Raw genomic sequence first — 67,012 nt, forward strand, 5'->3', positions numbered from 1 at the left:
GTCAGACTTTGTGTTGCCCTGCACTGATTGCTGCTTTTCCATGTTGGATGCCATTTTGGTCTCTGGGAGTTGCTCTATCTGAGGTTAACGAGCACTATAGCTTTTAATATATTTGTAGAAGTGCTGCTAATGTTCTTAGATGATTTAAACTCCACACTGTGGTCTGATATCTGTTTTATATTATTTTATCCATGCTTTTTTTTTTAATGTATACTGTTCCTTATTGTTGTTCAGAAAGAAAAAAAAAATTAAAGCTCTATTCTCTATGGTTGATGTATTTTCCAAGCGCTGAGCCTGGGCTGTCCTTTGTGCTTGTGAGCTCGGGGGTGAGGACGGCCCATTCCCATTCCCCATCTGAAGGTGGGGAGGGGGCTGCCTGGGTGGGCAGCACAGCGGTCGTGGTGCCTTCCTGCTGCAGGTAAGGGTGTACTGCAGGTAAGGGTGTACTGCAGGCACTCGGTGCCTCCCAGCACCTCCATGGCATTGTGCTCAGACACAGAGTGGCAAAATAAGCGTGTGTCAACCTGAATTTAGTGTCTTAAGCAGAGCCCAGTATAAACGCGCTTCTAAAAATGGAATAGAGGAGAAGGCAAGATCAGGTGCTCGCTCCAGATTCCTGCTTTTACATACTTATGAGAAGAGGCTTTATTAAATAAAACCTGGTATTTAATTAATCCTTAATACGTTTGCTTCTTGGGGCATGTTTGCTCTAATGGCACAGCACCAGTTTTTAGTGCAGGCTTAATTGATTGCTAAACTCACAGCAAAGAACTTCAAAGGCTGACAAAGACGCTCCCCAGACAGACACAGTTTGGAAATGTCAGGGTGGGATTCCACCAGCCCTTATGAATGTGTTAATTACCTGATATTAATTAGCATCTAATCAGGGGAGACCAGGTCCTCAGTGTGCAAACATGCTCTGCGTGCATCGAGAGGAGGGAGAGGCAAAACCCACGCTGCCCAGATGGAAGAGAGCAAGTGATCCTGTAAGTGAATGCCATTAGTTTTTAATTTTGGATGCTTCCTCCCAAAAGCTGCAGGGGCTCAGCGCCGGTTTCGGAGCTGGAGCCTGGGTCGGCCCTGGGGTAGAGAGGTTTGTTTGAGCCTTTATTAGTTCAGCAAACAGCACCGAGATACTTGCCTTTATCACTTCGATGAACAGCGTGTTGTTGTTGGCCGCCGTACAGCAGCGCGGGCTGAGCTCTGAGTCACTCTCCTGCCTCGGAAAACAAAGGCCGACTCCCAGGAACTCTGCTTCCCGTCCTTCAGCACAGCCCCTGCTCCGCGTGCTGTGTGCTGATAGCAGGCTAGGATGGGGCTGGGATGGGAGAGATGGCAGAGCTGCCTGGTTGTACTGCTGCAAAACCTCCGCACCTGCTGCAGTACGGCTCTGATGCAATAAAGCCTCCGCCATGGTGTGACCTCCAACAGCTCTTCCCTACCGAAGAGCATTATGCACACAAATGAGATGCTCAATTATCCTTGTTTTTCTGTCAAGGATTTCTGGCCTCGGCTGCTTGCAGCTGCAGGATCGGGCAGGCCTGGCAGCCTCCGCCTTGCCCCAGTTCTGCTTTCCTGAGGAGGCATTTGGGGGTGCTGAGGGCAGTGACTCTGGGGGTCGGTGTGCAGGGCTGAACTCCACAAACCTGTGCTGCCCTGGGCAGGGCCTCTCACAATGCGTCCCTAGACCCAGCAGAAGTGTTGTCCACGCCTGCAGAATGGAAGTTATTGCTCAGCAGGTAACTGGGGCAGGGAGGGATCGTGCCCTTGCTCCCTGCAGCCACATCAGTGGGACCGGTGGGGACCTGCTGCACGTGGAGGTGACAGGAGCAGGCTGCTGTCATGCAGTGTCACCTCGAGCTACTGCTGTCACCTGACCCCAGCATGCAGGAGCGCAGCGGTCTGGCACTCGCCGCACGTGGCATGTGCAATTAACCCATTTCTCCACTGCAGGGCTCTGACAGTCCGTGTGAGAGGAAGCAGAGTGCTGGAGCAGCCCTCCTGCTGCATGCCATGCTCGCTGCCATTCGCTGTTTTCCACTTCCCTCACTTCCCTCTGAGAGGCTCCTGCCCTTGGAGGGAACTGTGCTGTAGAGAGGAGCAGCAGAGGCATTGCCCACCTGGGAATGAGCTGAGCAGCTGTGAGCCAGCACATCCGCCTGGCAGAGCCTTCTGTCGCTGTGATGGCAGAGTGTTTGTGTTCCAGAAATGACAGCTTCTCCAGGTCTGTCATTTTTCCCAAGCACGAGCACTCCTTCACTGTATGCTGCTCGCTTATCATTGCGCTGATGGTACTGGTGAAAACATAAACCAAAGGTCCAAAGCTCAAACATCTGCGTGCATTGGGTCTGGCAGTGTCTGCTATCGCCATCCACACCGCAGTGTGGAATTACAGCTCTAATTTATGTACACGGGGCGAGAGAGCAGGGCCCTGCGTTTAACTCTGCCCCTAGATTGCGGTTAACTCCAAAAACTGCTGATAAATGCGTAGGGAGAAGGGCTCGGAGTGGTTGGAGGCAGGGAGGGAGCATCAGCTCATAGAATGGCTTAGGTTGAAGGGAACCTTAACGATCATCTAGTTGCAAGGCCGTGCGAGGGGACACAGCGTTCTGCAGCAGCCCTGTGGGTCCCACGGGCTCCTCTCTGTGCCAGACCCATGTTACTCCCATAGGGCTGTCCTCAGGGCAGCAGAGGCCGTGTGAGGGTTGGACACGGCCCGTCCAGCCACGCACCAGAGGCTGCTGGGGAGAGATGTTTGCTCCCACTGCAGCTCTGCATCCCGCAGGTGCAGCCCGGCCTGCTGGGACATGAAGCGTGGAGAGCGCTGTGGCTGCTTTGTAGTTCAGCTCCCAGGGCACGCTGAGGTTCCTCCTCACGGTGGGAAAGGAGGCAGCGGCTCCCTGGGAAGGTGTCTGCTCCCCTTGAAGTTCCCCATTTCTATGCAGCCCCAGGGCCTGGCGTGGCCAGCTCGTCTCCAGCAGCGCTGCGGTGTGTGGGTGTTTGTGGAGGGTGATGCCATCCCAGTGGCTCCTCGATAACCCATCGGGCAATCCCGCTGTTTTTCATTGCTTTCTGGAGCAGAACCCCCTCTGCGAGCACTTCCAGGGGGAGGAGATGGGGTGCAGAGCTCTATATTCACGCAGCTCCTGCAGGGCCAGAGCTTTGGCTGCTGGGACCTTGGCCCGGCCCGGCCCCGCTCAGGTGGCTGCGGTGCCCCAGGGAAGTGTCACCGCCCTCGGGCAGCTCGGGGATGGGTCACAGAAGGATAAAGCGGCCTTTGCACTCGTGTGTCCCACGGAGCCGCACCTCCTGGCACCAGGGAAAGCAGCACGGCTCTGGGGCCCATGGGCTTCAGTGGCTCTGGGGCCGTGGTGTGTGGGACAAAGCTCCGCGGCGGAAGGAGAAATGCTTCCCCAGAAATGCACCTCAGTGTGAGGGGAAACGCTGCCCGGTGTGAGGGACGCAGTTCCTCCTCAGTCTGAGGGGAAATGTGCCCCGTGCTAAGGAGATGGCCCCTCTGTCAGATCGCAGGGCTGAGCTCCCACGACTAGGCCCTTCCACACCGTCCCAGCTCCCGCCGCTGCCCTCCGCAGCCCCGAGCCCCTCCCCGCGAGGTGGGAGGCGCTGGGGCCGCGCTCCCCTCGGGGCGGGGCGGGGCCGCGAACCCGCGCCCTCCCCAGTGCCGGCGCCGCGCCGGGACCACCGGGGGCAGGTGGAAGGGGGGCGGGGCCTCCCGCGAGCAATAGCCCAATGAGGAGGGAGAAGCGAGGCCCCGCCCACCCCGGCGGCTCCGCGCGGTCGCCGTGGCAACAGCGGCGCTTCCCGCGGGGCCGGGCCGGGCCGGGCTGCGCGCGCCGCGGTGCTGGCGCCGGGCGGGGGAACGGGACGGGACGGGACGGGACGGGACAGCACAGCCCGAGGCGCCGCAGCCCCGGGACGCGACGGGGCCGGACGGGCGCGGCCCTCCCCCCGCCTCCCGACCCGCCCCGCGCGGCCCTCCCGCCGCCCCGAGCAGCCCCCTCGGGCCGAGCGGCGCGGGGGGCGGCCCCGCTCCGCCCCGTCCCCGCCCCCGGCTGGGTGGGGGCGTCCGGCCGTGCCCGGGTGTCCGCCGGGCAGGCCGCGCCGCGCCCCGACTTCGTTGGCAACTTCGCCGCGGCGCCCGGAGCCGGGTGAGTGCGGGCCGGGGGTCGCGGGCTGCGTCGGAGGGGCAGCTGCTCGGACGGGGCCCGGCTCGGGGCCGAGCGCTGCCCGAGGGGGGAGGGAACGCGGCCGGGAGGGGGTGGGCTGCGGCCGCGGGGCTCCGCCGCGCCCCGGGATCACGCAGCGCTGCTTCGGGCGGGCACGGCGGGAACGCGGCCTGTGTGCGGCGCCCGGCGCGGGGGAGCGGCTCCGGCCCCGGGCGCGATGCGCACACGTCCCTTCCCCGTCCGGCGTGTGTGCCCTGCGCTGCGGGCTGAGCCCGTGCTCCGGGTATCGCCCTCTGTTTCTGCCTCAATCTGATTTCCGTGCGCGGCGCGGGATGGGAGGATTCATACCCAGAGACGGCAGGAGCTGCTGTGCCACGGTTGAGACCCTGTCACCTTCCGTCGTAGCCACGGACCTGCCCTCCGCGGCTCGGGAATGCAGTTCGGGGCGAGACGAGTTGCCCACGGGGAGGTAAACGCTGCGCCGTGCTGCAGGAAACGCAGCGTGCGGCGACGGTGTTTTGTCAAAACTGATGCTTTATTCCATTACGGTAAATTATGGGCAATTTTCCTGGTAGGCGGAAGAAGTAAACTACGTTTCCAGGGTAACCGTGGGGTTGCTGGGCTGCTTCGGAGGTGCGTTTGGCCTCGGAGGGGTGTTGGTGGTGTTTCCTCGTCGTTGGAAGGCATTGCGGCTCTTGGTTCTAGCAGTCACACAGAAATCTTGTTATGGTTCGGTGACATTTTAGGGCGTGGTAGGGAAACAGGCAGCGTATGGCAGAAATGCTGATGAAGTTGGCAGGCAGCTTCAGGCGGGGATCGTCCAAAAAAGCTTTCAAGAATGTATAAACTTTTTCCTCGCCATCTCTTGTAGGATTCTCCTCACTGTGTGCTGTGCTTCTTCTTGCAAAAACAGCCAAGTATGTGCATTAGCAAGTAAATCTACTGAGCCTTTCTGCTTCAGAGCCATTAAGGAGGCCAGCAGCTGCTTAAATTGTAGATGCAGCCCGTGGTTCACCTGTGATGGGTGCATTGTTTGTTGTGGATTCACCTGTAAGCCTCGGTCTGTTTCCTTTCAGGCCATGCTCTGTGCTGGTTCCCGGTGTGATGTTGGAATTCCTGCTTGGCCCAAGGACTCGGGTGGTCCCCTCCTGGTATCAGCATGCCAGGGGAGCTCTGAGGGCTGATAATTAAGCAGTTGGTTCCCTCCGTTCGTTGCCATACTGCAAGCTGTGGGCAGCAGCAATGTTCCCTTTCCTTTTTTCTTTTCCATGCCGTTTCCAGCCACGTGCAGCACTGTGCCCCTGGATGGGAACCCGCTGTGTCTGCAGACTGCCAGCAGCAAGGAGCACGGTGTTCCTCAGCCCTCCCAAAGGGGTGCAGCAGCTATGCACCGTGGGTCCTGGGTGCGGGGATGCTGGCACGCAAAGAGTTGTGCCAGGCTCTGCTCGGTCCCTGCTCGTGACCCTGGCTCTCTTTGCAGCCGACCTTGGCACTTCCTTTCCCTTTCACACAGGCTTGGTGACTGCAGGGTAAAAAATGAGCTTTCTCCGCGGTGCGAATGCGTTGCTGCGCGCTGCCTCGTCCTCTCCTCGGGATCAGTCTGTGCTGGAGCTGTGCTCACAGAGCTCTCTCTCCTGGCAGCTTTTCCCAGTGCTGTCACAATGAAGCTGGTGCAGCTCTGGGTGGTTTCCCTGCTGCCCGTGAGTTGCTCTGGAGCAGTAAGTGAGCATCCCATTGGTGCTCTGAAGCCGGTAGCTGTGTTTCTCACCAGCCCGGGGACGTTTCCTTTGGCAATGGCTTTGTCACGCTGCGTGGTTTTATGAAGCCGTGAGCAGCAGAAGGGGTGTGTGCGCGCATGAATGACTAAATGCAAGATTTAATGCTCCTGTCCTTTCCGTATTTCCAAGCTATTGCTTTCTATAGGACGTTTTCCTGCAGGAGGATGTGAATAATGCTGGTTGGAAGTCTCTTTCACTTCTGTAGCTTGGTGTACTTCCAAGATGCCGTTGGTAGGGAGATGCTCAGGGTCTTCCCGCAGTATTTCTTAACACAGACGCTATATTCCGGGGCTCTTTGATTCCTAGCAGCTTTGGGGAGGAAAGTGCTGCGTCTATTCAGTGCTTGGAAGCAATGTTCCTGGAGCAGCTCGCCTTGTGTGCAGTGGGCTGTTAGCAAAAGCTGGGCTGCAGTGAGCTGCTCCGTGCTGCAAGCCCGGGCATGAAGCTTGCAGCGATGCTGTGAGCACAGCCTGTATCACTTCTCTGCTTGATGCATGAGGGGTGACGAGAACCTGGGGGTGTCGCAATCTTTTAGGTGTGTTTCTTGTTGTTTTTTTTTAATGTAGGAATCACCCATAGACATCCTATGGCAAAAACCACAAACCGGTCGCTTTTGCATCAGGTGCCTCTTGAAGTGAGGACTCCCCGTGCTGGAGGAGCACATGGGGGACAGCCCGGGCGTTCCCGCGGGAGCAAACTTCAGCCTTTGGAACGCTCTCGGGTTTAATGGCTCTGACAGCATCGCTGGGAGCAGCCCTTGCTGAACCCTGGGTGCACCTGTGCCCTGTGCAGCGCCGTGCGTGGGCTGCTCCCCGGTGGCAGGGAGCTGCTGCTGTGCACGTGCTTGCCGTGCTTCCTGCTGCTCTGCTCGGGCTTGAGGGACGCTGTAAGTAGCAGCTGAATTTCCTTTTCATGCTCTTCATCCCTGTGAAACGCAGGAGGGAAACGTGGTGTTTTTCAGGCTGTAGGGCTGTGGCTTGCTGCTGCTGGTTTGTGCCGTGAGCCCTGCGCTAGGAGCGCGTGCTGCATCTAGGGGAAATCTGTGCTCCTGAAAGCCAATTACAGAGCTGCTCATTAGAACCTCTTATCAGCATTAACTGCCCCAACTTTCCATTCTGAGCTAGCATAAAGCTGTGGCGTGCCTAGAAGGAGATAAAGGTTGGACTTGCAACAGTGTGAGCACCGAATGCTTCTTGCTGTTGTAATGATTATGAGTCAGGATGGTCGTTAGCCTGCTGCAACAAGTAGAAAAGATAACCAAACCTGCAGCAATGGGATTATCTGCCCGGTTTTCACTTGGGGGGGGGGCGGAAACAAAAACACACACACACGGCTGCGCTCCAGAAGTTTCCCTAAGCAGAGAGCCTACGGAGCGTGCTTTCCTTAAGCAGAGCGTGCAGCAGATGGGCAGCTCGAGCTTTGTGCAGTTCCTAATTGTCTCAGCGTGGAGAGTTGGCGTTAGGCTCAGCGTGGGGCGGTGGGAGACGAGCGCATTCCCAGGCAGAGCGGCCCTGGGCTCGGGGCAGCGCCGCGGCCCTGACCCACTTAGCAGCTCCTGGAAGCGGCCATGAGCTGCAGCAGGCAGCTCGGGTGCAGCACAAGAGGAGGGAAAGCAAGCAGCTCCGTTGGGTTAAGGCTCACATGCTTCGGTTTGGCGCGTTGTTGAGTTGCGTGAAAACATAGGGGCGTGTGCGTGCGCTTTTGCTGCAGCAAACGAAGTTGTTGCTATGCACATCGGCCCCGTGTTTATGTTTTTGCAGCGGCTTGTTTTCTGCTCTTGGTACTAAGCGCGCGCTTTGCTTTTCCTCCTGCTGTAGGAATAGGAAGGTCTTTATTCTGCGATGTTGGTTGGAATTTGAAAGAGGCACACAGGGACTGAAGTCTGTCTGCCTGCCTCTTCCAGCGAGCTCAGACCGCAGCTTGGACTCACGCCTGGCCGCCGTGCAGGATCAGTCCCTCTTGGTAGGAGCGAGCTGTGCCAGCACCCGGGAGGGTGTTTATGTGCTGCTCGGCCATACAAGGCTTTCGATGGACGAAGCCGTCTCACCCAGAACGAAAGCGTTTCAGCCCGGTAAAGCCACGACACATTTTAAACAGAGTTGGAATTTTTGGCCGCCATAAGCGCGTTTGATTTTCAGGAGAACGCTCGGGGTTCTTCACTGAACAGAGCGAGCACGGATGCCTTTCTAACGTGGGCATTTGTGCTGAAGTTGTGTGGTTCGGCTGGTTTCTTCCTCTATGTAGCGACCTGGCAAGAAATGTCATTTTTGTTGTTTGTTGTCAGACCGCGCTCTGACTGTATCAGCGCTTGCAAATGTCGGGTATTAGTATGATTTGCCTTTAGAATATTTAAAGCAGCCTAATGGTTACCTGCGTATCATCCTGTTCGTGCAGTGCTCGTATTCAAATCACAGAATCATGAAGGCTGGAAAAAACCTGTAAGATCACCCAGTCCAACCATCCACCTGCCTCCAATATTGCCCACTAACCATGTCCCGAAGCACTACCCCCAGCCTTTCCTTAAACACCCCTAGGGACGGTGACCCCACCACCCCCTGGGCGCACAGATTTCCTTTTGCATGTCGTATTCCGGCCCGCAATAACAGCAGAGTTCAAGCAAATAGATGCCTTGGCTTAAGCAATGAATCGAAACCACTACTAAGACATGTTTGAGCGGATCTATCCCGTGATTCCTACTAGGCAACTTTCAGCTTACATTCCTCACAAAAGGCAGTTTTCTTGTTGTAAGAGATGACTCTGGTTGCTGCGTGCAGAGAGGGGGGGATCCGGTGGATCAGTGCAGTTGCAGGAGGAGCTCTGGTACAAGCTCTGGTCTTGTGGCTCCCTTCATCATGATTTTATGTGGTTGGAAAGAGGTGCTCGGTATTGCTCCACGGCCATGTGGTTGCAGGAGAGGTTTCTGCATCTGTCTGAGCTGTTCTCACTCAGCTGGTCGGGGCGATGGATGTTTTCTTGTCTTCTCCTGTAGCTGCGTTTGACTCACCCATCGGAAAGCTCGTCGATAGCTACAGGTCAGCATTTCGCGAAGGTCAGGGAGGCCAGTTTCTGCATGGTGAGCATTATGCTAATTCGGCTGTTAAACATATTGGAATTGCGCTTCCTTTTGCTTCTGCAGTGCTTGCAGATTCCATCGGAGCCTCTGCTCGGCGCTCGGAGTGCTGAGGGTTGGTCTGGGCAGGGAGAAGCGTCCTTGGAACCACGCGGCTGCTGCTCCTGGTTTCTACTGAACTGGGCTGGTGCTGGGTCGTGCTTATGTGTGAAGAGGAGCTGAAGGAGGCTGAAGCCCAGCATAATGTGGAATATACATTTTTCTTCCTGGAAAGGCACTTTTAATTGAGGTAAAAGGCTAAGGTAGCTGTAATTATTGAATTCACTGATTGAGTGCAGGCATCAGGCTGTGGATGGAAGCAGATGCGTAACTTAGGTCCAACTGCTGACCACCTCTTGCAAACAGTATGGAGCCTTTTCTCTTGTATTTGGTCTTGAATCATAGGAATGGGAATGAACACTGTTTCCTAATCAGCACGTGTAGTGCCTTTAGAGATTATCTGTGGTATATTAAAACATATTCAACACGTCTCTAATGTGGTGAACGCATGCAAGTGTTGAGTTGCACACAAGGTAAAAGGCAGATGATTTTGAATCCAGTTTTTTTGTACGGTAGATGCATGGTTGATGGGCATGGTTTGTACACAAGCCTGGCTCTGTAAGGAGTAGGCTGCTATGTTTTCAACTTGTCTCCAAAGTTTTCTGCTCAGCTCCCCTGGATTTCTTCTCATTGGAAATGTAACAGCTTTAATTCCAGGCTGGTGGACTTTAAGAATGCTGCCTTTATGGATGCTGAAAATGGTTACTCTGAGGTTTAAAAAAAAAAAAAAGAAAAAAAAAAAAGAAAAAAAGCCATCTCTTCTATTCAGCTTGGCTCTAGAAATGGTTGTGCTCTAATCTCTGTTATATCCCTCCTAATAACCCATTGCTCCTGGTGGATTAGGAGCATCGTTATGCCAGCTGATGGTTGAAGCCTTCCTGCGAGTTCTCAGAGTGGGACTTCCTTCACTTTTCTGTCTGCCTCTTGCTCAGGGCCCATTCGTTCTGGATTTTGCTTACTGCTGTAAAACCTTCATAAAGCTTGACCGTTGTTTGCCGCTGGTGTTGGCTCCATGAAGTGCTGAGACAACTCTCTCCTGGAACCCTACATCTCAGCGTCCTGGTAATTTACTAGTTCCACCAGGACTCACTGCTGATAGGAGCGTGGAAAAGTCTTGAGTACGGGATGGGCAGTGTTTTGAGAACACCTTCACTGCAGAGTAAGTTGGACACTGGGCAGTTTTGGCCAGGTAGACCAGCCCTCCCATCCTGTCTAACTGCTTTCTGCTGGCTCTGATTGTCCGTGGGTTTGGCTGGGAAGTCCCTGGCATTTTCTCCTGCTTCATCACCTCCGTGTTCTTGGTGCTGCCACATCAGCATGGTGTTGTTGGCTCTGCTGTTCCTTTTCTCCCTCTCCACCCCAAATTGTTAAGAGTTTATGTGTTTCAGCTGTTGACTTTCAGTTCGTGGGTTGTTTTTCTCTCTGTGCTTTCTTGAGCATATAAGGAGATGTTGGGGGATCACTGTAGTCATAAAGCTTCTAGATAGCGTGTTGGCTGGTAATTTATTGCAGGCCTCAATTTTCCATGTAACATCGTGTTTCTGAGGAACAATGCTCTCTAACGATGAGGTATTGTTATTGTTCACTTAGAACGGGTACAGCTGTGTTACAATTTCATCATCTTTAAGACAGAAATCCCTACTAGGGTCAGGAGGAGAGCTGGAAGCTGTTCCATAGTTGTGGGTGCCCCATCCTTGGAGGTGCTCAAGGCCATGGATGGGGCCCTGAGCAGCCTGAGCTGGGAGGGGCAGCCAGCACACGGCAATGGGGTTGGAGCTGGGTGATGTTTAAGCACCCCTCCAATGGAAGCCATTCTGGGATTGGTGGCAGAGGAGGACAGCCCAATGGTGAGGCCCACGCTGGGTGCCGGTGCGAAGCAGCTCCTTCTGTGATGATGTTTGGGATGAGTGTTTGGGGCTGAGTACAGAGCCCTGTTGACCAGGCTAGGTGACGTGCTCGTGTCATGAGTAACACAAATATCTGAAGGGTGCAATGATGGACTGAACGGAGAAATTGCTACTGGGCAAGTGAAGGAGGATGCGTTGTTGGAAGCGAAACGCGGAGCTGCTGAGCACAGCGTGTGATTGTAGGAAAACAGGTGGAGAACCAGCCAGTGAAGACCTGGGGTGGGAGAGCTGTAAGAGCCGAAGCAGGCCATAAACCTGAACAAAAACATGCAACGACAAACTGCTCTTGCTAGGTGGAAGCTGGGAAGCAGCACAACCTGTTACAGCACCTTGGTGCGTTCCGTGCTGGCGGTGGCTCAGCTTCAGAGCTCGTCCCTCCAGGCAAGGACAGATGTAAAACTCCATGTAGATCTTTTGGCAGAAGCAATCTCGCTGCTCAGACCTCAAATGCAGATGTCAGTCGCCCACTTTTTCCTTTGTCCTCTGTTTTTATGGTTTAGGTTTTCTTCAGATGGCTAAATGTCAAAGTGACCTCTGAGGCAGCTCGAGGCCACAAGCTTTCGACTTCCTTAACGTTAAACACTGCATGAAATGACTTTGTGCTTTCTCCCTGTGTTAATACCTTAATCCCTTTTTCAGCCATCAGACGAATGTACAAAATGGACAGCATTTATAAATGAGCGCCGGGAGCTCCAAGTTGGTCGTCCTTTCTGAAGGTGGTTTCCTGGGCAGGATCACAAATGCATTTTCCAGCGCTGGAAATCCTGTTAGAATTTGAAGAGGAAGATCAGAGGATTATGGGCTTTGTCCTCCAGTACGGTCTCTTTGACACAAAGGCACCTGCCCCGCGGAGGCCGGCAGGAAATGGCTCTTTGCACCGCGCTATTTCTGTGAGATGCTGACCTTTGGAGGCTCCATCTATAAAATGATCCCTTCCCTCCGATTCCTCCCTGGGCGTGGGGCGGTGTGTCAGGGTTATTTCGGAGGGCTCCGGAGCCTTTGCTCGCTGTGCGAAGGCACTTGCCTATTTCTGTAGCGAGTGGGTGGATTTTTTTTTTTATTTTTATTTTTTAATAAGCCCAAGCCCACAGGTGTACTGCACTCCGTGCTTGGAGTGTGCTGCCGTGGGTCACTCGGTTCCATGGCACGAGCAAGGTGAGAGTGGCACGTCCTGAAGATGCCGTGGGTTTGCTCCCCTCCTGCCAAGGGGATGAGGAGGAGCACAACTGGAGCGAGTGCTTCCCGGTGGGGGTGGTCTCCGAGCTCCTGTTACTGTCAGAATTCACCCTTGAGGGCAGCATCCTGCGGGTGGGCAGTGGGAGAACTGACCGTCCTTGAGCCCAAGGGGTGTACATCAATTAGTGTGGGGTTAATTTCATTGCGATACAGAGCAGCGTGGTAGGAGAACAAAAGAGAGACATATCCGGGGGATTAACCCTCTTCCGTTCGAGTCTGTGCCACATATATTTTAAACGTGGCAAAGTGTGAAGTTAAGCTTCAAGCACAAAGAGATTGTTGTTCCTGCAAATTAATATATAACTTCCTCCTGAATAATACTGGTTCCGAACAGGTTGGAGGAGAAGTGCCAGCTCACCGATTTAACTCCTCACGCTCTGCATGGCAGGGGTGTAACCCCTCCTGCCTTTGGGAGCTGCGGGTAGAATAGAGCTTGACCTGAACCAACCAACCACACTCCTGTAAGAGCCTTGCTTTGTCTTTTGTTCTTTTTCCTTGAGTTCCACAGTCAAGTTTTCCTGCTATGAGCAAGACCTGATCATTAGTGTTTCTTCTGGTACGCAGCCCAAGTGCTTATGGAACATCTGTTTTCACGCTGAACTGCATATCGTGTTGGGGAAGCCATTTGCAGGCATTGGTTGCGGGCAAAATGCATTTCCGAGGATGAAGCCTACAGGAACATTAGCAGGAGTTGAAGCTGACCACAAAAACAAATGTTTGATGACATGAGCAAGCAGAGCAGAGCTTTCTGAGTCCGGCTGGGAACGCTGACCTTCTGCACGAGCACGTTCCTAGCCTGACTTCAGCCCTACCAGTAATGCACGTTGTTCCTGCTGGATGTCATCCAGCGTTGGCAGAAACCGAGATTCTGTTTTTGTTCTGTGTTTCAACTGCTGAAAGAATCGGGGTTTCTGAAAATACCCACCCACTAACGAGGCAGGTGGAGTCCCTCCCGCGGAGCGCTCGCTGGGAGTGGAGATGACTCACTCGGAAGGGCACCAAAAACTCCTGATTCACTGCAGTTTCAGAGCGTTTTCCCTTTGGCTAAGGTTCATTCCGGCTGGTTCTCGTGAGGTTCTCATCACAAGGGAGGACCTCTGTGAACCTTGGAAGCGAAGAGTGTGCGGTGAGATGGGAGAGGAGGATGAAATGATGGAAGAATGGGGCGTAGCGAGGCAGCGGTGCAGGTCAGAGGAAATGCTGAGTGTGCTCCTGGTGGGGCTGCCTTGGCGAGAGCCAACTGGCAAGGGTGTAGCGAGGGGGAAGGACCTGGTCAGGACCCTGCTGTGCACAGAGTTGGTGGTAGCAGCGGAGTTGTTGTGGAGCAGGGTGCCAGGAGCATCGCTGCTCGCTGCCGGCGGCAGTGGTTGTTGTGGACAGATCCTGTCTGGTCACTTTTTAGGTGTGACACAAACAATGTTACAGAAGTCGCATAGGACTGACAGCTACGGAAGAGGGCAATTTGAATTAATTTTTTTTGCACACGTCATCCCCTCGTTACGTACAGGGGCATTTTCCCATTGAATCCTACTCTAACGTTGTGTTTTCCTGATTGTCCCACCAAGTGATTGTCCTGCCGCGTCGAGGAAGTCCTCTTAGATTTATGTTGTCCATTACGCAGACGTGCCATTGTATTTAGCACCAAATTTATGGTTTGATTAGCTGTGTAATTACGGAAGTTATGTGCTTGTAGCGCTGGCAGATCGTACCTGTTTAACTACCTTGCCTAACATGGGTTAGAACATTGAAACTGTTGATGGGATATATATTAAAATACAAGGTGTTGGGTTGGCCCTCCAGCACCGAGATGCCTGCACATAATCAAAAAGATGGAAAATATTTATTTTCTGTAGTGCATGTGTGGATCTCAGTGAAGCTTTAACTGACGATAGTTATGCAATTGCACTGGCAATAACAATTAGAGATTTACAAGCTCTTGTAAATGCTGCTATTTATAGGCCGGCTCTTCGTTTAACAAAACACTAACCTTTCCTTGCAGGGGGAGAAAATGTCAGGGTGGAGCAGTTCACCCTTGGGATGGGACTGGACTTCGATTTCCCAGAGAACAACACCTTGACCTTTTATGAGCTAAAAGCTTTAATCACGTTTGCACTTGGGGAACCGAGATTTGGCAGTTCTTGGAAATGTTAGCATTAAAGACATGCGGGACTTTACAGGTCATATCTGTCTGGTGAGATGTGGAGTACTTATTTTTAGATTTCTACCAGTAAACTTTGATTACCAGCAGCAGAACAAGCTTGGCGTTCTCTTGAACCTCTTGCCATGCCTTGTATTTCCTGACTGTGCTGTAGTAAGCCTTATGCTCTTGGTGGGACGCACGCACGCGGTTAAGCCAATCTTTTTTCATACGTGCATGATAAGTGATGGGATTAAATAATTAGCAGGGCAGATCCTATCAGCGGCTCCGAGCGTTGCAGGAGGCAGCAGAAGGATGGCTGCTTAAGAAGGGTTGCTGTAGGCTTTGATTCCAAGGCATAGCCGGTGGGTGGGGGGAAGAACAAGTAACTTTTTGAAGACCAAAACGCTCAGTTAAGGGGAAAACCTTTCATAGATGCAATGAAATAAATCCAGCCCTTCTCAGTGTCTCTTCAGTGCGTGGGGATGGTTGTTGGTGGCTCGTGTGCTTTGCTGTACCAATGAAGAGCTGCCCAGCAGATGAGCGCACCGACGGCACCGCGGGGTGCTCAGGGGCTGCTGCCTCTCCGCTGTACAAATCTCTGCACCATTTAAAGCATGCTCGTCTGCGAGCAAGGAAGTTGGCTGTAATCACGTGATTCGGGGTGGAAAAATTATCTGCAGGCTGCTGCTCCTGTTGTCCTAATAGGCTTATGGGACTTAGCGCTGATGTAAGTAACAGCGGTGCGCTGGTGGGCACGGCGGGGCAGGCAGCTGCACGGAGCCCTTCCCTCCCCAACATGGCCAAAATAACGCCCTGCCGTGAGTAATCCGCTTTGGTTTCTGCTATGCTACATCAACATGCTGTGTGAGGATAGGTCGCTTAATTAAAGCAAAATGAAATGAAGGCAACACCTCGGGACGGGAAGGATTAAAGGCGGTTTGTGCATAGACACGGCTCGTATGTCGGCAGCACCCCGTGGTGGGTCGGCAGGGCGAGGAAGGTCCCACGCACCCACAGGTGGGCTGAAGTGAGGAAGAGGAGCGAGGGAAGAGGCCGCTGCCAGGCTCTGAAGGCAGGAGAAGCATTATGGGACACCAGTGCCATCGGTACGTGCGGGGCATGCGGCGGCACTGGGACACAGGGAGCAGGTTGTGCAGGATGCGGTGCCTGCAGGGCAATGTGCTGCTTCTGTCCCCCAAATGCCCTTGCACTAGATGAGCTTTAAGGGTCCCTTCTGACTCAAACAATTCTGTGTTTCTCATATTTTGTCTTTTCAGTTTGGGGTCGTTTCTCTTGTAGGATAGCTGAGTTATCCGAATTTAAAACCTGGAAATAGACTTCATGAGGTCACGCAGAAAAATGAGGTTTCAGCTCGGAAGCTGAGCGTAGTGCAGTAAAACGAAGCAGCGAGCGTAAGGGGAATGGGTAAATGGGGCTTTGGGAATGTTGGCTGGGGAAAATGCACTGAATGCTGGGAGCAAGGATTATGTCCAGCATTATATAGCCACCACCTTGCGTTCCACTGCGGATCAACTTTGATTCCGTTTAAGAAGCTCTGTGCTCCCTTCTTCTTTTCCGGAGAAAAAGAACTCTGATACTCGAGTACTGAAAGACATCGGTAAATGCTCCGTCCCTGCAGACACCCAAGGTCAGGGCACGGGGCTGTGAGCACTGATGGAGCTGTGGGTATCCCTGTGCGCTGCAGGCAATGGGACCTGGTGGCCTTTGGGGGTCCCTTCCTCCTCAAACAGCTCTGTGGTTCTATGAACTCGGTGTCTTGATTTCCTGCCTCGCAGTATTCTCTGCTAGCATCGCCCTTGTTTCAGCAGTGTTCTTTCTGCTTTTAGGGCATAGCTGCTCTTCGCAAAGCCTTTCATCCTTGGAATGTGAGAGCATTTTAATCGGATTTTGATAGCGTTTCTTAGAATAAGGAGAGGGAGGAAGGTTTCATGAGGATCTGCGAGATGGTGGAAGGAACAGATTGATTCTGATAAGCTGATTGGGTCGGGGACTGTTTTGGAAAGAAGAGGTCGCGAACTGGAGGGGCCTGGGGTGAGCAGCTGGGGCAGAATTTCGAGTGCATTGGCAGGTGAAGGGGCCTGGCAAGGTGAGCCCGAGGAGGCGGCTGCTGCTGGTTTTCCCTCATCTCTGCAGTAAGAATGTGATTAAAGGCAGAGCTAATCTCCTGCCTTTATCGGCGAGATATTGGAAAAACTGCTTTGTCACGGTAGAAGCCGTGTTTAGGTTGAAAACGGGCCGTTTGAAGGTCAGCCTGCAGGTAGGCCTTCCCGTAACGCTGCTGCAGAAAGGAGATTTACAATAGAAAGTAAATTACAGTAATTGAGATGATGGTAACACAGAGCTCAGTGTTTAACCAATGTCTGACAGCGCTTGAATTTGCAAATGGTACTCGTTGAAGTGTGTGGGTTTAACTGTGTTCACATCTAGTGGCTATTGTGCTGACCAAGTTATTTACCCTTGGCAGCAGCAGCAGGCTTCAGGTGGTAATTTTTGGTTGATTCTTCAGTAACTGAGAACTACACATTCTCTTACTCCATACGGTTAAATCCGGTGCCTTTGTTTCTGAGCAGGAGCCAGCTTTTTTCCTTGAAATGTTCAGGATTTTTGTCTCCGGTGGTATTGCCCACGTAGATCTGGGTGCGTGCCATGCCAGACTCTGAATGTTCTCTGATTTGCAGGAGGGCTCCGATTGGTGCTGCTGAAGTGATCCCTTTCCCTCGTTCTTGGTGCGATCTTGGCAAACTCCGCTCTTCACTATGAGATGTGAGTGGGCTCAGATCCATCAGCTGCAGCAGAACATGCACATCACGGTGAGTAGCAGCAAAGCTTTTGGGAAGGCCTGGAATATGTGTTCATTTCTGTTTAGTTGCAGGTCGTTGCTGATAAATAACGGTTTCAGTCACGCTGACCTCCATATTTTTGGTAGTGTGAAAGAAGATACTTGCCAGCTATGTGTATTGTGAAAAGGAGTGGAGCTTTGTACGTGAACATGGGGAAGCCTGCTTCAGAAAGAAATTCTCTTTTTAAAGCAATTTAACTGATGCAGTTTGCTTGAGTACTGATAACTCAGTGCTGTACAGATGCTTTTGTAGATTTTGCTGCATTTTTTGTTTGTTGGGCCTAACTGATGAATAATGGTGTGTTTTGCTGCTTTTTTTTTAAGAGAAGTAAGCTTTTTGTTCTGTGATGCACGTGCACATCTGAAACACGCCTTAATTTGAGCTTAGCTACCTCCTGAATTAAAGTTAGAATGAATTTGTTTGATGTTTGTGCTTACTCTATAGCAATGCTTGCGTTTTCTTTCCTTGTAGATTCTTCTTCTTTGTTGGATTTCTTCAGTTCTGTTGAATGTGTAATTACAACTATGGCAACAAGAGTTGAAATAAATTCTACTTTGGCGTCTTTGACGACAGTACCTGACTTAAACGAGATCAGAACCGAAGATAAATCACAGCGGGTGTATGTGAGCGTGCTCTCAGATGTAAGCAGCAAAACAAAGGAGCCTTCAGCATCACTAATGCTTGAAGAGAAGAACAAGTTTGGGAGCGCTTTGAGATCTGCAACAATGCCGTCGCTAGGATCAAGGCCAAGACTCTTCCCAAAACCTTTTTCTAAAGATACGCCTTCGGATACTTTTGCAAATGTAAAACCCCCTATTCCAGCTTTCAGATCAAGCAGTCTTATTAGAAAACCTTCTGAAGAAACAGCATCTGCTAAGGTATCGGGTGGGAATGTTCCTCCGTTAGTAGATCAAAAAGTAATTGGAAATGAAAGCAAGGCTGGCAGCGAAGTCGTCACAAACATGACTTTCTATAGTGGTCACAATACAAATACTGTCATTCTTTTTGAGACGGCGGGCACAGAGCAGTCAAAGGTAAGCCTGGCCCAAGGAAAGAGAGCTGCTGATGACTGCAGGGTGTTGAGTACTATGCAGGCAAAAGAGCCTCAGTGCCATGTGAAGCAGGAGAAACCATCTCAGCCACTACATGAAACGTCCAGGAATCCTGAAGGGTCTCTTCACAGGCAGATATCGCTCTGCTCCAGCCTTAGACCAGTCTCCTGGAACTCCGTCAAAACTGGAGAAAAGAAAGATGCTACTGAAGATCGTCCAGGGGAGAAAAACAACACTGATGCAAATAACGTGAACAATAAAGTTGATTTCTCTACTGACGTGCAGCAAAGGCCAAAACCTAGACCGGTATCTGCTATCTTTCTGGAATCTTTGAGAGATCAAAAGCATCGTACTGTGGAAGCTTCTGAGGAAAAGTCTCCTACAGAGAAGTCATGGGTTAGGAAACCAAGGCCTTTGTCCATGGACCTGACAGCTAAATTTGAACTTAAAGACCTTTCTTCGAGCAAGAAGTCTTGTTCATCTCATGAGAGCAAGGAGAGCATATCAGTAACTTCTTTTAGTGACGTGGGCAGCCATGATCAGTCTGAAATGGGGCCAAAAACTGAAGAAATGGAATTTAATAAAGGCAGCTCTTCAAAAGCAAATTTGAAATGCAGTAGTCAGGACATTGGCATCCTAAGTAAAGGAAAACACACATGGGAAACAAAGCATAAATCTGAAAGTGAGCAAACTGAGACAAAGCCAGGGATAGTGACTAACGTGCACAGTTCTGAGAGAGCCTTTGAGACCATTGGTGAAAGCAGGACAAACAGGGAAGGGAAGAGGTTGGATCAGAAGGAAACGTGTGTGCTTCTCAGTGGTGAAAGCCCCGCAGCTTCCTCAGAAAAGGAAAACAGTATTGTAAGAGGTAGTGTTAAAAAACACATCAGTTTGTTCACGTCAGAAAACCCCAACACCTCTGTAGACACAGAGACTCTCCCATCAGCTGCTGAGCGGGAAAACAAGTGCATGAACATCCAGCAGAGAATCAAAGAGCTGACAACAGAAAGCGCCGATGCTAAGCCAGGAAATCTACGCAGATCGCTTCAATCGCGACCGCTTTCTGCAGACTTGACAAAGATGTAGGTTTCAGAAAAGCTCTGCTTAAGTCTCTTGACTTTACTGAATTCCAAAATTCAAGGGCAGGCTGGACCAGGCTCTGAGCAGCCTGATCTGGGTGTCCCTGTGCATTGCAGGCAGTGGGAGCAGATGGCCTTTGAGGGTCCCTTCCAGCCTTGGGATGGAAATACGGGAAATAAATATAAATGAGGCATGAGAATATTAATAACTTTTTTTTTTTTTTTTACTATTTTGCTTTATCATGCATCTCAAAAATCTTTCAGTATAGAACAAGCTACATTGCTTTCTGAAAAATTGTTAGTCCTTTTGTCTAGGTGCAGTAAAACCACCAAATGCAATTAGTTGTGACACGAAATAGCAATGTTTCCTCTCTAAGGAGTACTTACTGGGTGATTTCTTTTTGAGATAAGATGATGCATCATCGGTCTGTTTGGTAGAAAGCGTGAATGTTAACTCACTGAAAGAACTAAATGGAGCTTTTTATCTTAGGTTTTCAAGTCCAACGTCATCAACCAGCGAAGTGAGGCCTGAGAGAGCTGCTGAAATTAGGAACGGCTCTGGGAGTGAACCGCAAGAACATCAGAAAGTAAGAAAATGGCATCAGCCAGTGCGGCCTCCAGTTAGGCTTGCCTTTGGAGTGCAAAGAACCCTGTGCTCTGTGTCCCATGCATCTTTACCAATCAGTGACTTTAAAATGGGCATCAGGAGTATTAGGAATGGCATAATCCTAATAGGCTTACTTGTGTAAGTCTATCTTTAGACACTGGATGGGGACGCGCTGCTGAAGTATGGGAGGATGGTGTCGGTGTTGAGCTTTTAAAAAGTTGAATGTGCAATGGTATAAAAAGAAACATATTCTGTGTACTACTTTAATGAGACTTTTAATGTATGTAGACGACAGCTGTTGTGGTTGCATGTAGCAATTAGGCTTTATTTTCTGTAAGGATAGCACGAGCGTACCAAATTTCCACATCCGAGTCACAATTCCTTATGACATCCCGTATGTTTCTTCTCAGTCTGCTAAATGTTTATGTTAGAGGTTTTGACCATTGAGTACTGTACAGATAGCACAGCACTGTAAAAGTGGTTCGACGGTCCTTGTTTCTAAGGAACGCTTTGGCATTTCAAAACAACTCTGCTGACACTTCATAGCACTGGAGATTTAATGTTGCTTTGAGGATATTTCTTGTGACTTCTTATGGCTGTGTGTTTTTTTCCTATGTAGGTTTAAGACAGGAGCGTGCGGTAAAGAAACTCACAGCTTGATTAAAAAATCTCCATAGATTAATTTCCTTTTAAAGCAGATAAGTTCGCTTTAAAAGGAAAATCTTCCATTAATGGAAACACTGTTTTCAGAATTAGACAATAAAGTAGGATTAAAAACATTCCCTTGCTCTGCCTGGAGGAGTATAGATCAGATTTAAAATCATTCTCAATTTCTTCAATTTTTTTTTTTTTAAAAGGACTATTAAGTCAATTCCAAATGTTTAACTTGAAAAATGGTTGAACCTGTGTAGGATGATGCAGTGAAAATGATTGTTATAATCAAGATTCGGGCTGGTGCCACACATTGCTGCTTAGATTACCGGTGTCTCAGTGGATTTTGTGTTTAGAGAACAGGGACGTGGTTAACTTGCGCAGGCTGAGTAGTAAAAGTGAGTAAATGTTGTTTTGTCTGAAGGTGTGTAACAGTTGTAACTGTTGTTTTTTTCTTGCTCCAGAGCAAGGAGATAACGATGCTTGCTCACAGCGCAGATTCCACCGATGCGCACGCTGCTGGGAACCCTTGGAAATCCCGGCAGGTTTTAAAAATAACCAACAGAACGGATCAGACAGAGGCAAAGGGAAGCTTCCCTGGAGACGGCCAACATTTTTCTCAGCAAAGTGAAAATTCCGTCTTGTTCACCAGCAGCTTTGAAAAAAAATTAAAACCAACCACGGTGACAGAAAAAACCTGCGTGAAAACTGTCCGAGCCACCATGTTTGACCATAACGTCCAGAGGCACAATGTTGCTGATGATCTTCCTGGAACTGCTTCGCTGCTGAAAATGAGCGGTGAGCTCGAAGCAAAGCCCGGTGTGGTGACTTTGGGGCATACCAGGCGCTCGTGGATGGGAGAAGCTTTGCCAAGCAAACCTGCTTCTAGGGATCCTACTGATTTCTTCTCCAGTGAATGCACTTTATCTGAACAAAAAAAAGACTTGGATAAAACTGAAACTGATCCAGTATTAGTAGCTGAGAAAACACCTTACTCTGCAAACAGAAGTAAATGCTCTGGAATAAATGAGAAAACAAGCAAGCTACATGCTGAAATTAAAGCAGAGAAGAGTGAAGACTCTTCCACTGATGAAACAGGGAGGTCTAATCTGCTGAAATGCTCTTCTGAGAAAAGGAGTTTTAGACAAGGAGGAACAGACCATGAATTTGGAACCAGCTTTGGTCATGAAGTTATCTCATCCAGCGTAAAGAAACAGCAAGTCCATTCATCTTCAGTGCTTCTAAGTGGGCAATTATGTAAATCTTCCAGTAGCCTCCATCCTGATGTGAAAGAGGAATCTAGAGCTTTTGCTGTGAGGAGAAGTCTAGACTCAAACTGCAAAGACCAAGACTTTGGCTTGCGTAGCACGGCTCCTGAAAACAGAGAAAAAATCAGAGCGATAGATCTAGAAGAAAAGGTCAGGAGATCTAAAAGTAGCATTTCTGACTTGAAGACTTCTGAAAGGTGGAGAAGGAAAACCTTGCCTCATGATTCTGTCAAGGTAGAAGAAATCAGCTGGCTCACGCCTGAAAATACAAAAAGGCTGAGTCGGACAGATTCACTGCAGTTGGAAGAAGGTTCACTTAAAAAGAGGAATATCAAAGAACGGCTGGAGGGAAATGAGGCAAACCAAACTGCTCCTGGCAGTTCTGACGAGTACTTGAAAAATCAGAGTTCTACCTTCGAACCAAAGGCAACGTATTTTGCAGTGACTTATCAAATTCCTGGTATCAAAAAAGAGAAAAGCTTTGTTGGTACTGCTAGTACAAGCGTAAGTAGTAAAATTTCTAGCTCGAGTGAGGGAGGAGCAATTAATCTGGATCCTGTTTTTACTGGTAGGTCCAAACCAGATAAAAGCGTAATGAGTACGGATTGTAGAGAAGAGTCACGAGAAACGTACATCAAAAAGGATTGGGTAAAAGGGGAGGACAAAGATAACGCGTCTTCTAAAAACGTTGCATCTGGTAATTTTCATGTATCTGGGAAAGATAACCAGAAGTGTTATGAAAAAGGTCTGGATCAATCTAAAGAGAAAATTATAGACGTTGATGCTTTCCTGTTAAAACAGGAACGGGAAAATACGGCTCAAACCGATCTCAAAAGCAGCAGAGGAAAGGTCTCCTCTTATCATGAACCCAGATCCTCCCTGCGTTTTGCACAGCCGCACACAGATGGTGAAGCAGTCACGCAGAAGAGCAGTGAAAGCAGCTATGGTATATCTGGAAGGAAGGCTGAGGATGGTTACAGACCCCAGGTTCTTGATATTGATGCCCTTATGGCAGAATATAAAGAAGAATCACTGAAGGCCAGTAGTATGCAAGACAAGGTCTCTGAAGAGCATAGTTTATTTGGCAGGAACAAATCCAAGAACAAAAGGAACGTGTCAGACAGGGTGACTTCTTCCTATACCTGGAAAGAGTGGAAGGGATCAGATCACCATGCTGTTGGTAGCAAACACAGCGAGTGTGCTGAAGAGTACCGCAGGTCAGAGAAACTGATTCCAAATGAAAAGAGCAAAGAGAAATTGGATTCCCATGGCCCCGACTCTGATAAACAGAAGTCCAAAGACAGAAAGTTAAGCTCTCCTCCCTGGGAAAATCCGAGCTGCTTGGTTCCAGATAAGTTTGCCAATTCTCCTGTGGAGTTCACTGCAAAGAAAACATTCATCATTGATGATGATCAAGATATGAACTTAACTTCCAGGAAGCAGAGTTCACAAGTTGTGATTGACAAGGTACAGCCTGTACATGCAGTTGGTGTGGACCAAAAATTGGAAGTTAATTTTGCTTCCAGGTTGTCCATAAAGACCAATGATGGGCCATTACAGAAGAAGGTGATCACGAAAGAACAGTTCTCAGAGATGACTCTGGAAAGTGACTGGAGCAAAAACGTAGCACGGAGCTCTGTAACAAAGGACAGAGATGATGGGAATAAGGTGACCGGTGCCAACGACTCTTCCAACGTGAAAAGTAAGGCAAAAGATTGGAAGAGCCATACATCTGGCTTAGGAAGCACACCCGCAGATTTGAGACGCTCCTATTCGGAAAAGAGCCGCCAAGGAAAAGATGGTCTCCCACTCATGCAAGAAGTAAGAGGAAGAAAGGACCTGTACTGCTCCAGGCAGAGCTTCCCGCCGGAGAGCGTGGATAACGTGTGGAAAACCAAGGTCTCATCTCAGTCGGAATCTTTCTTCCATGAGGATAAAAAGGTATTGCTAAATGGTATCAAACTGCGTCCTGTAACTAAAAATGAAAGCCAGGAAAAGGTTTTGTTATGTCTCTGTAGAGCTTTTGAGTGTTAAGGGTGACAGGTACACACTTCTCAAAAGAGTTAATTTCCTTTTGGTGTATTTTCTCGTGGGATCTGTGTTGTACTAGACTTCCTGTTTCAAGTGTATAAATATTAATTGATATCTCTACAGAAAGCTCAGAAAGTCTTTAAAAACATGTGCATGTGTTGTTAGTGCTTTGAACGCTAGGGTGTTAAATTGCTGACCCTGCAACTTTGTTTTTGTGCATATCAGGTTATTGAATTCCCCTCGTTTGTACTTGAAACTTCAGTGCTGGTATCGATGTTAGTGAAATGCAGCTGGTTTCCCTGACAGTGACAGGTTGATGCATGGATGCTCAGCCGGTTGGGTGTTGATGGGTACAACATTTTTCCCTTTTGTAGTTTCAAAGAGCATTTTGTATACGCCTGTGTAAGTATTTTTAGTGACGCCTGTACCTTTGTTTTAACAGGCTTCTAGGAAGGAGTGGACCAAGCAGAGTTCAGAAAAAACAGATGGAAGAGAATTCTCACTGGTTTCTACTCAGAGAAGAAGCCACAGCTTTTTTTATAAAGACAGAAGGGCGGAGAGCATAACGGTATGTTGTTTTGGAGGAGGTTCTTGGGTTAGGGGAGAGATGAGGGAGATGCAGCCTGGCTTGCTCCGTTCAGAGCTGTTTCCCCTGTTTTGCAAATAGCTGTGAAGGAGAGTGTGTGCCTTCGTAGCAGGAGGAGCTGATGTTCTTCCTGTGACGTTTAACTAGGAGGGAATGCTTCCACCATGCCGGTGTATGCCAGGTCTGAGTGTAATGCATTAACTGTGCAGCTTGTTTATGTTTCTGTCTAAACAAAGATTTTTCAACCTGAGCCCTTAAGGCGTGGGACTAGATCATTATGCTGCTTGTTTTTTCTCAGCTTAGATAATGAGAGTGGGTTATTGTGATCTTTTCTGGAAAACTGTGTGGACAAATAGAACTGTATTGTAGTCTGAAAAACTATGGGTTTAATTTTCCTTCTGTGGGCAGTAGACAGACAGCTAATTACATGAAGAATCACGGCTTGCTTTTCTCAGGAGTCTGATTTTTCTCTTAATGGGGTCAATTCCCTCTTCGTTGTTGGGTGATATTCTCCTAAATTGCAGGAGGACTTCCTGATGTTAGCCCACACATGCACTTTATTTTAGGAAACAGTTAATGGCCTATCTCCTGATGTTCTGAAATGCAGAGCAAAGATCTGAGTCTTTCAAAAGCTGCAAAATAAATGAAACATCCGTATGTTCTGTGGAAAACAAAGCGTTTAAATAGTGTATCAGCAACACAGAACTCTGATTTTTTGGGGGGGGAGACAGTGGTGCTCCCAATGAAATCCTTCCTTGCTGGAGGGACTTGCTCTGGTTCATTGTAAGTGCTGTGCCTTTTTTTTTTTTTTTTTTTTAAGCTTGTGCATAAAAACCAGATTTGGCACAGTAGAGCAATCCTGCGGTTACTTCAGAATGTGCTCTTTTGTAATTCTGAAAGGACATATTTGTGGTTTTAGAAAATCTGGCCTTCCCGCATCTTCTCAAAATTGTTCTATTTTTGTAGAGAAGATGACTGAAAGATGTCACTGCTCTTCCCCATCCCAAGGTCAAGTCTCATCCGTCCTCTTGGGCTGCTAGCACACTCGTGTGGCGACGGGATGCATTGCTCTCTTCAGAGCCTCTTTGTAATTGCTCACACTGCTGTTGTTGCTGCAGCTGAGGAGAGCAAATGTTGGCAGGCTTATTTTGTGTGCTACTGAAGAAAAGGAAAATTCAACACAGTGACTCTTGACAGTCTGTATTGGTTTCGTAAACAAGTTTTCCAAGAAAAGCTTTGGAAACAAACTTGTGCTGTTATGATTCCAGCCTTAAAACTTCACGGGAAGTACAGAGAGCTGATATCCCCTTGTCTTTCCCATTCTTGGCATGGGATTCAGATTGACTAACCGTGAGTGGGAAGCCTGGATTACTTACAGACGTGGTGGTTATCATCCAGTCCCTCAGAGTTACTGCATGCCACCTGTTTGCAGTGCAAATATGCAAAGATAGCTGTTGACAATGTAGAATATGTGGGAGAAAACTGCTGTCGGAAATAGCTTTGGGGTAGTAGAACTCACCTTGCATCCGTGCAGCCCAGAGCCCCCTGTGGATGTCACAGGAGGCTGTGGAACAGAGCCATTGCTAGCACTGAAGTCAGCAACGCCCTGTGCTCATCTGGAGGAAGACAACTTTTGCTGTTTGTACGTTGTAATGCTTCCCTCTGGTGGAGGAATGGAATCCTAGTGTCATTCTGCTGGAAAATCTAGATTCAAAATCAAGTGCAGCCATTGAGCTGGCCTCCTGAGTGCTGTCATTAGGTCATGTCCCTTAGTGCCACATCCATGCTCCCTTGAGTGAATCTTGTTTTTTCCCCGTTTCTTGAGGATTAGAACAGAATCATTAAGGTTGGAAAAGGCCTCTAAGATCACCAAGTCCAACTCATGCCCACTCATAGAATCACAGAATCATTAATGTTGGAGAAGACCTCCAAGGTCATCCAATCCAACCATCAACCCATCCGCACCATGCCCATGGACCGTGTCCCTCAGTGCCACATCTCCACGTTCCTTGAACACCTCCAGGTACAGTGACCCCACCACCTCCCTGGGCAGCCTGTGCCACTGCCTGACCGCTCTTTGGGAGAATAAATTTTCCCTAATGGAAAATTTATTAATGGAGACTTGGGGTCACAACAGTTGTCCTTTTTATCAACCCAAAGCCTTGTGCTACCTGCTTTCCTGCGGCAGAGAAAGCCAAAATTTCTCGGTGATTTATTCATTAGGAATGAACTTGAGACCTTAATTTCTGCTGTGAAATCAGTGCAGGAAGAAACATAAAAATCCTAGGATTTAAAGCCCTACATCGTACTTCCATCTCTCTCTATTTTCCCCACTGTGAAATAGGTGGTTTGGTCAACATGCACTCTCAGCTAACCTTGATTATAATCTTTGCTGCTGCTATTTTTTTTACCTAGTGACTGAATGTGTTATAAATATTCGTAATTGTGGCTTAACACTTAAAGGTATGACGGAATCATAGAGTGGTTTGAGTTGAAGGGGACCCAAAAGGGCCATCTGGTCCCACTCCCCTGCAGTGGACAGGGGCACCCGCAGCTCGATCCTGTGGCTGCAGTGTGCTGTGGTGAGCTGCGTGAGTCATGGACGACGTTTGCAAGGGGTGTCTTACACCACTTGTTCCATCTCAGCTGACACAAACCTCAATGCCTGATGCAGTCATCAGGGCTGATAGGAGTCCTCTGAGGCAAAAAGTGCAGAATGTGCCACCTGGGTCCTCCCTGGGCAGGAGGAGGTGCTCTGCTCTGGGGCTGGGGGTCCTGTGCCATTGTCTAAGCTGTAAGAAGGAAGGGGACAGACTCTTGATCAGGATCTGTGTGATAGGACATGGGGAAAATGGTTTCAAACTAGAAGAGGGACGATTTAGGTCGGATATAAGGAAGCAGTTGTTTCCACTGAGGGTGGTGAGGCACTGGCACAGGGTGCCCAGAGAGGTGGTGGTGCCCCGTCCCTGCAGACACTCAAGGTCAGGGCACGGGGCTGTGAGCACTGATGGAGCTGTGGGTGTCCCTGTGCACTGCAGGCAGTGGGACCTGGTGCCTTTGGGGGTCTCTTCTGACAGTGACCATGGCTTACAACCAACACATGCATGGTTAAAAGCAAAGTGCTTGATGCTGGAGCTGGGGTGAGCGTAGCAGCTTCCAAAGCCTCTGGTTCTGTATCTGATTTGTTGTGTTTTTTCATCTTTGTTTTTTCTTTGGTGAGACGATCTGGTATCCATAGTGCAGCGATATATAAACACTTTTATTTGAGGCTGATGCGTGGGTGGGAACGGTTTACCAAAATCATGAGCTGACTTTCAAAACTGAACTGCAAGAGAAGATAAATATTTTATAAACATGCATGGAGGAAGGGGAGTGGGGCCCGTCCCAGCTCACCAGTGTGCCCCAGTCTGCCCACAGCAGCTCTGTTGTGCCCAGCAAAAAGCAAGTGCTCCTGTCTTCTCATGGCATAAAGCCTCTGATGTTACAGCTTCGCTCCTCTCTAGATGGCAACTAGAAACCAGACGGGTGCAGATTGTTCTGCTAGCCTGGAAACTGAGTCAGCCTGGAAGAAAAACCCAAGGGCACGGCTCAGAAAAAGCAGAAGCAGTTCACGGTGCTGTGTCCCCAGTGGTGCTCTCCACCAAGCCCCGACCACCTCGGTTTCCTATTCCAGTGGCCCTGGGGATGACGGGTGCTGGGTGGCTGCCTCACTTCTCCAGGCTTTTTCCTTTTTTGGTAATATTTGCTTTCTTGGGAGCACTCCAGTCCTATATTAAAAAAAAAAAAAAAAGACACTTGTTGTGTCTATTTCTTCTTGTCCACAGGAGGCATTTTTATATGAAAAGCAGCTTTTCTTTCACGTGTGTACTTGGGTTTTTTTTGTTTTTTTTTTCCCCTTGTACATTAGAGAACAAATAAGGTCAGCTCCCGATCTAGCCCCCGGATTAACGAGATGGGCCAACTCCGAGCAGCGAGATGCTCAATCACAAGTGGGGAAGTCACATGGGAGCTCAGCGCTGCCCATAAGTAGCCCCAGCATCTGTTAAAGGCGCAGAGCTCAGCTGGCGATGCGGGTGCAGATAGCGTCGCTCGTTAGGCGCGCTGCCTTTAAGTGTGTGGGTGTGCTCCTGGCTTCTCCCGGAGGAGGGGAGCGCGGGCAGCCCGGCCCGAAGGACGATGGTTCGGCGTTAGCTTTGCACGGTAGAAGAATGGAGTATTACTACTGCCCGCGTTTGTTGAAGTTCTTGCAGTATTTGTGGGTGAGTGCGTTCGTTGATGATGTGGTTGGGCTGGATGTTGTGAGCTGTTGTCGAGAATGGTGAGGTCGTTCGTAGGCAGTCGTGGCGTTGCTGTGCAGTTCTTTCACGATCTCTCTGATCTTGGGATTTGTTCGATGCAACAGGCTCTTTTTGTCTTTAATGCCAGCTTAAAAACGAGCAGACCGAGGACTGCTCGGAGGTGCCTCAGAAAACCCTCTGCCTGGAATTTCTTCCTCGTTTATGTCTGAGGGTTGTAGCTCTGCGTGCTGCACGCTTGCACAGGAGGGACCCTTGGGCTCTGCTTCCCCAAGCTTCCCTTCCCCTGCTGCCGGCTGTGAGCGGAGCAGCCAGCGCTAACGGCTTTGGAGTTGTGTATTGTCCCAATTTCTAACGTGGCTGTCTTGGTAGGTTTCTCATTCTCAGCGTGCACTTCCTCTTCAAACAGCTCTGAGGCCCCTCTTCAGTGACAAGCTCCTTATAGCGTGCTGCTTTCCCTGCCAGCTGGGAGGGTCGCTGTGCACAGAGGCTTCTATTTGTCACTGAGAGCCACATTTGAAGAGATTAAATGAATTTCCGTAGGCCTTCATGAATAGATATTAGGTCCAATGTCATGCTTCAGTTTCTTTAATTTTTTACAAGCCTTGCTGTGTGTGTTCTTTGATTGGCAGCGAGATGAGATTCTCTGCTGTAAAGTCTTTGGGAAACTGTAGTGTTGTGAAACATGGAACTCTTTGGTCATTTCAGAACAGGTTTGCTGTTTTCTGTATGTATATATATGGTCTTTTAGAGACCTGGAAATATTCAGTAAGCATTACTGTGTACCTCTCACGCTGTTGCAAGAGGCTGTTGGCAAACAAGTGTGATATTCATAGCGTTATATAAACTTATTAATATAAATATTAAGGAGTTTTAAGGGAAGAGCACAGCAGTCCCTTTTTTTTTTTTTTTCTGGTGTGTGTTGGTGTTACGACTGAAGGCTGCTAAGGAGATAATTATCAGTTCTCCCTTTATCAGGGGTAACCAGAGATGTCGGGGTTAGTTGTCAAGCGTGGTGTTATTTAATCCATCTTGGGCAGCTAAGATATTCATTAGGTAGCCCTGGAGAAGGTACAACTCTTTAATTAAAAAAAACAGTATCATGAAAATTCATTTTTAAAGCTACTGCTGGGAGTTATTGGTAGATTACATCTCTTCTGCCATCTATGTTGCTCTCCTCCACGGTGGTGGTGTTGGACATCATTGCACCCGCTCAGCGCCAACCACCGGTAACTACGTGCTGCTGCCTTTAAATAGGACACTTATTGTTAGTGTGACGTGTAGGAAAGATTTCTAAATAACATCTTGGTGGTGTGTTGTGGTTTTTTTTTGTTTTTTTTTCTTTTGAGCGCAGGAATGTCTGTGGTCAGCCTGAGCACATGGGAAGCGGTCAATGGTCACCGAGACGTCAGCGCGGTGCTTGGGGTGAGAGCTCTGCGTGTCTGAGAAGCAGGCTGTGCTGGGGGCAGAATGCCTTGCTGGGTAGGAGTGTTCTGTCCATTAATTCATTGAGAGCTGTGATAACGAGGAGAAAAGCAAGCTGATCAAACCTGGGCCGTTTGCACCGTTACTGAGGCATGCTGCAGCGCTCTGAGATACTGCAGCTCTTCCCTCTAGGGTTGTGTCCCCTTTACTTGTAATGCAAAACATCAAAACGGGGGTTGCTGAAAAGCCAAGTTCCCGGGGAGGAGCAAATGTTGGGCTTCTCAGTGACAGCAGATGGGCTAACAGAAGTTTCTGAGAGCTATTCCTTCAACTGTACCCGCTAGGTGAAAGTAAATAAAGGGGGAGAAAGGCTAAGAGCATTGATGGAGCCTCGCAGATGGCTACGTAAGGCTTTCTGAATCTTTGGAATGGCAGTTCAGGAATGCAGAGGCTCCTGGCTGGTGATGTAAGAGTCTGGTTTGGTCGGATGAGGCGATGCCTCTTGGAGCAGGGGAGGAGCAGGGCTTCCTTACCAGCACGTTACCATGGTCTGTACATCAGCAGCAGAAGTGCAGAGGCTGAGTCACAGCTCTCAGAATTCACCACATCGTCATTTCCTTCTCTGTTCTGTCATGTGCCCTCTTCCTAGCACCGATCTGTTCATCATCTTTAATTGGCTGTTTATTGTAATCATGTATTCAAATGCCAGTCATTTGGTGACCCAAGCTATGCTGATGATATTGGAGCGTTTTCCAGGGTACATGGTGTATTCATCTTCCCTTTTACAGCTGGTGAGGAGCTTTGCTGCAGCTGATACAAGACGTCTTTGGGTCTGACTTGCCCAGGAAGCCCTTGCAGTGCTGCTCAGTGGTCTGCTGGCCAGTGCCACTAGTGGAGTGCTCTCACGTGGCTCTGTTCCTGTCTGTAACCATCTCAGTTATCAGCAATTCTTGCTCTGCCCTGGGGTTTTTTGCAGGATGTTGCAACATTGTGATGCAATCTCTTTTTAACGTAGCTGTAAGAGCACATTGATAAACAATTAATCAGGTACATTAGAACTGGGTAATCTAAGCCAGCTTTGCAAACAGAGGCCAGGCTTCTTGCTGTGGGGTCAGAGCTGGAAAGAGAGGAAAGCTCTGGATCGGCTCCAGAAGAGATGGGTGCCTGTTCTGAGCAGCAGCTCTGCTGGGTGCTCAGTGGGATCCTGGCTCAGCCCTGCACGGAGTCCTGGGACTTCCAACTGCATTGCTGCTGGGGTGTCTGAGGCAATAGGTAGACAAAATCTGGGGGCTCGATGGAGAGCTGCATGAAAACTGGTCAGTCTGGATGGGACAGATAGAGTCAGGGAGCTGGCAGAGCTGGGAGCAGCTACTGGAGAGCACTGTGCTGCCATGGAAAGTGAGATGCTGGCCTCTTCTGGATACCCCATGTAGGTAGATAGTTACATTCCAGCATCTCATACAATGTGTATTGTGTTAATTTCAGCTGGAGGTGGCAAGAAACCTGTCTGGGGCAGGGGAGTGGTGGAAGATGCTGAAAACTTGAAAAAATTGTAGAGATGCTGTAAGCATGGCCGTGGTCCACTGAGACACAACACGTTCACTTTTATTCCCAAAAGCCTGTGGGACACCAGTGTTCCTTCTACACCATTTTCTTGTGTAGTGGGAAGGTGCTATCTCAAATAAGCTTATGGTACTTTCATAGACTCATAGATTTGTAGAATGGTTTGAGTTGGAAGGGGCCCCCAAAGGCCACCAGGTCCCACTGCCTGCAGTGCACAGGGACACCCACAGCTCCATCAGTGCTCACAGCTCCATGCCCTGACCTTGGGTGTCTGCAGGGACGGGGCACCACCACCTCTCTGGGCACCCCGTGCCAGTGCCTCACCACCCTCAGTGGAAACAACTGCTTCCTTATATCCAACCTAAATCGTCCCTCTTCTAGTTTGAAACCATTTTCCCCATGTCCTATCACACAGACCCTGCTAAAGGGTCTGTGTCTTCTTTCCTACAGCCCCCCTCTGGGTACTGATTCAGACTCTCTTCAATTAGTTAAGATGATGTTTGATTAACCTGCGGGATGATGAACTTTAAAAATATCCTAGCCACGTGGTCAGAATGTGGGTTAGAAGAGCGCTGGGCTTCTTCCTGCTCAGCATACCTTGTTCCCCGATTTCTAACTCAGGGCAATTTTTCAGCTCTAGTTCTAGAGATCGCTAAAACCCTGCTGGGGATTATTGCTAGTCATTAAGCAGCAATTACCAAATGGAAAGCGATTTGGGTTACTGAAGCTAGAAATCAAGATCCAGAGTTTGTTTTGACAAGGTCTCAGGCGCTGTGCCCTTGTGGAGCAGTTTGCTGCCTCCCCGGCGCGCTGGAGCTCGCTGCCGCTGTGTGTCACTGCAGCCGCGTCCCGTCTCGCACCGGGGGAACGCACAGCATCCTTGGCTGACTGCCGGGATGGGAGAGGGATTAAGTTCAATTTACCATGAAATGCTTTGAGGAAATAACGCGCTCTGGGTTCACGTCTGGGAGGGCTGAGCCGTGCTGGGCTGGGAGCAGCGGGACGGGCTGCTGCTGCCGGGCTGTGCCACAGCTGCACGTACAGCCCAGGGGTAGCCTGGCTGCCAGTACGTCGCTGTAAAGTTGGTTTGACTCAATTCCTGCTTTCCCATGCTTGTTGTCCACGCCGCTACCGTTGGGCGACGGCCAAGTTCCCACTATTGTTTCTGTTCTTTCGGCAGTTGCCACTCGTTCATACGGCAGCGCGTGTTTACTGTGCTGAAAGGAAATGGCAATTTGGAGAGAGCAGCTCAAGCGCGGTGAAAGTAGCTCTTTGTGGGGGACTTCCCTCGAGTTGCACGGGGAGTGTGTGCTGCAACGTGAGGCTTCTCTTAAAAGCTAACTCCGGGTTAATCTTAAACACGAACAAGGCTTGGAAAAAAGTAATATTTGGTTTAGTGGTTCATGGCTGGGGCTGGTAAGCACGCGCTGCGTGACGGAGGCAGTGTGGGTTGTTTGCTAACCGCATACCTGCTGAGTTCTGGTCGCTAAGTTGGAGGTTGCAGATGTCAGATGCGAGTGGACGTCCACCTGGATTTGATTTGCAATGCAGCAGTGCTGCACAGTTCAGGGCAGAAGTGCAGCAGATGTCACTGAGAAGCAGGAGGGATTGCAGAGCCCCAGGCCTGGTGGGGAAACTGCCCTCCATCTCCACTGTGTCTGTGGAGGCCCTGCCTGGGCAGGGAACCTGATCCAGTTGGACACAGCCCTGCAACCCCATGCACGAGAATGCTTTTCCTTTAAGTGTTGTATGAATTCCCAAAGTCAGATTTATACCTTCAGTAGCTCCAGTAAGTTCTCATCTTCCATGAGAAAGAAAAATAATGCCAAGTTTCTCCAGCCAGACAGCAGTAAAAACTTCTGCCAGGCAAAGAAGGGAGATGCTTTGGGTGCCTCTTTATTTTGGATGGCCAATTCTCATTTGCACGTAGAAGTGGCCAACCAGTAGGAGCTCACTGGTGTGTAGTGTTCAGTCTGTGTTGGAGGTATGGTAATATTTATTAACAATCATAGGATGGCTGAGGTTGGAGGGGGGCATAAAGATCACCCAGCCCCAACCCCTGCCGTGTGCTGGCTGCTTCCCACCAGCTCAGGCTGCCGAGGGCCCATCCATGGCCTGGGGCACCTCCAGGGATGGGGCATCAAAACCCTTTCATAATGGCATTTATTTTTTTTAATCAATATAAATGGGTGAAAAAAAAACCCAACCCAACAACCTTTATTTATCCATGTTTTGCTTGGCTCGATCCTTTTGACGTACTTAAATGTAAAGAAAATGTTTTCAGTACTTTCCAGAAGAGCCGTGCTGTAGGAGTTTCCTGTTTCTGCTTTGTTTTTCAGTCTTTCCTCTTCAGCTGAGATAGAAGGGAAGTGCTGAATGATTGTGGACATGAGCCTTCAAACATCATCGTGTATTTTTAGCGTGTTCCCTAAGCTTTAGCACCGATAGCTTTGTTTCATGCTGAAACAATTCAAGGTCCAACGACGGTGCATGGCCAGGATGTTTAGTTGTGCCTTGCTTCACGGGGGACAAAAGGATTGATGTTCTCAGAAACATTTGGCACTTTTACCACTGCAGTTATTACTGAAAATCGTATTTAAACCTAACAGTTGTACAGAGAGAAGGTGTACATAGCATATTATTATTGGCCTAGTGCGTCTGTCCCGCTTCTATTTCATCTGACTGCAATTGATTAAGTTCTTCCATGTGTAGACTGCTGTTTAAGTATCATACTTCAGTATGGCTTCTCCTAAAGGAGAGCAGAAGGTACAGAGCTTTGTCTTGCTGAGCTGCTGGCGCTCTGATTTCTTTTGTTGTGATGTTCTTCAGCGTTGTGTGTGCTCTACAGAAACAGTAAGGTGCTTTCCCTGAGCAGCTCAGACTTTAAACAATGGGCCCAAGTCGCATGGGATTGTGAAATGCATGAGGAAAAGCAGTGGTCGCAGGGAGGGAATGCAGACGGGAGCTCAGCACAGCACAAAGTGCATGCACGGAGCTCAGGGCTGGATCATGCTGTTTTTTAAAGGCCGAGGAATGGAAGGTATTGGAAGGGATAGGTCTTTGCTGCTGCTGTCTCCCCTTGTCCTGCACGACTGTGAGCTCTGGGGGCTTTTAAATAGCCAAATGTTGGAAAGAACAGGCTGAGAATCTGTCTCCTTGTAGTTGAGTATGAGTATGAGGGAAGCAGCTTTAACATCAGGTTCTGATGCCATTGCCATTAGCAATAATTCTGAATAAGCGTAAATTAAAACTGCACGTGAACTTTAAATTGCTCTGTTTCAGATTGAAATGAGTATAAGAGAAGAAACCAAAAATTGGGCCGAGCACTGATGGAGCTGTGGGTGTCCCTGTGCATTGCAGGGAGTGGGACCTGGTGGCCTCTGGGGGTCCCTTCCAACTCAAACCATTCTGTGATTATATTCAGTGTAAATATTAACGAAGTACCTGTTGTTTCAGCTTACACAAGAGATTTCACTGTTTATAGACGCTGTCCAAAGTTCTCGTGGTAAAACACTCCTTTCATTCAATCTTTTTTTTTTTTTTCCACTTGACTCGAGATTGTTGGTGGCTGTTGCGGCAAGTAGAGTGGTGCAGGCATCTATCTGAATTGTTGGCAAAATAGAGAATTTTGGGGCAAAAATAAGGAACGTATTCAAACACTGTTATTTTGTAGTGTCTGTTGAACTCACCGAGTATCGTAGAATCACAAAGGTTGGAGAAGACCTCTAAGATCACCCAGTCCAACCATCCACCTACCACCAGCATGCCCACTAGCCATGTCCTGAAGTACTGCAGCCACCCTGTCCTCAAACACCCCCAGGGACGGTGACCCCACCACCCCTTGGGCTGCCACAGCAATGTGTGCTCCATGCTGTGCTCCGTGCAGCCTGCTTTTCATTAGTCCTTTGTAGCATAATTACATGTGTTTGAGAACAGGTAAAGCTCAAACAGAGCTGAAAGGAGGCTTTTGGAAAATATAACCGTAGGACTTAATATTCTCCTGAACGAGGGGGAAAATAGGGATTGTCGTTTCTTTGTGCAGGGCTGTAGGTGAGGTAGGTGGGATAGATGTGAATAATAAAAGCGTCCAGCAACCTTGGCATAACGAGGCCCCGTTGGCTGCTGCAGTGATTAGTCACGCAGCGCTGGATGTGGCATGCACCCAGAGCCCTGCTATGGGCTGAGGGGTTTGGGTGATCAGCCCAAGCTGCTTGTGTTGGGAAGCAAACCCTGCCTGAAACAGGAGGGTGCTGGGCACGGCGCACCTATGTGGCTCTGAGCTGCTTTCTGCAGGCTGATGTTTGCAGAAAGATATGGGGAGAAGTCAGTGGAGCCCGAGTGTAACCCACATGCTGTTATTGAGTTAAAGTCTAGTCATGAGCCAGCTGGGAAGTTTGTGTAGAGCGCTGCGGGGTGTTGTGTTCGGGGGATCCTTAAAAAAAGAAAAACAAGAAAGAGGACGGCTTAGCGTGCCCTGGGCCGTGTGGGCTTTCTTGGTGCATGGTGCGTGCAAATGGATTGGTCTTTTTACAGTTAGCTTGCAATAATGGCATGTGCTTTTCATACAGTTGAAATCTTGTGTGAACCAGAAATGCCCCTGAAATGCAATTTGCTTAATTTGGAGCAGCTTTTGAAAGCTGTCCTTCATCTCTGTTGGCGGATGTGGCAGTCCCCAGAGCTTTCAGTGGGCGATTTTGCGTTCCAGAATAGAGGAGAGAAAAGCAGTCGCCATCAGTAGCATGGGGACTCATAAAACCCAGTGTCGAGGTCAGCCTGTGAAGCTTTGGGTGGGGAAAAATAAAATAAAACTGTGGAATAAGCTTTTCAGTCTTCACGGGGTCCGTTGCCATGTGTTTTTGTGGATGTTTCTTCCACAGCATTGATATGGAGGTGCTCATCAGTGAGGAGATGCTCCTCCAAAATTCCCTTCTTCCATACCTCGCTTATTTTTCAGGGTTGTCCAGGGGGAGCTGAGCTCTGCCCTGTCTGTTGGCCTCGGCTGGCTTGGGTGCAGGGCTCAGGAGTCCGTGCTGTTGGTGGCATGCAGGATCTCCATCACTGGCAAAGCGTTGCGCTTAACTGAGTCAGAATAATGGGTTAAATATTTTTTTCCTGTTACTTTAAAAATGTAAGAAAAGCTCTGTTCTAGGGACACCTGACCAGGGAGATCTCCTTCCATTTCTGTGCAAAACCAGCTCGGGAGCTCTTTGGAGGAAGGGCTGTGTAAGGAAGAACGGGTTTTTCTGTTGGTTGGATTCCCTTCTAGCGTGGAGGATTTCTAATAGACTGCTAATCTGAGAATGTTCAAAACAAATGTAAGGTGTTCAGGGATGAGGGGCAGGGTATGGTGTGCTCCGTGTTGTCAGCACAGCTTTTTTTCAGGGAGAAGTTCCAGGCGGATGGAGTTCAGCTCTTTAAAGAGAAGAAACTCCATTTTTTTCCGAGCTCGTAGGCATGATTCCAGACAGCACTCCTGATACAGTGAAACCCTAAACCGGCACCATTTCTTGCCATATTGCCTAGAAATTATTCATTCCATTATACCCCCCCCCCCCACACACACACACAGAAAAGGTTAGAGGAGAGGGGAGAGTGATGCAATGCATCGAAACAAAAAGAAGCCCTGAGCACAGCAAGCAGCTCCGTGTACCTTTCTCACCCCAACGCCCGAGGTATTGCCCCCCAGCCCCTCTGAGCCGGGCATATCCGCATGCTGCTGCCCTTCTCCATGGCCAGCATGCTGCAGGTCGCGGTGTCACCCTGCCCAGGTGGCACGTGGGACGTGGCCGGCCCCGGGTTAATCGTTGACGGATGCTGATGTGGATCGTTGGGTTGCTTGGTGAATGGCGTAAGGAAGGGGCTGCACATCCCCAGCCCCACCCGCCCCTTGCGGGAGCTTGGCCTGGCCCCCAGCCCCTCCGTGCCCGCCTGGCTGCAGGCAGAGAGATGCTGTTCCGCGTCGCCATGGCAACGCTGCCTGCACAGGGCCCAACCCAGCTCCTTCCCGGCGCTGCGGCTGTGTCACCCCGCGCATTGTTCCAGGCAGGCCGCCCCGCTCGGGAGCAGCTCGCAGGAGCCGGGCGGGCGGCCAAGAGCTGGCAGGAGCCAGCGGTGCTCCGGAGCACTCAGCCTGGGGAGCGCAGAGCTCCGCGCCGCTCAGCACGCTGCCCCGCGGCCCTCGCGCACACACACACACACGGCCTCGGGTCCGTCGGTGGGGCTGGCTGCAGCCATGGCCCCGTGGGCAGCGGGCGGCGGGCGCTACTGACACCGTGCCCGGAGCCCATGGGCAGGGAGCAGCCCGGAGGCCGCATGGATCGCGGGGAAGGGACGCGGCGTGGCGTGCTGAACTGCTGCCCCGCAGCGAGGATGCCGTCCTTCTGATGCCGGACGCAGCGTGCAAAGTTGGCTTCTGAAGGGAGATGCTTATCCAGCTCTGGAATGAGAAAGTAAGGGACTGATCCGTGCTGGTGAACGGATGGACTTCCAGGACTGAGACCTTCATTTCTCTTTCTAACATGGCTGAATGAAGTGCATTTTGAGCAAACGTGATTGTAAGTAGGAAAATCTTTTATTTTTTTCCTACTTGATAAATGTCCGTCTGCAGCCCCACGCCTCCATTTAAATACAGGAGCACGCCGGCGGTGCTAGCCTAGCGCTATTTACGTTCGCAGGAAATATTTTACCAGCGGAATCCTTCTTGCAGAATCCGAGGCTGCCACGGAGAATTACTTTCCCGAATATCCATTACTCTTTTTTTTTTTTTTTTACTGGGAAAAAAAAATAAAAGATAAAAAATAAAAATGGATTACCTGGGAGACAAGCTGACCGTGGCCCAAACTCACATGACCCAGTGGATGGGCACGGTGCGCCGATCCCTGCAGGAAGCGCTCAACCTGGTGACGGCGGCCGTGGCCCACGAGCGGGCTGCCGGCCCCCGGGCCCCCCTGAAGCGGACCTCCTCCTTCAGGCACTTCGCCTCCCGCAGCCGTGAGTCCTTCCGGCGCTTCTCGGTGCGCAGCCAGCAGCGCTTCTCCTCGCTGAGGAAGAGGCAGAGCAGCGCGGAGCCGCCCGACCTTGTAAGCCGTGCGCCGCGGGAGGCTCTGGGGGTGGACAACCCGCACGCGATCTTGGCTTTGTGCGGCGTGTTTTGTTTTTTTTTGGGGGGGGTTAGGAATGTCCCCGGAGCGGTGACAGGTAAAGATGTCTGCTCCCAGCTCGCTGGAGCGCGGATGGAAATCTTTGTCAGAGGTTTGGCAGCGGGGGAAGTGTGTCGGTGTAAGGTAAAGGCGAGCGTTTGTCACGGGTCCGCGTGACTCTGCGTGCCCCTCTGTGTTTGCACTGCCTGAAGTCGCACTTGGAAAGAGCTGAGTGCTGTCGCTCTGCAGTCAGCGGTGAGCAGTGGTTAGCCCCGGCCGTTTTTTCTTAGCGTCGTTGCTACTTTGTCATGGGATAGAAGCTACGAGACCCAGGTGAATGGGGAGGGCTCCAGTTTTGTTGACTCGCTATAAGCCGTACATACACAAGCAGCCCTGAGTTGAGGGCACCGAGGCCTTGGCACTGCCCAGAGCTGTGGGTGCCCCATCCCTGGAGGTGCCCCAGGCCATGGATGGGCCCTGGGCAGCCTGAGCTGGGGGGCAGCCAGCACACGACAGGCATGGGGCTGGGGGATCTCTAAGCTCCCCTCCAACCTCAGCCATTCTGTGACGTGGGCTCGGGGAGGGTTGTTCACAGGTGATCCAAGGCGAAGCCGCATTCCTGGGGCAGGTGTGGCATAAGGCTGTTTCCAGCACTGCTTTTATCAGCTCTGCTGCTTTTTTGGCCCAGCTTTCTGCTAATCTCCTTTTTGGCTGCGCCGGAATATTGTCAGGTGAGCACAAAAGAACGAGGAGGAAAATATTTGGTAACCATTGTTACGCTGTTAGCATGGTGACATTTGTATTGAAGTTGATATGTTGGATTTATTAGAACCACCCGAATGCAAAACTTGTTTAAACAAGTGAAATGGATGGGACTGCAAAATGGGAACGGGGAACCTGCAGAGGGCAACTGTGCTGCTTGCTCTGCAGAGCAGGGAGCCCTGGGGCGTGGGGTGACCTTTCCAGCAAACTCGCTGAAGGCAGCAGTGGAGCTGCCATTTTTTTGGCACGTGCTTAGCTTTGTGCATGCATTTAGCTCAGCTTGTGTGCAGCTCCTGTGCTCCAACTTAAGGTCACTCAGCCCTTGTGTAAGTGGGGGAGCTGGTGCCCTTGTGCTCTCCAGCGTGCTGCTGCAGGGGGATTGGAACTGAGTGATCTTCGAGGTCCCTTCCAACCCAAATCATCCTGTGATTGTAAGCTCTCAAATGAGGGGAAGCTGGCAAGTTGGCTCCTTATTTGGTTATATGTCATACCTTAAGTGGTCACTCCTGCAAGCTTTGTATCAGGGAAAGGGCTCATGGCTAAATCACTGCCGTGCTTCTGGGCTGTGCAGGAGGCTGTTGGGCACTACAGAGAAGTTTCAGCATTGGAAGAGGTTTGGTGTAATTGGTTATTTCCTTGCTGGAGGTCATAAAAGTTGAACGCTTCTCTTCAGAAGCCTGGGGATTACATCTTTGATGTGTCATCATATAAAACCTGTGGTTAATACCCTCGGTTCCTCAGCTATCCCCTTGTGCTGCTATGAAAGTATGGCAGCTTGTTTCTTTTCTTTCTCTGGTTTGGCTTCTGGAGAGTGTTCATCTGCACCAAACGCTTTGGTTTTACCCTAGGTCCTATGCGCTGAGCATCCTTCAGCAAAAGAACCAAGTGCACGCTGGCATTCTTATTCTGAGCTCGACTATTTTGCTACGGAGCTATTTGGCCCCAGGATTCCCTGGAAACCCAACAAATCACTCTCAAAAATACTTTGTGTCCCGTCCGTTTATCGTTAAATTTGCAGACAGCTATTGTGGCAGCGAGAAGGAAGTTGTAGCGAGTGGGCTTTCAGAAAGGAGTGTTTGTGTTGCTTCGGGCTGGGGGGAGGAGGAGAGCTGTTCGGTTTAATTAACGAAGATACAAGGGCCAGCACGGAGGCAGCTCACGCTTTTTCGTGCTTAATAACTCCTCTTTGGTTTAACGGGCCATGAACGTGGCTGGCAGAGCAAATGTGGGCCATGCAGCCGCAGCAGTGGGTGCTGAGCAGAGTGCCTCCGTTGTTCCCGACTTGTTTTGACAGCCATAATCACTTCAACTCAACTCTGATGTTCCCCAGGCTTGTTGCAAGGAGGTGATGCAAACAGCTTCTAGGCTGTATGGATTTTTTTTTTTGTTTAAATGAGCAGTGCACCATTTCCAGATACTCATTTGTTGGCAGGAAATCCCACTGCTGTATGTGCGTCTTAAGTCCTAGACTTCGAACTGGAGAGCCCTCTTTCCCAGGATTGTTTGTTTGAGGATTCAAATTGCGTCTTGCTTGGAAAAGCCTTAACTTGTGCAGAAGAGCTGTGAGATACAGCATTCCAAGTGGGAGGTGTTGATCTCAAGCATGCAGCTTCTCAAAAAAAAGCAAATAGATTCACTTCCTACCATACCAGCATCATATCGGTGTGCTCTGGCTCGTCCCTTGCAGCGCTGGAGCCTTGCACCAAGACCACGTGGTAGGTGCGTGGTGAGTTTGCAGTAAGTCCCAGCAGCTCTGTTTTCAGGGTGCAGAGCTCCAAACCGCCTTTGGAATCCTCGGTGGAGGGAGTGGATGGATTGCAGCTGTGCAAAAGCTGTGGCTAGAAATCATTGCATGTGGTCACCGGGTTCCTTGCAAAGCTCTGGATGGGGCCACGAAAAGCTGGAACTACCCCGTGCAGGGATGCAAAGGCTTTGAGATGGATTCTTCCCATTTCATCTGTCAATACTCCAGCATTTGTTTGAGAACTTTACGTTGCTTAGCCCTGTTTGGGGCTGATGAGGGCAGCCCCACGTATCCATGCACGCGGGTGGAGTTGGAGTTCCTTAAACTTCTCAGAAAGAAAGCTGCGGTTCCTGGAACTGCTATCTGTGGCCGCGGGGCTGGGTGGGGCGTGTGGCTGTGGGAGCTGCTCCGTGGGACCCATTGCCCCACAGCACCGAGCCCGGTCCCAGCCATGACCTTCTCCCTGTGGGCAGCGCTCATCCGCCGGATAGTGAGTACCCACGGGCATCCCTCTGCCCGTGCTGCTGCTTGGGTGCTTGGGAAGTGGAAATATCCGGGTTGCAGAACTGTAGAGTGGCTTAAGTTGCAGGGGAGCTTAGAGATCACCCAGTTCCAACCTCCTGCATTGGGTTGGGTGCCAGCCACCAGCTCAGGCTGCCCATCCCCCCAATCCATCCCTTCCCCGCAGTCTCATTCCATCCCCCCAGTCCCGTCCCATCCAGTGTTGCATAGTTTCTGAAGCCCACCTGATGCTTTTGTTTTGTTTTCTTTTAATGTATAGTAATATATCAGCGTATGTGTATATGTGTGCATATATATAGTCACACAAAAAACTTCTCAAGTTTTTCAAAATCTCTTCTCTGAGCTTCATGGTAATAGAGTGGATGGTCAGAACTCCATTCCTGTGTGCAGCTACCTATTCAGACTGGTTCTTCCAGTCGATTTTAGCATCTCCTTTTTGCACGTCAAGCTGCGGGGTGTCATTTTGGCTGTCTGATGTCTCAGTCTCTTTAGCAAACAAAGATTATTTTTGAAGCTGTCTGTGCAGATTCTGCCTCGTGAGATCTCTTTCAACCGGTGCTCCTCGTGTGCCAAGTCTTTATTTCACAGCAGTGCGAGTTTTTCACATAAATGTATGCATTCATTCTCAGTTATGGTAGATTTTTGCACTGAGAGGAGCAATATTGTGTGCGCATCATTTTCAGGAACTGGAAATTGCAGGGATAATCAATCCTGGACTATTGCCAAAGCAGCTTAATTCCAAGGGAGTCCTGAAAGAGCTTTAATCATAACGTCTCCTTTTAGAAGAAGTAGAGCGAAACGTTGAGTCAGTGTCCAACGCTGCAATTCTATTCCATATGAAAATTAAGTTGTGTTTATCGTGGCTACTGTTGTTGGAATGATCAAATTGATCAAATCATGGAGAATTACTGCATTTCAGAACTGCATGGAGAGTGGGGTTTGTTTGACTGGGGAGGGGCATCTTCCACGTGTGCTTTCTGTGACTGTAAGTAAGGAAATTCTTCACTTGGCTTTACGTTGTGTGTCAAGAAGAGACCAGGGCCCTTTTTTTTTTTTCTTTCTTGCCTTTTCCTTTTGAAATGTCTGTTTTTACGGACAATACTCTGTTTCTTGAGGAACTTCTAGTGTCTGGCCGAGCTCTGGTTCTGCACACCTCCACCTTCGAGCTTGGTCTCTTCCAAGGGATAAACAAAGAAAGAATGGGCCACTTGCACAACGTCATGTTAATAATTATCTCACATGAGAAACAAACCAACCCTGTCCAGCACAGGTCTGTTCTGCTGGGATGTTTGTTCTGCTGTGGTTTGTGGGAGTGAATAGCGTAGGGCACTGCGAGCTGTGTGATGGATGGGGCTGGTGGCAGACCCGAAGATCATCACTTGTACATGCAGCAGTGTTCCGTTACGTTCCCCACGCTGCCATGTTTTAAAGCTCTAAGTGCTGTTTTCAGTTTGTTTTCCATTCATGCTCTTTGTCAGGAGCACTGAGCTGTTCCAAGGGAGGCGGATGCAAATGTAGCTGGATAATCTAATTTGAAATCGCTCCTGTCTAAAAGCATTTCAGCCATGACCCAATACGCATGCAGAGCTCTCAGTGAACCTTCAGCTGAGCCACACGTGTGTCTGAATGTCTTTCCTGCTGCTACCGGGATGGTGCTGTTATCTGGGTTGTGCATGTTTTCTCCTTACAACCACCATTCTCGTGATAACGCGGTGTTTTTTATAAACAGTGGGCGATATGTGCCCCGAGGGCTCATGTCTGTTGGAGGAGCATTGCTTCTGCCCCAGTGCAGGGCCTGGAGCTGCAAGGAGAGTTTGTGGAAACCCAACCTGTGGTTGCCCATGCCCTTGCCCATGCCCTTGCCCATGCCCTTGCCCATGCCCTTGCCCATGCCAAGGGAGAGGAAACGCCGTGCAGTTCCTAAGAGCAGCAAGGCAGTTTCTCCTGCCATTCCTCTGCCTGCCTGGGAAGCACCTTGCTGCAGGCTTTATGGGGATGGATGGAAAAGCGCAGGAGCTCAGCTGTCCATCCATGGGCATATGGAGAAATGGAGGTTAAGAATTACACCCAATGAGCTATGAGGCTTGGGACATCTGAAAGATGGAAAGTGAGGAACCTGTTCCGTGTAACTCCCCAAATGGGCACCTTGAGTATTGCAGGCTGAGAATTTTACTTGTCTGGCAATGGTGCTTTGTAATATTGGAAGAAATAGCAGAGCCTTTTATTGCTTTATTTCACTTGGCGTTAAAATAGACCACTTTGTCAGCAGCAAGGAGCGTGATAGAACTAGAAAACGGCAATTGCTGATGGTACCCTTGGGGGAATAAGGAAAAAAAAAAGATGCAAGCATTTGCTCCCAAAGATGCAAGCGTTGTAGAACTTCTTGAGTAGCTGCTGTCTGCATTGCGTTGTTATCCTGAATCATCAGACTTAGAGCAGCATTCTTCAGATTTAGTGAAGTAAGGGCGCAAGAAACCATGCAGCTGGTTCAGCACTGAGAGCTGTGTCTGTGTCTGTGCAGGGCCATGGGTGCAAGTGTTTTGGTAAGTGCTATCTCCATGCACTTACCAAAAAAAAGCAAAGGGTACAGCAGTGCTATGTGCTGGAGCAAAGGAACATTGGTCTGCTGCAAGTTGGGGGTGTCCGCAGTAGCAGCTGGCCCGCTTCTGTCCTCGGATGCACCGATTCCCTTTTTATTTCACAGATCTCCTGCCTTCATCAATGAATTCCTTGAAGTAGGAAAGGTCAAAGTAGAGCATGGGTGGGGGATAAAAAAAAAAACCACGAACCCTGCAATCTGCCCTACTTTGTGCGTTGTATTTAAACTTTCCACTCACACCCATCCATTTGCCAAAGGCTTTCTAGTGTCTGGCCTTGTGCTTGTTTATTTATTGATGATTTTTATTCTGAAGGTCTTCCAAAGGAAGTGTTTAAAAACGAGAGCACTTTTTAAAGCTAGCAAACTTGAAACGTCAGTGGAGCTGATGATTCCCCTGTGTGCCTGGGAGGCTCTGTGCAGAACTCCTGTTGTTGCATGGGTGAGATAAGAGTTGCTAAAGCAAACTAGTTGGTTTCTGCCTTTAGAATGGGTTGTTTGCCCAGGAAACCGGTGCTCATTTTGTAGAGAGCTGTCGTTCGGAGCTCACAGCCTTCTTCCATGTTTAAGTTAATTCTCGCTTTTCTGTTGCCCAAGTTGAATCGATCAATTCAAAACCACAGCGGGAAATAAAACCGAAGCCATTCAGCCCAGGGGTGAAGGAATGACGGCGGGTTTCGTTTGCTCTGTTGCAGGACCAGCTGAAGCAATGCTTCACCAGACAGCCCCCCGAAGCCAAGGACACAGACACGCTGGTGCAGGAGCCCGACAGCCAGTACGGCACCTGGAGCGAGCAGCGGCGCAGCGGGGACAGGTGAGCACCATCCCCTCTGTCCTGTGCACACATTCTGCCCCAGCTGCTTCATGAGAAGCACCCATCCTCCTGCGTTTTGCTGCAAACACACAAGTGTGTGCACCCTGGCATACGTGTATGGATTCCTAAAGCTGCATGCTCCTGTTGCAGTGAGTGTAAGGTTTCTTCAGTCTTTGGGTGGAGAAATATTTCTCGAGTATCCACCAGCAGCAATAAGGTTTGGAATTTAGGTTCCATCCCCCAGGGAGAAAGCAATATCACCACTTTTATAGGCAATGACAAAAACGGCTTCGACTGGAATAGATCTCACAAGTCTGCTGGCGCGTGAAACACGAGCAGAATGGTATTTGGTAGTGCTAAAATGATAGAAGATATGAGAAAAGTATATTTTCCCCATTAAATGCATGAAATGGCTTTAACTAAGTTAGGCAGTGTAATTTTGCTTTGTATTTGTTTCTGTAATTACAATTAGAAATGTACATTTGCACATTTAGAAAGTGGATATCTACTTCTGTGATATGTGAGTCTAATGGGTAGAGCTTTGGGTGGGCAAAGGTTCTGCTGTAATTGTCCACTTTTTCCCCATCAGGTAGGTAAGGATGTGGACTGACCATGGTTAGGAAGGCTATGCTAGCAGTTGTGGGATTTGGTGGGGGCAACCAGCCCATGGCAGGGGTTAGGGTGAGCTCAGAGGTCCCCTTCCAACCCAACCATGCTGGAATTCCATGACTCTGTGATCTTTAAGGCCCCTTCCAACCCAACCATGCTGGGATTCCATGGCTCTGTGATCTTTAAGGCCCCTTCCAACCCAACTATGCTGGGATTCCATGGCTCTGTGGTCTTTAAGGCCCCTTCCAACCCAGCCATCCTGTGATTCTTTGATCTGCACTGCTTGAGCCAATGTCTTCTCTGCTCAGGGGAAAATGGCATTTTCCCTGCTCTTTTTAATGTTGAACTCTTATAGCAGATATTAATGTCAGTTCCACTTGGTGTGTTTTACACTTGCAAATGCTGAGTTATAAATACACACATATATATAAATATTATCGCCTATGAAGTCAAGGGGAGTTTTCAGCTGACAGAGTGACATGCCAACATCCAGCTCTTCTGTAACATGAACTGTGATTTTAGTACCTTATAGGTGTTTTTGGAAATCAGTTTCTTAACCAAGGTGCTTGTCTCAGCTCCAGAACAGACAGCTATTTCACACTTGAGGGATTAGAAAAGCAGCAGATAAAATTTCTGGTTTATTAAAGTATTGAAGTCTCAATCCTCACATCCTGGAATTTTGTTTCCTCTGTAGCAAATGTTTAGTTTTTAATTACTTTACAGTGTGATGATGCCTACAGCTCTGCTTGAAGCTTCCACCTTCCGGCATTTTCCAGTACTAGAGTCGTGAAGGGGATTATTTTATCCCCTTTAGGAGCATTTCATTGATGCATCTGCGTGTGAACTCATTTTCTCTGAGAGAGGAAGGGAATTTCAAAATAAACCATGACTGCATGGCAACAGGATATACATGGTCCTGCTGCTCAATGAGGGGGAGGAAGGATCATTGTCACCCAGGGCTGAGTCACCGTGGAACAGACATTGGGGCTGCTCTGGGCTCGCTGCAAAGAGCTTCTTGAAACGGAGGGACACAGTTGGATTTGGAGGCAGGAATTGGGTTCCTGAGTAGCCTATCTACGAGGGAGTTCTGTTTTCTCGAGCGCTTGAGTGAGCGTTTCCAAGCTGATGTCATAGAAAATCCTCAGTTTCAGATCGGAACGGACTTCATAAGGAAAAGCAATTAACTTTTATGGGAAATGAACTGCTTTTTAGATTGCATGTGAAAGATTTTCATAGAGCGAGTATTTGCAAGTGTTGGTAACGTACTCAAAGCAGTATGTCTGGGTATATTCCTAAAATTTGATATCTTAATCAAGCGGTAGAACAAGAGACATAGTAGCTCTCAATAATGAGAGCTGAAAGCATATTTTACGTTGCAGTACTTGACTGTTGTTCCGAAGGGAATTTTTCCCCTAATTCAGCTGGAGGAGCCCACTGTATGTAACTGATTGTGCTGTTTCTCCTCGCCGTGCTGCGGTGTGCGACGGAATTGTGCAAGGAGAACCCATCAGAGAGGTGATGGATTAGAAACCACCAAGCAGCACAGGTTCAATGAGAGGAGCTGTGTTTCTCCTTGCATTCTCCCAGAGATTTTCACTGTGAGCGCTGCACCAAGTTGCACCAGCTGAAGTGCTGGGCTGCAGAAGGGGAGAGGCTTTCTGGAGATGTGAGATCAGGGAGGATGCTGTAACACAGCCATCATACATTTTAATTTCCATGAAAGCTGCTAAGCCTCCAGATTGCCATCTTTATTTTTTTCCTCTACATACTTCTGTATTTCAGTGGATCTAAAGCCTAATGCTGCAGATAGCAAATATCATTTGAGGTAAAGAATGTGAGACCAAGCCTTCCCCTGGAGCTCATTAGTACTGTTCCTTAATTATCCCGGGGCCCACTGCTGGAGGAGGGAAGCAGCATTCACCGCCCACGGACTGGAACGCTCTGTGCAGCATTCCCTCTGCCAGGCTGGAAATTATCTCACGTCCCAATGGTTGGTGGCTGTTCAGCAATGGGCTCCTGATTGCTTTCCTTCCAGGATTTCCATCACCTTGGACCATCTCACACTCTGAGGTCTATTGTTTAAGAAGCGTGTTTAGATTCCGGCTCGTTAGGTTGCCTCATGGCTGTTAATGTGTGATCCAAAATATCCTTGCGTGTATTTGTTCGCCCTGAAGTCTCATCGATTTCGTTTTCTTCATCCACAGCTTTGTGCCTGAATCTCCTTCATCAGAAAACGATGTCATTTCCACGAGAAAGCAGCCACCAAGCAGCCAGCCATCGTCCCTGTCCTCTCAAACAGAACCCGCCTCCCTGGCTGACCGCTGTGACTTCTCCAAAGACCAAAGGAGCACAAGTCTGGACCGTTCGAGCACTGACATAGACTCTACTGATGGGACTGATTTACCTCCTCCAGGAGATGCCTATCCCGATGGAAAGACTGCTGACTTCTCCTTCCTTGATGTAAGTGACCATGAGGGGAAAGGCAAGTTCTCCTTTGGTGTTAGCTGTACTGTTACCAGCACCAGCCACTCCAAACCATTCCCTTCTGCAGACTTTGCCCTCAGTCTTCCTCTGCCCTTTCTTTATCATATTGAATATTTCTAGCTAACTGCCCTCTTGGAAAAGGTTAAGGATGAAGGCTATAGCTAAAGGTGTTATTAATAACTTTCTTACTCATCTAGGAAGCGGTGCTTTTTCTCAATACCATGCTGCTTCACTTGAGGTCTCCTTGTTGCTGGTGAGCTTGGTTGGAATGTCTGTGGATGGCAATCTGTCATCACAATTAAATTACAGCCCTCAGCTACACCAGAACTTAGCGTAGTTGCCCTTTTTAGATCCCAGTCTTCTTCTTGGCCCTCAGCTGTTACTAGCTAGCAAGGCCTGCATTCACAAAACACTTCAGGAACCCAAATCTTGTTTATTAATTCATTTAGTGAAACTAATTCATGCAGATCAGACGTCCGCAGCCAAGAGAGATCAAAGACCCAGCATTCCACCCGGTTAGCCACAATGTAGCACAATCCTCATCATGAATTCTCTTTAATATAGTTTTATGTAACAAGAATAATAATCAGGCAAATATATATATATCATTTAGTTAAACTGCATGGCTGGGTGCTTCTAAGTAGGGTGGGGGGCCGTTATGGAGGGGATGACTTTTCAATCTGGTTGAAACAAGGGGGTTTGTTTCTTTTTATAGCAAACCACTACTCTGGACTCCAGTGCACTGAAAAACCGCGTACAGCTCAGCAAGAAGAGACGCCATCGGGCTCCTCTTTCCCACTCTCTGAGAAGAAGCAGAGGGCTGGAGTATGAAAACCGATTTTCGTTGACGGAAGAATCGGGTAGTACCTGGATGTTTAAAGATTCCACAGGTATCCCTCAGCTGTGTGACATCATTCAGTGTAATCAACTTGGCTGCAAGGGCAGGAGTTTCTGAATGTTGGAACACGCCTGGAGCTGTGTCACAGTCTAGCTACAGCTTCTTTCTGCCTCCTCTGGGCCATCCTCTGAATTGAGCCTTCACCTCTGCTCCCTGGAGCCTGGAGGGAGGCTCTGCTGCCCCGAGCTACAAGAGACCCAAGGGAAGGACAGCTCCCATCTCCGTTAGTTCTGGCAGCTGGCATAAGACAAGCTTGTCTGTGGAGAAAATAATGAGTTAAGGGGCTGTGAAACAACCACACTATTGCACATTTTTCTGTATCACACAGATTTAGCTTTTCGGTTGCTTTGTATCTGAGCCCTGCTTTGAGCAGAGGGTAGAACAGGTAACTTCCAGACATTTCCTCTGGTCTAAATTAATCTCACGTTCTGTGATCAGCTAAGGTCATAGAATTATAGAACTGCTTGAGTTGGAAAGGGCCCTTAAAGGCCACCAGGTCCCACTGCCTGCAGTGCACAGGGACACCCACAGCTCCATCAGTGCTCACAGCCCCGTGCCCTGACCTTGGGTGTCTGCAGGGACGGGGCACCACCACCTCTCTGGGCACCCTGTGCCAGTGCCTCACCACCCTTAGGGTAAAAACCTCATCCTTATATCCCAGTCTAAATCTCCTCTCTTTGAGTTTGAAACCATTTCTCCTTGTCCTTTCACATCAGACCCTGCTCGAGAGTCTGTTGCCTTCTTTTTTACAGCCCCTTTAGAGACTGAATGACCGCTCTCAGGTCTCCACAGAACAATGTTAATTCACTTAGGGCTACCTTTTGCTCCCTTCTGTCTGCCAGCAAGAAATCTTTCTGTTGCTGAGTATTTGGAATGTTTGTTGCTTTGATCTCCATTGGAGCACTGAACTCGTTTCATTGGTGTATTACTATTATTCTTAATACATTTTTGAATGGAAGGAGGGTTCTAGAACGAGTTAGAGGTGGAAAACTTGCTGAATAATTTTTTTTTTTTAAACAATTGATTAGAAGAGAAGAAACCTATGCAACAGGAAGATTCTGATGAGGAAGAAAAGACACGGCGTTCTGGGAGACTGTCTTCTGTGCAAGCTCAGAGGCTTCCCATATTTCCAGGGATGGACCACTCTGTTCTCAAGGTAAGTAAAGGCAGCATGTGTCAGACCATTTGTTTTTATAAATGTGTGACGTGTTTTGTGTTGCACAAACAGCATTATTGCTGCCCTGAGAAGGACCCCTGTTCTTTATTTTCACTTTTTAGGCCCAGCTGCGGAAAAGGCACGAGTCTGAGAGTCCTGGTGAGCCAAGTTCTGCTCAGCCGTTCAAATCCCCTAAACCACAGCTTGGAACTCCTGGTAGCAGAATACTGCCCTCCAGTGTAGAGAAGGAGGAAAGGTGAGAGACTTGCACAAGAGTCAGAAAGACGTGAGGGCTCCTGAGGCTCCAGAGAAAATTGCGTAATTCTTTTATTGGTTTGTTTCTTTGATGAATTTTCATTATTAAAGAATAAAGAGTGTGTTTTTATATCCTAGGTCAGAAGAAAAATCTCCTCAGTGGCTTAAGGAGCTGAAATCAAAGAAGAGACAGAGCCATTACGAGAATCAGGTTTGATAAAGGTACCTTCTGACGCTGAAAGCAAGGCTTTGCTAAATGAAAACACGCGAAGATAAAAAGAGACACAGGAAATATTTCCTTAACGTGTCAGTATGGCAGCTCTGCAAGCGTAAACATTAAAGCAGGTTGTATTCCTGGACACACATTTATAGTAAAGTGACCCTGTGCTGAGGCAGAGCAGTTTTCATGATTCATTTTCACCCATTCTCTGCAGTTAATTTTGCTTTAACGCCACTCAGCCCATTTGTGCTGCCATTCCATAATGCTTCCATCAAGCAACAGCAACGCAGCCACTGGGCTAGATGACCTCAGAGTCTTATCCAACCTTCATGATTCTATGATCATGATTCTGTGAAGTGAGACTTGTACACAATATGAGTATGCTGTTTTTCAGCAGCATTCTGGGCAACTCTTGGACTTTTAGTGTACTGAATAGGACAAGACCAAGATGACACTGCACCAGTAAATAGATGTTTGTGGGTCTTAGCTACTGCAGGCATTAAGAAGTATTTGACTACTCTGATGGTTGGACCAGATGATCTTAGTGGTCTTTTCCAACCTAAATGATTCTATGATATTTCTTGACCATGTCATTCGGTTACTTCAACAGCTTGTTGGTTTTTTTTTTTCCTTTTCAGATAGTGATTCTAGCTAGAAGAAGATAAAGAAGTTTAACAGAAGCCTTAACTCATCTGAACTTAAAATTCACATGTCATGTTGCTGCTGTTTGCTTCCTGCCTCAACTGCTATGTGCATGGTGCCTTCCTGTTTTGTGGAGAAAGCTGCTTAATATTCATAGTCAAATACAAAGCTGTATCTTTTCGGATATGGGAGGATAGTCACTTTAGAGCTACCTGGAAGAAGAACCTGTGGTTCATAGCGCTAACTTTCAGAGAGCCTCGAAAGAATGTAAAGTTTGATGTAGGAGTGCTGTGCACTGGAGAGGTCCCCTCACTGTTGAACAAAGACTTCATTCCTACCCCTGTGTTCAGCACCTGAAATGTACGACTTGGGGGTAGACATGTCGGGTGTAAGCCTGGGCTTTGTGTTTGTTTATGAACATAAGAACTTCAATCAGATTTATCTTTTTTTTTTTTTTTTTTTGGTGGAGAAAGAAATAGTCAGCTCCTGTTGAGAATGAAGTTCGTGGAAGGTGAGAGTGAAAGAACAAATGATGTTTACTGCCATACCGAAAAAGGAAACTTGATTATTTTTTTGTAAGATGTATTTTTTTGATTGGCTTATATTTACGTGTGGTCTGCTGATCCGGCAGATGAATATCATTTTCTTTTAGAGGAACAAATTGTTAATTTTCGGTCACTCTTGAAGTGGTAGATTCAGTGTTTTGTCAGCATGTGGGATAATGGCTTCATTGGAATGTTTTTCCTAAAAAAAAAAAGGATCAAGCAATAACGTCAACCAGTTCTCTTTAAAAAGATATATATATATATATATATTAAAAAAAATGTAAATACTGTTTTTTATAACAAAAAAAAAAAAAGGAAGGGAAGAGGGAGGATGTTCTACTCATATCAGGGTTCCAGTAAATTGTCGAATGTCACTTTAATAGCAGTTTGGGTAGTCCCACTTCATATTTTTATTCGTTGATCTGTAAATACCAGTTCTGAGTTGCTGTTTTTATGCTGATGGTGTGGGATAGCCTAACCGTGATCTCCGGTCTCTCGGACGATTTCCTTTTCCTTCTTTGCCTGAGGCTGAGGTTCCAGTAGAGCTCACCTCAGGCGCAACGTGGGCGCTAGGGATATCGCCGATATCCCCACGCGTCCATGCTTTGAATACAGATTCTGGCGTCTCAAGCAGGATGTCCATTCGGGGCACGCTTGATTCTCTCCCCCGCTAAGTGCTCTTCTCAGCAAACCCATAGGAAGGCGGCCCCGGAGGAGCTGTCCGTTGTGCCGGCCCCGCAGGCGGGCGTCCTGCGCTCCCGCAGACGCAGCACCAGCACTGAACTCTTTCCTCCTTGTCTCCTCTGTCATCCCCTTCTCAGAAGGCTCCGATTCCGGCGGAGCTCTCACAGCGATGCGTCTGCCCACGCCGCTGTCTGCCGAGCCCCTCGCTGCCAAACCCATGTGCCAGTGCTGCTCCCGGACGAGCCCGCTCTGCAGCTCCCACCTGCACGGCTCTCTCCCAGATCTGCTCTCAGTAGCAGCTCCCCGTACTGCCCCGGTACGGCTCTCTAATTCAATCCTTCCTTGCTGCTGTGCCCCGCTGCACACCGGAGCTGTTGCCCCCATCCCATTTTATGCATCTTCCTACTCCCGGCTCTCCTCCCGACCTTCCAGCCCCGAGCCATGGACGTCCACTCGAATGGAGTCAACCAGAAGAGCTGCCCGTAGCCAATTCTAAACAAATTGCACACGTTTTCTTCCCTTCTTGTTAGATTGCCATACAAAAGGCAAATGTGAGGTCAGCTTTGCACACGCATCTGTTGGAATTTTTCAGGCAGCGTTCACCAGCTCTGTCCCATTTGAAAAAGGATCTAGAAATCAGGTAAACTCCCCCTGCTTACCAGAATACTTACGCAGGCTTATTCTAGGACTCAGCAGGCTGGCGGTGCTGCGGTGCCACGCGTTGGAGGACTGGCTGTTCCATGGTCTAACAAGCGAAGGCAGAGATTCTTTGCCCCCCGTGTTGGCTCTGTGTTTGGGGAACAAATGTGTATGCATTTCCACGTCTGCTTGGACAATGCACTGAAACTTACTGTATTTAGTAGTTCAACCTACTACTGAGAAATGTTTAATGCTTACATGTCTAATTAAAAAGCATCTTTAGAATGTTGTTGGACGGGGACGTGTCTTTTCTGCTCTGTTTCTTTATATTGTATAAGAATTGAATATACATACCTACTTCCTTCTCTTCAGGTTCTCACGGTGTAATAAAAGATCTATAAATATGTTACTATGCCCTAAATGAGAGAACATTCTGTAATACACTTTGGATACACGTTTATTTTCATTCCAAATAACGCTTGTTGCATTCTTTACGCTTCTGTTGCCACGTGCTGCGTTTACTGTTCAGGTGAGCTGGGAATGAGCCCTTACAGCAGCTCTTAATTAGAGGCACCTAATTAATCGGTTGGGCTGTGCTGTGGTCTCAGGGCAGCATCCCATGCCCCGCCATGGTCCCAGTGCATTGGGGTGACTCAGACTCTGCCTCGGGAGGGGGCCGTGGTGTGTGTCCCACTCTGCCCCAAGTAAGTGCAGGCATTGGGGAGGAAGAGCCAATGGTTTTCCGCATCGATTTGACCCCTGCCATCAGGAGCAAGGCAGCAGGTGTTGCTTTTCCTGCATCCTCATGAATTACACGGGGGGGAAAAAGGTGGACATCCAGGGAGGCTTTGGGGGCAGGAGCAAGCCCTACACAGCTGCAGTGCTTTGCGCGGTGCTTGCTCGTGCTTCCTGCCCAAGCCCTGCCCTTTGCTGCTGATGGTAGAGTTTTCCAGAGGAGCTGGCAAGAAGCTCCGTGAACGTGCTGACGCCGATTTGGGCGTTAATCTGCGGCGCATTTTTAAGGGGCGGCCGGGGAGAAATCCCAGCGCTGCTCCCATGCGGCGCCGCGCGCCCGCGCTATTGAGATGAAATCTCACGGACGGAATCGGGCGGACGCGGCTGCTGCATCAGCGTCCGAGCAAAGTGCTGCCCTGGGCAGACGCAGCCCATAAATAGCGCGGCCGAAGCCGGGCAGCGCCGCGGGACCCGGCGGGAGAGGTGTGCGGTGCAGCCAGGCTGGGCGAGGAGCGGTGCTGCGGGGTGTGATTAACCCTAATTAACCGTCGTGGCACGCGCGGGGCTTGCTTGGATCCCGCTCCTATTAACCCCTTAGCGGGGGGGAGGGACGGGTGCCTCACCTGAAGCCGACGCTGCGTTAACGGCCGCGATTTGGGTTTTCCAGGCACGATGACCGAGCAGCAGAGTCCCCCCGAGCAGATGGTGACTGGGGAGGGCGCTGGCGAGCGCGGGGGCAATTACAAGGTACGCGGGGACGGCGGTGCCGCGCTGCCTGCGCTTGGGGTTGGTCACCGACACCCGAGTGCTGTGGAGTGGCAATGTCACCCCCGGGTGCATCGGTGCCATTAGAGCACGGGCAATGCACGGCCACCCAAACAGCAGCAGCTGTGTCCTGGCGCGTTTGTCACCTCCCTGTGGTTTTTTTCCTCTTGGGCCGCAGTGCGCGCAGCCCCAGAAGATGGAGCACTGTCACAGCTCAGGCAGTGATGGACTGCTGCTTGTGGGTTTGGGCCGAGGGCTGCAGGTGTCACCTCCGTCCTTTGCCACGCCGTGACCCAGGCTGGGGGCTTGCGGCTGGGACCCCCTGGGGCTGGGATCTGCTCCAGTGCTGCTCAGTGCTGCACGCTGGTCCTGGTGAGGCAGTGGGGCCCCGTGCCTGCTGGGCTTGAGGTGAAAATACCCACATCTGAGCTCGTTCCCAGGGCTGGAGCAGGCCCAGGAGGTGGTGGGGCTGGGGGGAGCCAGCGGTGGGCCACGGCTCTGCCGTCAGAGGAGCACTGTCCCCAGCACGGGGACGTGATGCTGAGAGCTGCGTGGGACTGGCGGGCTCCCAGACTCCGAGTGCTCGGCTCAGCCCTGTGCTGGTGCAGGATGCACACCCGCGCACGGCAGCTGGTGCTGTCTCTGCGCCCTCAGATCACCATCTACGAGCTGGAGAACTTCCAGGGCCGCAGGTGCGAGTTGAGTGAGGAGCTCCCCAACGTGGCCGAGAAAGCGCTGGAGAAGGTGGGCTCCATCCAGGTGGAGTCCGGCCCGTAAGTTGGGGGGTGGGGCCGGGGTACAGCTACCCTGGGCCGTGTCCCCGTGTGGGGGATGGTGACACGCTGCCCCACAGGTGGCTGGGCTTCGAGCGGCAGGCCTTCGCTGGGGAGCAGTTCGTGCTGGAAAAGGGCGACTACCCGCGCTGGGACTCCTGGTCCAACAGCCACAACAGCGACAGCCTCATGTCCCTCCGTCCCCTCCAGATCGTGAGTAATGGCAGTGAGGGCTGGAGGGGTTCGTGGGGTTATCCCTAACCCACGTCCCTCTTAGGACAGCCCCGACCACAAGATCCACCTCTTTGAGAACGCCGGCTACACCGGGCGCAAGATGGAGATCGTGGACGACGACGTGCCCAGCCTGTGGGCCCACGGCTTCCAGGACCGCGTGGCCAGCGTCCGGGCCCTGAACGGAACGTAAGGGCGATGGGAGCGGTGGGACGGGGCGGCTCCTCCGTCCTGGGGACGGCACCTTGTCCCCGTGGCCCCGCTGAGTGCCGCCTCCGTGCCGCAGGTGGGTGGGCTACGAGTACCCGGGGTACCGGGGCCGCCAGCACGTCTTCGAGAAGGGCGAGTACCGGCACTGGAACGAGTGGGATGCCAACCAGCCCCTGATGCAGTCGGTGCGCCGCGTGCGGGACCAGCAGTGGCACCAGCGCGGCTCCTTCGAGAACAGCTGAGCGCCGCGCCGGCCCCGCGCCCCGCAATGGGCGGTGGTGATGCCACCGCCGGTGCCATCGGTTTGGTGTTCTTTGTGCAAAAACCTCAATAAAGCTCTGAGCTGAGGCTGCGGCGCTGCGTGGTCGGGGTAGGGAGCGGGCTCAGCCAGGGGCACACGGAGCGGGCGCAGCGTTACATAAAGGCTGCGGTCATCCAAAATCAACAGCCCCGGGGCTGCGGCTCGGGGCGCTTGCCAAGGATTTGTTCCCTTCTGGGAACGTGGGAGCGCTGCCCCTGTGCACAGTGGGACCAAGGCAGGAGGGTGCAGCTCTCAGAGTGGGGCTGACCCCGTGGCTGGACTGTGTCCCATGTATAGCCCCCAGTGCCCCACACAGCCCTCAGCCTCCTGAGCATCTCTCATCCCAGCCCTGGGGCTGCTCCTGCACTGTGCACTGCAGAGCTGTCGCTCCCGGGGCTGATCTCCCCCACACATCCCTGCAGCCGCTTGGGTTGTGAATGCGTTCTGTGCCCTGTGCTGTGAGCTCAGGCCCGGTGCATCCCCCAGGGATGCTGGGCATGGCATGACCTCGGCTGTGGATGCATCCCCGGTGCCAACCAGGTGCAGGCACAGCGCTGCCGTAGGAGTGCATGGGGCAACTCCTGCACCCTGCCCTGCTGGTCTCACTGAGCTGGGGTGGGGCTGTCCTGGATGGGGCAGGCAGGAGGGCAGAGCCTTGGGCTGATTGCTGGTCCTTACTATGAGCCCTGGAATTCGGAGGGGACCCATCCTGACCCTCATGCCTGGTAGCAGTGGGCACTGCGAGCAGCTGCCTGGGGCATGGAAGTGGTAGTGGTGTTCGGGACTGATGGCAGAGACGGGAGATGGGTCACGGCTGCCTGAGCACCCCACGTGAGTGGTTGTCTGGGACATCTGGGGCATGGTGGGGGTGGGTTGGGGTTGGACTGGATGAAGGTTTTACCTACTCTTATGATCTCTCTGCTGGGTGTTGGGGCGTGTGCCCTCACCCTGGGCTGTGGGGACCCTCATGGGGATGCTGGTGGCAGCTGGGCATGTGGCCACCCTCCACACTGTGCACCTCTACCCCCAGCGATGGGGATGGAGAAGGATCCTGCCCCGGATCTGTTGTTAATGAGTCACACACCAGAGCTGCCAGAATCCATCCCTCACGTGAAGCAGTTTCCTGCAGTTGCCCGCAGCTCCATGTGGCCCCATGGGGGGGCTTCCTGAGCCCCACGTTGGGTTCAGATTGCGGCACTGACTGCATGTGCTGCTGCCCTGTGTGCATCAGGGTGAGTGCTGATGGACATACCTGGGCAGAGGAGCCCTGGGGTCCTCCTGTGATGCTGGGACAGGAGGATCTGCAGGTGGGGGGCATGGACCCTGCAGAATGTCCTGGGAGTGCTGCTCTGTGCTGTGCTAATGCCTTGTGCCATGTAGGATGACACGGGAGGGGTCTGCTGCTGCGAGAGGACTCAGAGCCATAAGCCCCAGAAAAATCGCTTTGCCACAGGTGGGATCCTGAGGGCACGGTGCAGGTGCAGAGCTGCAGGACGTGGCCCAGTGGGGATCGAGCGATGTCTTTGTCCCCATGTGTTGATGGACCCCACGCTGAGTCACCGCTGGGGGCCCCGAAAAGGGTCGGGGCTACGGGAGGACCCACCTGGTGCAGGGCTGGGGGATCCCCTGGCTGGGGATGGGTAACTCAGGTGTTTGCTGTCCGAGCGCTCCAGTTGGCGCTGCAGGAGGAAACCGCTGACGGCGGCGGTTCGGGTTTGTCGGAGGGATCAAGTCCCTGGCTCCAAAACTCCTGAAGCAGGGCTGCCGGGCCTTTGTTCGCAAGGGCCGCGCTGGGTCTTGGCATGCGTTCGGCTGATGCATGCAAACTCCAAATCTCCTTGCCAACAAACCCAACAAAGCGGGTGAGGCGAATGTGAAAGCTAATGAAATAACTCCCGACTTGGGGTTTCGGGAGACAATGGCCCGGCGGGTCAGCTGACCACGGTTTTCATTGGGGTTTAATCCAGCATTCTCGCTTTGAATCATGCTCTAACTATTTGGTAAATAGTCCGGGCACCGTTCTGCTGCGAGGCGGTATAAATTCCACCCCTCGGCCCCAGCCCTCCACTGGCTCGGGCGGTACTGGTCTCACTGGTAAGGATTCTCTCTTTTTGTCCTCTCCTTTCTGGGTTTGTTTCCACCCCGTCTTGCAGCTCTCACCTGGAGCCACGGACCAGGCATCCCAGGGGCAGTGCTGCCTGAAGCTGGGCACTGAGTCAGTCACAGGATTTTTGACCAGAACCGCCCCAGTTTGTGGCTGTTTGGTGCACAGGGCCCATCCCAGCTCTGCGCTGGGACCCTCAACCCATGGGGAACGGGGCTTCGATCCCCGAGCAGCACAATGGGGACACAGTTGGGCTGGGGCTCAGCGTGGTTCCGCACTGGGTATGGGGTATGGATGTGGGCATGGAGCTGGGGCCACAAGCACAGTGTCCGGTACACCCCAGCAGCCGCTAACCCTGAGCTTCCCCCCGAAGAAGCAGCGCGCCCAGCTGAGCATGGCTTCCGAACACCAGATGCCGGCCTCCAAGCAGCAGCCTGCCAGCTCCAAGGTCAGTCCGTGGGGCCGGGGCTCCCCAAACCCCTCTGGGTGCCACAACGGCAGCTCCAGTGCTGCGGGTGGCCACGCAGCTGCTCTGCCCTGCGGGGTGCCCTCTGTGACCAAGGCACCCCAGGGAGCCGGGGTCAGCTCCCTGTCCCCTGCTGTCCCCGCAGACGTGATGCATGCTCTCCTGCTGCCCCACTGAACCATGAAATCAGTGCTGAGCTGGTGGCTCACAATGGGGTTGATGCTTGAATTTTGGGGTCAATGTGGGCCATGCCCCACTCTCAGGTCTCTGCTCTCCTGCAGATTGCCATCTTCGAGCAGGAGAACTTCCAAGGCCGCTGCCATGAGCTCAGCGGTGCCTGCCCCAACCTGAAGGATGCTGGCGTGGACAAAGTGGGCTCCATCCTCGTGCACTCCGGACCGTACGTCGATGGGGGAGGGGGGTCCTGGGAGAAGGGGACCTGGGTTTCCCTCGGATGGAGGCTGCTCCCCCGTCACGGTGGTGCTCGTTCTGTAGCACAGAGAAGAGGGGGCATGGCGGGGGCTCCTCCCAGCCCCCTCTTGAAGCCCACCCTCTGCTCCCTTCCAGCTGGGTGGGCTACGAGCAGGCAAGCTGCAAGGGTGAGCAGTTTGTGTTTGAGAAGGGGGAGTACCCCCGCTGGGACTCCTGGACCAACAGCCGGAGAAGCGACAGCATCACCTCCCTGAGACCCATCAAAGTGGTGAGAGCACCCCGACAGCCACTACCCACCCGCCAGACCAAGGTCTGCAGCCCGACGGCTTCCCCCGCCTTCCCCCCGCCCTCCCCAGCCCCGCGGGCGGAGGGGCAGCACTCAGGGAGCCCCGGGGGGCGGTCGGGATGGGGAGCGGTGGCGGTGCCCTGAGAGCGGAGGGCGGCTGCTGGGGGGCGCGACGGGAGGGACCCCTTGCCCCAGTTTCCCCACGGCCCCGAGCTTTGCCCCCTGCCCAGCCCTGGGGCCGGCGGTGCTGATCCCCACCTCCGCTCTCCCCGCTGCAGGACAGCCAGGAGCACAAGATCGTGCTGTACGAGAACCCCAGCTTCACCGGCAAGAAGATCGAGATCATCGACGATGATGTGCCCAGCTTCCACGCGCACGGATACCAGGAGAAAGTCTCCTCCGTGAGGGTGCAGAGCGGCACGTGAGTAACGGGGCAAGGGGAGTGGGCAGTGAGCCCATGTGGCACCATGCCGTGGCCATCCCGTGGCCATTGGGCCATGCTGTGGCCATTGAGTCATGCCCCTTGCTTGCCCGCAGGTGGGTGGGCTACCAGTACCCCGGCTACCGAGGCTACCAGTACCTCTTTGAGAAGGGTGACTACAAAGACAGCTCCGAGTTCGGCGCCCAGCACCCCCAGATCCAGTCGGTGCGGCGCATCCGGGACATGCAGTGGCACCAGCGCGGCGCTTACCACCCCTCCAACTGAAGCCCCAGCACCGCCGGGCACAGGGGGCCGAGCGCTGCCCCCACCCGCCGCTGCCCCCACGGCTTCGCCTCCCATCTCCCTCCGTGTGAGTCACACCGCAACCGAATAAAGCTTGGAGTTGCAAAGTCGCTGGTCTGGGCCCTTCCTTCGCGGGCACCCAGTGGCCACGTCCCTGCACGTGGTGCCGTGGGGATGGAGACGCTCACAGCACCGTGGGGTCTGCAGGGTGCATGGCTATGGGGGGGGGTCACCCTGCAGCCAGCACGGCTGTCCTCAGAGCGCCCTTGTGGCTGGGCAGACACCTCAGTGCTTAATAAAGCAGTTATTAAGCACTGTTGATGCTTAACAGCGTTGCTTAATAACTGCTTTGACCCACCATAAACCTTTAATTTAGCATTAACAACACTAAATAATGCTTTAATCATTTGCACTCTGAGTCGAGCGAATGCAGCTGCCAAGCTCCAGCTCCGGTGCAGCGCTGCATGCACGGCTGTGGGGGCTGCACAGCTCCAGCGCTGCTTGGTCCCCCCCTGCAGCATCACCGTGGCTGTGTGTTGCAGTGCACGCATGCAGGGCTGCACTGGGAGCAAGAGGTGCGGGATGCTTGGGTGGGTGGCACTGCTGGGGTGGGTGCATCGCTTGTACCCGAACGTGGGCACCAATGGGGCCGGTGGAGGGACGAGCACTGCAGCCACATGCATGGGGATGCTCCGCTGCGGGTTTGGCACCGACGCAGCCAAATGGGGCACCGGGAGCTGTCAGCCCTACAAGTGGGGCTTTGCACCCCTATGCCCCCCGTCACCGCCAGCTCTGGCACGGCCCCACACCGTGCTGCATTAATCATCCGCCAAATGCCGCTTGGAAATGTCAGCCCCGGCGCGCGTCGTGCTTGGCAGCGCCTCGCTGCGTCGCCTCGGCGGAACCGGCTGCCTGCAGAAATCTGTGCCAAGGGAAAAACATCAGAACGATCCCAGCCCTGAGCGTTTCTGCCAGGAGAAATGGGGGGTTCAGTGAGAGGGGTGACACCGCCTGTGTGCTGCTTCCACCGCCGCGTCTCGGCAGCGGGGTTTGGGCTGTCAGCAGGAAACTGCAGCACTGGGGGGGGGGAACGGCACTGTGAGAATGGGGAGAGGAGAAACAGGGGGTCTCAGGGGAAAGCAACAACAGCAGGAGGGGAAAATGTGAGTGTGTTGGAGGAGGCTCCTCCGTGACCTGACCTGCTGGGGGATTTCCCTCTCGCTGCGCTCAGATGGAGCCTGGGGTGATTCAGGTGCAGCTGAGGTTGGGTTTTCCACTGTTCCCCGCTCTCATGCCCCCCAGGGTGTAAATAACACTGTTGCACACATCCTAGTGCTGCGTGCTGGACCACAGCATGCTGTGAGCGCTGCATTTCTCTGGCCCCGCCGGGATGGAGCCATGGAAGCCAATGGGTCCAGCAGCATGTGGACCTGTCTTCCCCGATGGCTGTCCCTGGGGTTTTGTGGCCAGAGGAGATGCAGCAGCACGGCACAGGCAGGAGCAGGAGCAGGAGAGGCCCCGGCTGGGCGCGTTGCTTCATGGGGGTGGGCTGCACCCCGCCTGCTGCGGGGCTCATGTGGGAGGAGATGTGATTTCCTGGCTGAGCGCAATGCGCTGAGCAAGTGCTTCTGTTATTTTGCACTTGCTCCTGTTCTGACTCACCATTGCTCATCGGTAACCCTGGCCCTGTCACCTGCGTCTGCCAAGGGAAGGCGCATCCCAGCGCATCTCACTACATCCCAACGCATTCCATCACATCCCAACGCATTCCATCACATCCCATTGCATTCCATCACATCCCATCGCACTCCATCACATCCCATCCCCTTGCATCCCATCCCCTTGCATCCCATCCCCTTGCATCCCATCCCATCCCATCCCATCCCATCCCATCCCATCCCATCCCATCCCATCCCATCATCAGCTGATGTGAACAGTAAGTGCAGCCTTTGAAAGGTGATGGCAGTTCCTCTTTGCAGCACCCACCCTCAGCTGCCGTGCAGTTTTGCCACCATGGAAACCCCCCCATGGAGCCCAGCGCTCCTCCAGAGCCGTGTTCAAGCATGTGGCTGTGCAGGATGTGCCGGGCAGGACCATGGCATCGCTGCTCACTTGGATTTTTAACTGAACTGCACTGAGAAGCACGAGGTGGCCTCCATCCCATGCCGGCCCCCAGGTGCCATCGGGGCTGTCCCCGATGGTGTTCCCAGGACCTTGCTGCTCAGTGGCACTGCTGCTGCGCCGGCGGCCACGCAGCTCTCCCTGCCTGTGGGTGGTTCTGCTGCCGTGCCAATAGACTGCAGCTAAAGCTGTTCTCCTGGCTGTCAAACTCAGCTTTTCCTCACCAGGTGAACAGCGGGGGGACGGCACAGCCCGCTCCCACCATCCCTCGGGTGGCCGTGTCTGCATCCTGCTGCTGCTCTGTGCGCTGCCCAGCGTGGTTCTCTTCCTTTGTGCCCTTTAACTCCCGACACCCGTGCAAACGGGGAGAAAAAGGAAGACCGGAGAGCTTCACGGCTTCCTGGGCTTCCTCGGGCAAATGAACCTCCCTCCCATCCAGCTAAAATGCTAATTAAGAAACATCACGTCTTCCAAGGCCAGAAATGGAAACAGCCACATGGAGACATAATGGGATTAACACGTACCAGGGGATTAGAGCAGCGGTGGGGATTTGGCGGCTCCAGCCCCGCGCCCCGTAGCAGTGTTTTTCCCAAAGCTCCGTGACGAGATGCTCAGCGCAGAAACAACTGGTGGATAACACGGAGGGCTGGGGGCACACGGCGGTGGGAACACGCAGCCAGGGGTGGCTGTGCGATGAGCACAGGTGCCTGGAATGGTCCCAGTTGGCACCAGGACATGGGAATGCTGAGCCCAAGTTCAGGGGCTGTGCCCGGGCTCCTCGCTGGGAAAGCGCTGCTCATCCCAAAGCCAGGAGCAGCCCTGCAGAGCCCCCGGGCTGCGTTCTGTCTTCGCTTCCAATAGCTTCACCCAAAGGCATCTGTAAGCAGACAGCATCGCGGCTGCCCCGGCTGCATGGAGACCGCAGCAGCCCGGTGCCAGCACCACTGCTCCAGTCCAGCACGCAGCAGCTGGAGGTGGGGAACTGCAGTGGGAGCCACCATTGTGCAATCTCCGGCTGTAAAAGCCGCGGCGGGGTCTCACTTTCAATGTCAACACGAAAGGCAAAGAAACTATTTTCAGTGATGTCAACTCCTGGGCAGCGGAATTGCCAATTAGGGAACATCTGTTCCCCACAGGCCAAGCGGGCTGAGAGCCGCCGCATGGCAACGTAATGGGATTAAAATGTATCACCGGATTATGGCGGTGCTGCAGAGATCAGCTGCTGGCGGAGTTCGAGGGAGATCAGGGAACAATGAGCAACATTTTTCTGTTTCTCTACCTTCCTCTTCAGGACTGTCCTTTTTATTTCTTAATCTGTCACTGATGTAAGAGAACCGTTCTGAACAGGGAAGCACCACGCAGCCCCATTGCATCCAGTTGGTGCCAGGTTGGGCTCTGGGCGATGTCGGTGCTGCGGGGCCAAGTGTGGGGCTCCTGGGGGCACTGGGTGCACTGGGCGCACTGGGGGCATGCAAGCAGCAAGACCACAGCGGGGAAGGAGGGGATGGCTGCAGCACATGAGGGGCAGCGTCCGCCTGGGCTCCCTCTGAGATTTCCGGGTGATAAGCAATTAAGAGAGAGAGATTTGCAGAAGATTAAGTCCGAAAGCAAAGATCATTATCTGCCCGGACACGGAGCCGTGCTGCAGGGCAAGCAGGGTGCTCTGCGTGTGGTTTACAGGCATGCAGCCCTTCCCTGCTCTACTCAAGCAGAAAGGAGCACCTTGCTTTTAGTGTTTAATTGCAACCGTTTCCAGGTCTCGTTCGCTCTCAGCGCAGTGCGTGGCGATGCCGGCTCGTTTGGAGGGCAACCCAAAGCCTCCTGCAGCAAAGATGCTCTCAGCAGTGCCAGGGCTCGGGGGCTGAGAGGTGCTACAGCCGCGCTCTCAGCACAGGGAGACGCCAAGCGCGTTTTGGCAGAAAGAAAGATGCTCTGAGGTCCGTGCTGGTGCCTTGCTGTTTGTTTGACACGTGCACCCAAGGGTACGGTGGCCACTCCGGAGCTGTGCAATGAAGATAACGCACTGGTGTGCTTTACAAGGGCGCTGAGAGGGCAGGCGAGTTGTCTGGCAGATGGGGATGGGCTGCGTTGCTGCAAAGCCTGTGCTCGGCTCGGTGCAGGCTGCAGCCATCAGCACTGAGCGCCGGCGGCGTTTGCTGCGGGGTTGGGAGGTGCTGGGGTTTGCAGCACCCACACCCGGGGGCTCTCTGGGCACGAAGGCTCCGAGCTGCTCTGCTCCGGTGCCACCGATGCAGAGCAGTTGTCACTGTCATCTCCTCCCAGAGCGGAGAAGGCAGGAATCAGGGCTGCTGAGCACACAGTTCTGCCCAAATTACCTCATTTATTCAGTGCATCAGATGCCGCAGTCTTTCATGGCTCCTCGCAAGGCTGGGATCTGGTGGGATGCGGGGCTATTAATAGGAACCAATCTTTCCCCTTCTCCTCCGGGCTACAGACAGAAGGATTCAGACAAGGGTCCCTTTGATGTGGGGGAAGCACCACCAGCGCCGCTCCGGTCCCTCTGCTGTGCCCACGCTCCCCTGGGGTTTGCCCACGGAGGGCTCAGAGCCGCAGCACCTGGATGGGCACCTCGGGGCACGCCGTGCCAGCTCCCATCCCGCAGAGAGCTTTGTCTGTGCTGAAACAAAGCGATGCAGCCGAGTAGGGAAAGCAGCAGTGTGACAGCAGCACGGTGCGGCTCTCTGAGCTCCGGGGCTGGAGCGAGCCTCCTTTCTCCGCCAGTTTTGGGGTGTGATGGCAGGGCAGGCTGGGGGCATTCCCTTTCGCTTGCCCCCAGCCAGACAGGGGATGGGGACAGGGTGGTGGCAGTGCCATGGAGTTGGCTCCTGCTGCTGTTTGCCTTGCTGCTAGCGTCGGCACGGCGTCGCAGCCGGTTCAGGGACCAGGTGTGGGATATTGGATTCGGGTGAATGATCAGCCAAGGCAGGCAGCGCCAGCTTCAGTGCAAACAGACACGGAGCACGGAGAGTCCGGAAAGGGGACCAAGCGGAGAGCGCTTCGCACGGAACTCACATTTTATCCAAGGGGCATTCTGCAAAGGTTTCCCAGCACGCTGCCTGGGAGCAGGTGGGCTTTTTGTAAGTCACCTTGGCCGAACCGCTTAAATGGGAGGACTTTGTATTCAGCCGTTCTTCAAAATATCCTAATAACGCAGGAATTCCTGCTGCCCCTGACAGCGTATTTACGCTTTGTGGGAAGTAATGTAAAGTGAGCTGCTGCTGGGATTCTGTCCTCATCTGGATGGAGAAGCCGCTCCTGCGCATAGCTGGGAGCTGCACACCATCTGGGTGCAATTCACTGCTTGGGATCTTGTTGCTGAGAGCTTGGGGTGGCTCGTGCTGGGAGCCCGCTGTGCCAGGTGTCAGCACGCAGCGACCCGCAAAAGGAATGGGAACCCTACGAGTGGCCCAGGAGAGCGTTACGGATCCTACGTGGTGTTTTCTCGGCCGTTATTTGCCAACATCGTTGGTGTAGAGTCACAGAATTGTAGGGGTGGGAATCATTAAGGTCAGTAAAGACCTCCAGGATCAACGAGCCCAACCCAGCCCCGCCATGCCCACGGGCTGTGCCCCTCAGTGCCACATCCCCACGTTCCTCAGACCCCCCCAGGGATGGTGACCCCACCATCTTATCCCAACGCTTGACCAATGTTTGGGAGCAGAATTTTTTCCTGGAGGTCATCCGGCCCAATGCCCCCTGCTAACCCTGCCAGCATCGCACAGAGCACAAGGGCCCGCTCCATCGGTGGGTTCCTGTTCGCTCTGCGGTCACGGCGAGGGCTCGCCCATGGAGCACAGAGCTGCCCCGCAACGCGCTGCGATGTTCGGGGCCGTCACGTTCGGCAGCGCGGCGGCTCGCAGCAAAGCTCTAATCAGATCATTAGCTTTCAGAAAGCTGTAGGAAGGAGGAGTGGCGGCGCTTGAAAGGAGCTCACAACAAGCTGAGTTGGAACCTTCAGACTTGTCATTGACTTCGCCTTTCATTCAGCCAATTATTTGTGACATATTTGAAGAAATTCAGAAAAGAGAGGAGCGAAAATCTGCATATGTGCCGGCTGCCACGCAGACAGCGCCGAGCACCGCGCGGGGCTGCACGTGGGGATGGGGACGGGGATGGGCACGGGCGGTGCGGCCGCGCTCGGTGCTTGGGAGCCGCAGGGTTCACAGAACCGCGCGACCTAAATTAGGTTTGGAGGAGACCACCGGGAACACGAGTCCGGCCCGGCGGCGTGTCAACTCAGCCCCCCCATCCCCCCCCCTCCCTTTTCCCGCTCCGCAGATCCAGGTCCGCGTTTTCGCC

The 67,012-nt window shown here is 51.5% G+C and overlaps 3 protein-coding genes across 12 annotated transcripts; all 3 read left to right on the forward strand.

The window, feature by feature from the left end:
- Window positions 4,035–53,953, forward strand: KIAA1671 (KIAA1671 ortholog). Of its 7 annotated transcripts, none has more exons than XM_021412401.1 (13): window positions 4,035–4,169; window positions 17,117–17,248; window positions 17,750–19,412; window positions 19,900–19,996; window positions 21,132–23,876; window positions 24,409–24,534; window positions 45,294–45,412; window positions 48,226–48,481; window positions 49,221–49,395; window positions 50,432–50,559; window positions 50,682–50,815; window positions 50,953–51,036; window positions 51,673–53,953. In XM_021412401.1, the coding sequence occupies exons 3-12, from the start codon at window positions 17,803–17,805 to the stop codon at window positions 51,029–51,031; spliced, it is 5,469 nt and encodes a 1,822-aa protein (XP_021268076.1). In that variant the 5' UTR covers window positions 4,035–4,169; window positions 17,117–17,248; window positions 17,750–17,802; the 3' UTR covers window positions 51,032–51,036; window positions 51,673–53,953. The 7 variants fall into 7 exon arrangements, with proteins under 7 accessions (XP_021268076.1, XP_021268078.1, XP_021268077.1 ...); XM_021412402.1 differs by lacking the exon at window positions 4,035–4,169 and adding an exon at window positions 13,260–13,403; XM_021412403.1 differs by lacking the exons at window positions 50,953–51,036; window positions 51,673–53,953 and having other exon boundaries at window positions 50,682–50,821.
- On the forward strand, window positions 54,103–56,606 carry CRYBB3 (crystallin beta B3). Of its 2 annotated transcripts, XM_021412410.1 has the most exons (6): window positions 54,103–54,762; window positions 54,947–55,026; window positions 55,699–55,817; window positions 55,898–56,030; window positions 56,095–56,237; window positions 56,335–56,606. In XM_021412410.1, exons 2-6 carry the CDS (start codon window positions 54,952–54,954, stop codon window positions 56,498–56,500), a joined length of 636 nt encoding a protein of 211 aa, XP_021268085.1. In that variant the 5' UTR covers window positions 54,103–54,762; window positions 54,947–54,951; the 3' UTR covers window positions 56,501–56,606. The 2 variants fall into 2 exon arrangements, with proteins under 2 accessions (XP_021268085.1, XP_021268084.1); XM_021412409.1 differs by lacking the exons at window positions 54,103–54,762; window positions 54,947–55,026 and having other exon boundaries at window positions 55,041–55,817.
- CRYBB2 (crystallin beta B2) lies at window positions 58,302–60,681 on the forward strand. 3 transcript variants are annotated; one of them, XM_021412412.1, is made up of 6 exons: window positions 58,302–58,653; window positions 59,040–59,111; window positions 59,411–59,529; window positions 59,697–59,871; window positions 60,126–60,268; window positions 60,385–60,681. In XM_021412412.1, the coding sequence occupies exons 2-6, from the start codon at window positions 59,058–59,060 to the stop codon at window positions 60,551–60,553; spliced, it is 660 nt and encodes a 219-aa protein (XP_021268087.1). In that variant the 5' UTR covers window positions 58,302–58,653; window positions 59,040–59,057; the 3' UTR covers window positions 60,554–60,681. The 3 variants fall into 3 exon arrangements, with proteins under 3 accessions (XP_021268087.1, XP_021268086.1, XP_021268088.1); XM_021412411.1 differs by having other exon boundaries at window positions 58,305–58,653; window positions 59,037–59,111; XM_021412413.1 differs by having other exon boundaries at window positions 58,313–58,653; window positions 59,037–59,111; window positions 59,697–59,829.

This window comes from Numida meleagris, chromosome 14, assembly GCF_002078875.1.
Source record: "Numida meleagris isolate 19003 breed g44 Domestic line chromosome 14, NumMel1.0, whole genome shotgun sequence".
Classification (NCBI taxonomy): Eukaryota; Metazoa; Chordata; class Aves; order Galliformes; family Numididae; genus Numida; species Numida meleagris.

What these genes read in the sequence shown, in the direction of transcription:
- KIAA1671 (XM_021412401.1), top strand. Translation starts at nt 17,803, where the DNA reads ATGGCAACAAGAGTTGAAATAAATTCTACTTTGGCGTCTTTGACGACA. An exon ending in CTGACTTCTCCTTCCTTGAT is followed by an intron (nt 48,482 to 49,220) that starts GTAAGTGACCAT and finishes TTCTTTTTATAG; the next exon opens with CAAACCACTACTCTGGACTC. An exon ending in AGTGTAGAGAAGGAGGAAAG is followed by an intron (nt 50,816 to 50,952) that starts GTGAGAGACTTG and finishes TTTATATCCTAG; the next exon opens with GTCAGAAGAAAAATCTCCTC.
- CRYBB3 (XM_021412409.1), top strand. Translation starts at nt 55,582, where the DNA reads ATGCTGAGAGCTGCGTGGGACTGGCGGGCTCCCAGACTCCGAGTGCTC. An exon ending in CCCTCCGTCCCCTCCAGATC is followed by an intron (nt 56,031 to 56,094) that starts GTGAGTAATGGC and finishes CGTCCCTCTTAG; the next exon opens with GACAGCCCCGACCACAAGAT. An exon ending in GTCCGGGCCCTGAACGGAAC is followed by an intron (nt 56,238 to 56,334) that starts GTAAGGGCGATG and finishes TCCGTGCCGCAG; the next exon opens with GTGGGTGGGCTACGAGTACC.
- CRYBB2 (XM_021412412.1), top strand. Translation starts at nt 59,058, where the DNA reads ATGGCTTCCGAACACCAGATGCCGGCCTCCAAGCAGCAGCCTGCCAGC. An exon ending in AGCAGCCTGCCAGCTCCAAG is followed by an intron (nt 59,112 to 59,410) that starts GTCAGTCCGTGG and finishes GCTCTCCTGCAG; the next exon opens with ATTGCCATCTTCGAGCAGGA. An exon ending in GTGAGGGTGCAGAGCGGCAC is followed by an intron (nt 60,269 to 60,384) that starts GTGAGTAACGGG and finishes GCTTGCCCGCAG; the next exon opens with GTGGGTGGGCTACCAGTACC.